At 42.6% G+C, this 70,023-nt stretch overlaps 5 protein-coding genes across 7 annotated transcripts in view; 4 read left to right on the top strand and 1 right to left on the bottom strand.

The window, feature by feature from the left end:
• LOC133970388 (ethanolamine-phosphate cytidylyltransferase-like) overlaps positions 1-1,829 on the top strand; it is a 10,885-nt gene extending 9,056 nt beyond the window's left edge. For both annotated transcript variants that reach the window (XM_062407187.1, XM_062407186.1), the window contains exons 12-13: positions 73-161; positions 599-1,829. In XM_062407187.1, the coding sequence (XP_062263171.1) occupies positions 73-161; positions 599-713 (204 nt within the window). In that variant the 3' untranslated portion in view covers positions 714-1,829. The remainder of the gene's footprint in view (positions 1-72; positions 162-598) is intronic.
• A 1,751-nt stretch (positions 1,830-3,580) lies between these two features.
• On the top strand, positions 3,581-11,434 carry LOC133971191 (guanine nucleotide-binding protein G(o) subunit alpha-like). Its single transcript, XM_062408451.1, has 10 exons — positions 3,581-3,739; positions 4,216-4,351; positions 4,432-4,523; positions 4,597-4,689; positions 4,838-4,998; positions 6,747-6,875; positions 9,181-9,310; positions 9,427-9,498; positions 10,246-10,333; positions 11,064-11,434. The coding sequence occupies exons 1-10, from the start codon at positions 3,701-3,703 to the stop codon at positions 11,252-11,254; spliced, it is 1,131 nt and encodes a 376-aa protein (XP_062264435.1). The 5' UTR covers positions 3,581-3,700; the 3' UTR covers positions 11,255-11,434.
• A 437-nt stretch (positions 11,435-11,871) lies between these two features.
• Positions 11,872-13,591, bottom strand: LOC133971192 (neuropeptide B-like). The gene is made up of 2 exons (XM_062408452.1): positions 13,085-13,591; positions 11,872-12,111 (listed from the first exon to the last, which is right to left on the bottom strand). The coding sequence occupies exons 1-2, from the start codon at positions 13,340-13,342 to the stop codon at positions 11,983-11,985; spliced, it is 387 nt and encodes a 128-aa protein (XP_062264436.1). The 5' UTR covers positions 13,343-13,591; the 3' UTR covers positions 11,872-11,982.
• A 1,615-nt stretch (positions 13,592-15,206) lies between these two features.
• On the top strand, positions 15,207-19,226 carry LOC133970436 (myelin-associated glycoprotein-like). The gene is made up of 9 exons (XM_062407253.1): positions 15,207-15,327; positions 15,410-15,757; positions 15,862-16,119; positions 16,271-16,540; positions 16,925-17,006; positions 17,092-17,146; positions 18,087-18,208; positions 18,285-18,342; positions 18,419-19,226. Exons 1-8 carry the CDS (start codon positions 15,273-15,275, stop codon positions 18,328-18,330), a joined length of 1,236 nt encoding a protein of 411 aa, XP_062263237.1. The 5' UTR covers positions 15,207-15,272; the 3' UTR covers positions 18,331-18,342; positions 18,419-19,226.
• A 1,606-nt stretch (positions 19,227-20,832) lies between these two features.
• rnf213a (ring finger protein 213a) lies at positions 20,833-50,101 on the top strand. 2 transcript variants are annotated; one of them, XM_062408908.1, is made up of 67 exons: positions 20,833-21,055; positions 22,302-22,421; positions 22,817-22,971; positions 23,320-24,087; positions 24,473-24,621; positions 24,745-24,912; positions 25,070-25,269; positions 25,371-25,660; positions 25,747-26,009; positions 26,090-26,305; positions 26,413-26,605; positions 26,688-26,743; positions 27,292-27,466; positions 27,564-27,698; positions 27,815-27,913; positions 28,001-28,123; positions 28,274-28,457; positions 28,599-28,772; positions 28,915-29,067; positions 29,147-29,766; positions 30,229-30,388; positions 30,484-30,701; positions 30,964-31,101; positions 31,217-31,381; positions 31,674-32,964; positions 33,087-33,268; positions 33,380-33,535; positions 33,638-37,240; positions 37,322-37,446; positions 37,595-37,711; positions 37,792-37,916; positions 38,023-38,145; positions 38,224-38,279; positions 38,460-38,613; positions 38,710-38,851; positions 38,949-39,140; positions 39,231-39,361; positions 39,448-39,605; positions 39,688-39,894; positions 40,066-40,253; positions 40,372-40,489; positions 40,588-40,688; positions 40,776-40,958; positions 41,086-41,264; positions 41,372-41,474; positions 41,793-41,907; positions 41,999-42,206; positions 42,330-42,526; positions 42,631-42,753; positions 42,834-42,944; positions 43,175-43,417; positions 43,506-43,587; positions 43,689-43,723; positions 43,814-43,914; positions 44,027-44,183; positions 44,366-44,537; positions 45,044-45,138; positions 45,273-45,524; positions 46,338-46,470; positions 46,807-46,890; positions 46,985-47,165; positions 47,415-47,616; positions 47,731-47,808; positions 47,912-48,109; positions 48,292-48,381; positions 48,528-48,706; positions 49,280-50,101. In XM_062408908.1, the coding sequence occupies exons 2-67, from the start codon at positions 22,322-22,324 to the stop codon at positions 49,434-49,436; spliced, it is 15,729 nt and encodes a 5,242-aa protein (XP_062264892.1). In that variant the 5' UTR covers positions 20,833-21,055; positions 22,302-22,321; the 3' UTR covers positions 49,437-50,101. The 2 variants fall into 2 exon arrangements, with proteins under 2 accessions (XP_062264892.1, XP_062264891.1); XM_062408907.1 differs by having other exon boundaries at positions 20,833-21,108.
• Positions 50,102-70,023: the final 19,922 nt, after the last annotated feature.

The raw sequence follows: 70,023 nt of genomic DNA, 5'->3' as shown, positions 1-70,023 counted from the left end.
AAAATGTTAAATAATCAATATTGATGGTGCATCGGATTTTTGGGAAAATATGTTTCTTATCTTCCTCCCCAGGAGCCCAGGAGGATAGGAATCCTGCGCACGGTCGACAGTGGGAACATCCTCACTACAGATGCCATCGTGCAGAGGATAATCAAAAACAGGTATAATATCTACTGGGCAAAACTATTGGTTTTGAAGTTAAAACCATAGACTGTAAATAAAGATGGACGATGTGTCTCCATTTCCTCCCACTATCCAGAAACAAACGGCGCCATCTTGTGCATTTAGTGGCAGAGTCTGCTCAGTAGCGTTTGGGGGATGGAGCCCCGGTAGCAAAGTCCTGTTGATACACGCTCTCAACCTATCAAATAATATATAATACTTAATAACTCAATAAAACCAAACTTACTGGAGAAATGAGCACTTGAATAAACATCAGTGTGATAAACCTGAAATAACAGAAAACATTTTTGAGATGGCATGTGCTTTTGTTGGTCTGTGTCCCACCATTAACATGGAGGAGGTGGGATTTCCGCCTGGACTGCCTTCATGTTGTCCGTCTTCATATACAGCTTATTCATGCTTTGTTGTGATTCAGGTTGCTGTTTGAAGCGAGGAACCAGAAGAAGGAGGCCAAAGAAATCGCTGTGATCCAGGCCATGAAGCGGAAAGAGGAGGAGAAGACCAAAGAAAGTGCCCAGGCTGTGGTGTAGGGGAGCCCCCCCCCCCCCACCCCCTTAAAAAAAGGCATAGACATATTAAGTGTCACTACAACCCTGACAAGTTCAACGAATCTGTTATAAATTCCAAACCCGACCGGGGCTCAGAGCAGCAGCCTGTTTGAGGCTGGAGTGGCTGCTGTCTGGGCTCATCAGGTATACCATGTGTGTTTGTGTATATTAATATCACTTCATATGCAACTAAATGTTCACGTCAGTCAGTCACACACAGAATTATGGAACTGCTGAAGTTTGGACAATACAAAGAAACGTTAGAAAAAGGAAGATATCACCATGTCTTCAAGTGTCTATTCTATGTTTCGGGTGGAAATTTTAAACTCATGTACCGGTTATATTTTTTGATTTAAAAAAAGAAGGCATATTATACTATGTATTTTGGCGTCTTGAAAGCAAGTGCAGGGTTCTGGGATGCTGGTCAGGCATTGAGCTATAGCAAGAAGGAGAGATTTCACTCGTTGGTTCCAAACAACGGGCTCAGGCCCAAAACTGATTTATCGTTGTATATACTGTATGTACTGTACGTATGTATTATAAAGTGATTGCAGGTGGTCTGGAGGATGATGAAACCACTAAAGCATCAGAAAGTGAGAGGGTCGAGGAATCTCTTCTGGGAACTCATGTATATAACAGACCCGGCTCCAGACTGCACTGGTCTCTCATAAACCACATGAAATGGTTGAATTTAGTTTGAAGAGCAGGTTTGTAACAAAAAAAAAAAGCACAGTGTTGAGACCTGCACGCCTTGCCTTTTGAGTGCACCTGTTATTTCTCTTTTCTTTTCTTTTTTTAAACCAACACTTTATTCTAATATAGAAAAAGGTACAGTCTGATTTTAACCTTTAGATTTAATTACAGAACTATGACGTAAAATAAACCACTTCCTGTCACTTCTGGAGCCCTGAACAACTCATCCTGTCTCTATATCAAACAGGATTAAATAATATATTTTTTTGTAGATGTATATTTTACTCACCTCCTCCTCATTAACCGATGTATAGATTCACATTGTTTAAAAAAGCAAAGTCATATATCTGTGTGTCAAGTTGGAATGTAATTCAATGTCAGCTATAATAAATGTTATTGACAACTCCCAGTTTACAAATATATCTGATGGTACTACAGTATATTTTTATTGATGGTAATAAGAATTTAATCTGAAGAGCTGTTTATCGTCTTGCTTCCACTAAAAGAGAGAATGTCTATTAGGACTGTTATATACTAGACTGGTACCCAGCAAAGTTCTGTGAGCTTATTTATACCACAGCAAAGGTTAATGGGATATGTACGGGGAATGTGTTTAAACTGGAAGCATGACGTCTCCTGACTGTAAGTGACACAGACCTTTATGTGCATGTGCAGATGATTAAACAACTCACGTGTAATTTATTGACAAATTCACACAGTATGTGGTCATGCCTTGCTTTCAGACATAGTGCAACTGGGTATTGTGGGAAAATACGCTAAAAGTGTGTGTATAACGAGAAGTGATGGACCACCTAGAGGGGATGCGAGTGTTGCTCCTGCTGTATATCCGAGAAATAAAGTGGCCGCATTCCAAGTAAAGAAACATCTCCTCCTCCTTATTCACGGAGCGGTCTGGACGGCTGGTTACCGGCCAGACAGCGAGCCAAGATAACCAGTGACAGGGACACATGTAAAACAATACATTAACGTCACACCATCATCCTCGAACCCCGGGGACGCACCGGAGGTAGAAGCGCTGCGAAAAGTGGTCCGCCTCCTTTCCTCGCCCATCTTTAATACTTAGGTTGTTCGCACCAGCAGCGTAGTGCCGGGAAGAAACGGGAAGCACCGAGGCCACACACACACACACATAATCTCCTTTGGGGGGGTGGCGTTTACAGGCTTGCATAGGTCAGTCACCTGTGAAGACCAGCATCATTTACCCCTGAACCAGCGTGGAGAAATGATGATGATGATTAAAAATTAAATATAAAATTAAATATGTATATCTTTTAATTAAATTAAAAAAAAAAAAAAATGCGTGCGCACATCCTGCGCAGAAGCCTACTGCGCAGGATAGGCATTGCGCACATTCTGCCCAGAAGCCCATTGCGCACATCCTGCGCGCAGTTTTTTTTTTTTTTTTTTTTCTTCTTATTTTTTTCCTGTTTTTATATTAAATTAATTTAAATTTACATAGCGTAAGATATTTTGCAATTAATAATGAAATTCTGCAAATGTTTGGGATTAAGTGTTAAAGATGGGCGAGAGTGGGGTTCGAACCCGGCTAACCAACGCTCTACCGACTCGGCCACACTGCCTATTGATGACGAGGAGGAACTAAGCAGTATAATATCACGGACAAAGTATTGTGTGCGTGTCCGTGTCATTTTATGCTGCTTTTGATAACCAATTCAAAGAAAATATTTTCTACTTTACTACATTTTGACAGCCTTACTTAAAAGTTACTTTTATATTTTTGGCTTTCAGATACTGGATGATTTAACATACTTTAAAAACACCGGACGCGGAAGCTGAACCGCCGGGCAGCGCTATAATATCGCCCGTGTTTTAATGGTTGGCGCTGTGCTTACGCCACGCTTTGACAAGAAGTGTGTTGTGTTCGCTGGACTTTAATAAAGTTACACATAAAGAGAAGTTCCCTGTCGTCTCTACGCGATGACGCTACTATGTGAACGTGTTCACCGTTCAAATTCATTATTTGTCATTGAGTTGCGTTCAGTTCATCGTTCTCATGAAAGTGAACGTGTTCAATGAACGCGTTCTTTTGCGTTCGTTCATGCACAACACTGGTTATGTCAAGTCTGTTTCCTCCTGGCCGACCTGAACGCATCTCTGCCCTTTGAAAGACTGGGCCGTGCACATGTGCCTCTAATGAAGCTTTATCAAGGAGCTGATCACTTTTCTCTGTGAAACACAAACACTTTGGATCTGGAAACAGTGACGACTCACCGGAGAGAGGAGCCACACCAACCATGCTGTGTTGTCTAAAATCCCTGCCAGCACCACTGCAGGTACAAGTACTACAAGTTAAATTACACCTCCTTCAGTCCCTCAGGTATGTGGCCTAGAACCTGAGCTGGAACAAAAGGTGTCTTCTCATGTCTTGGCTTCAAAAATCTGACAGGAAATTGTTGCAGCAAACTTTTTTGGGGTTCATGGATTAATTTATCTCACAGTTTAAGACCAAAGTAGCAACTAATTATCATTGTGGTGTCTCATAAGTTATCTTTTTCTTTAACTTCATTGTTTTTACGAGTGGAATAATTGGGTATTTGAAGTGAAAGATGGATTTAATAAAGTAGAAGACACACAGGCCAAATCCATGAGTCAAGCTTCTCCAGGTTGGCAGTTTGAAAAAAAAGGCCATAAAGCTTTTTCAGAATCCCAATAGTGATAATTTGAGTAAGTTGCAAGTGGTTGTCCCCATTGTTTCTGAAGGAATGACGAGCTACATAAATAACAGTCCATATTCCTGGTGTCTCTGTAGATCTGCATGGGAATGTGCCTCCACCAGGATGTCACCGAAGAGGGTAAAAAGGCCAAACTCCAGAGCTCCAAAATAGAACGGGACCTCTGTGAACACGCCAGGACTGAGATGAACGTGGTGAAAATCCTCATGCTTGGTAAGTTAAAGGCGTTTACTGTATTTTATGCATTTCATTGTGTTGCAGTGAGGTATTGACTGTGTGGTTTTGTGCATCAGGAGCTGCAGAGAGCGGCAAGAGCACGCTGATCAAGCAGATAAAGATCATCCACAGTCACGGCTTCTCCAAGCAGGAGCTCATCAGTTTTCAGGTAAAGGCCGATCAGGTAGTAGTGATGCAAATGGAGCTTTATTATTATTATTGACAACGGTCTCTTTGGACAGGCTTCAGTGCTCGACAACCTCCTGACCTCTATGAAGTTCGTCCTTCGTGGAATGGGGATGCTGAGGATCAACCTCGCCAGCAAGAAGAACAAGGTGACGTCGTACAGGCTTTTAAAATGCACTTTTATCAAATCTGCTTTTCCAAGGTTGATCATTTAATTGCAGCCCCCACTTTACCTCACCAGATGTCAGTGTTTTGTCAGTGGAGACGTGTATGATTGTGATATTCTGCCTCAACCAGGTGCACGCCCGCTCCATCCTGTCCTGCAGCCAGTGTCTGGGGGACGACCAGGAGCTGCTCCCCTTCGTGGCCCACGCCTTGTGTGCGCTCTGGGCCGACCAAGGCGTGCGAGCAGCCGCGGCCAGAGGCTACGAGTTTGAGCTGAACGACTCTGCACTCTAGTGAGTACAATGACCTTGGGTGATCAACGCGGCAACAAAAGATATCTCACGTTTGTCACATATTGTTGATGCAAAGCAGCTGTAAAGAGCCAGTGCTGAAAATAAATCATCGTCAGGAAATGATTCCTGTGACATTTGTGGAATCGGAGGCTTAATTTGGGCCAAGTTTAAAAAGCACCGTTCACCGGTATTAGAGGAAGATGGAGAGGAAAGGTGACTCAGATGAAATGGACTGAAGATGAAGATTTGGGGATTTATGATGGTAAGATTGTACAATACATTTCAAATCATGTCCCTAAATTATGAGTTGGATTACAGACTACGTGTTTAGCTCCCTTGTTTTTTTATATGAATGTGCTCGGAACACATTTGTCCAGTTTCTGTCCTTCAACCGTGCAATTAAATCATTTCGTTCACTTATAAAAGCAGCCTGTACGATGTTATGAAATCCTAACTCACTCCTCTGTGTGGATCATTTGTTCAAAGGGGGTTGAATCATCAGCTGGAGGCCGGATTGTTAACTGAAGAGGCGCACATTCAGCTAAATGTCATCACACTCCTTATTGCTCCTATTTTCATGGCGGCTATGAGTTTGTTTATTTCCCCTCTCCCAGTCGACACAGCCAGTGATATAATACGTATCTCTGTTATGTTACGCTTCAGAAAAAAGTCAATGGAGCCACAAATCTACATCTCAATCATCCCAGTTGTATCAGACAATTATTTAACATTTTGAGATAGGGCTTTTTCAATGACTGACATTTACTAGAATTTTTTTTTTTAAACTAGTTTTTTGGTTGGTTTATTTTCTCAGACAGATTTCCACGAAATGGCAAAAGGGTGAGATATGAGCCAGGAAAGAATCCCTTGCAATTTGGTGCTTATGCAGGATTTTCATTGACATTTTCTCAGATACCCTAAGAAATAATTCATGGATCTTGATTGAACAAAATATATATTTAGGGGAGTTAATTATATTGAAGGGGACTATGAGGCCTTGGTGGAGGTATGAGTCCTACTGAGTGCCCTTCTAGATGCAGCTCTCACCAACCGCAAAAGCATGCTGCATCTATGAGCCCTGTTTGTACTGTACATCTCTAAGTTGCTGTTATTAGACCTTTTACAAATCCTTTCATACTCTTCTTCATCTACTGTAAATGTTCTGACCTCCTTTCATCGCTCATGTTAAATATGCCTTCCATTAACTGCCAATGCGTCGCCTACAAACAGCAACACACATTGAAGCGTGGCCACCGCTGCTGACATTGTGTAAACTCTTTAAAATGAAGGTGAAGGGGGATACCTTTTTTCAGTCGCTTTTTCTTTGTGAAGGAACTTGAAATAAATTGACTGATAAGAAGTCCTTATCTCGGGGGGGCAGCAGGGAGCAGGTTGGCCGAGTCAGAACACGGCCAGACAGAGAAAGATGAAGATGTGACAGCTTCATTATCGGAACTCGATAAGGTTGGGAGCTGGAGGATGATATGAAACTCAGCCAGTTCTTTTTGGTGGTCTCACTCTGTCCGACCCCCACATTGATTTGTTCCTCCAGGAATATAAGATTAGACTGAGTCGTGACACACTCGACTCCCTCCGGCACCTACAGGCACCTTGACGTTTGAAAATGACTTCTGTGACATAAGGTTCTGCACGAATTGAACTGTCAGTCGTTTTTAGAAATCCGCCCTAATCTTCATTATCACATTAGTTCATGATGTGTATTGTTCTCCTCCTGCCGCCCTCTGCAGTTTCTTTGAGAACATGAGTCGAGTCATCGCTCCCAACTACGTTCCCACTGAGCCGGACGTTCTGAGGGTGAGACTGAGGACCTGTGGAATCATCGAGACGCAGTTTCAAGTGAATGAAACAATATTTCGGTAAGACTAATGAAACTAGAGTCGACCGTGGTTGCAAGGTGATGCACACAAGTTACTGCCGATCGGTGCACTGCTCTCCACAAAGTGAAGTGCGTGCACCAGCACTGCCAACATGGTGTTTTATGAGTTCTCAGGGTGAAGGCTTTAATGATTCACATTGAACTAGTAGAAAGTTACCAGTAAAGTGGGCTTCATATTTAACATTTACTGTTAGAGGAACAATTAAATTCCTGAAAGTGCACAGTTAATATTAAAAGAATATTTCACATTTTTACTTTATTGTCATATCAGTACATTTTATTGGAATATACAAACATTGACAAAAGAAATACATGCTCAAAATACTTGATGCAGAATGAATACAACTCAAGGCCTTAAAAAGAATAGAATAAATCCAACCTTAAAATCAATAAAACTTCAAGATATGAAATGTATTGATGAGACACAGCAGCTGCGACCAACAAGATGAAGTGCATATGCATATTAAAGACAGACTTCAGGTTTATTCCTCCTTATTCAAAAACTTTCAGAGTGCCTGTTGTGTTAGATCTGGAGTTATGACTTAAGATTTTGAACTCGGGTGTCTTTCCAATGGTATTCATTGTCCATGGAGTCGTCTTCCACACTTGAACATGCTGCTCTCTGAGGACGCAGACGCCCCCTGGAGACTTGACCTCCTCTAAGCCTGGGCACGACTTGGACATGAAATATTGATGGCGTCACTCCACCTGGTTACTCCAGGAGTAAAATATGGAGGGAGCATAGTAATGACGCACCAACACCTCCTCCCCTCCCCCCCTTTTTATCTTTTGTTTCCAGAATAAGCAGCGATGCTCCCTGTGTCCTGTCACTATGAAGGCATCCACTGCATGGGTCATAGGAAACGGAATTCATGCAGTACAGGGACTTCATAAATATAACATACACTGTCGCTTCTTCAAGGGTAGAATCACGATGCCTAACTTTGGGAAATGTTACATTTTATTGCACTTTTTTTTCCAGGCCGTCGGCAGGTCGTAAAGTCATAAACCACATTTAAATTACGTTCCGTCAGTCAAAGGCGTTAAAATGCATTAAGCTCCTGTCTTCTGTAGAGAGCCACATAAGTAACTCTTGTTCTTTTACACAGTCGAATGCTGTGGGGAAACGTGAAACATCACTGAACTAAAAGTGAAATAGATGATGATGAAAATGATTCCACAGAAACTCAACTCAGCTACGCAGGTTCCACCAAATGGCAAAATTTAAAACATTTTATCTCCTTTTATTTTATAGGTCCGATCCTCCTCTCCTAGTTAATATCGGGGGGGGGGGGGGGGGGGCACTGAGACCCTTCTTGTGCTCACGAGCGTTGACTGTTCTGCGGCACAGAAACGACGGCTGTCAAATACCACAGTTACTACTTATCGTCCCCCGGCTTGTTAGAGCTGACTCTTGACCTGCAGCGGAAACGCTTGGTTGCCTCCGACATGACGCGTGCAATCATGGACCACCTGGAGACTCTGTCCCAAATCAAATCATTACCTGTGTCACCGAGACCCTCGGCTTCACTTAGTGCCAGATGGGGTTTTGAAATAGATTGCTCCAATTTTCGCCGGGGTTGAGACAGTTGAGCTATTTGACAAAGGTTGGTCTGGATGGAGGCGAGTTTTCCCCAGACGACCGTCATCAGCGAAGTTATCAATGAAATATAACTGGTATATATTACTTGAACGCGGTTACTCAGTTCCTTTTAAGTTAATAGGAAATACCTGCGACTGTCTTTCAGGACTAGAATAATTCAAGGTACTACTGCGTTGCCAGTTTTAAACCTGCCTGTTTGGAATGGGCCTGTTGTAATAATCCAGTCGCTCTTCAGAATTATTCTTTGGCATTAGTGAGGCCTCACTCATTTTATTTGGGTGTTGGATGTTGTGTGCGCAACTGTTCATAAACATTCTCTGGTGCAGAGTGAGGTTTGTGTTAATCCTACCTGGTTTATCTGCAATGAAGATTTTACACCTCACTTCTGTGGTTAATCTGAGGATGGAGAAGGAGACATTTCAAACACTGCCCCACCCCCACTGCCTGCTGCAGAGCGCTGGTCACCTATTTATTCAACCTCTATTGATATTGAAAATATCAAGTTTCCAAATCCCACCAAACTGGGCACTGCAGTTTCCCTTACCATTATCAATACGCATGCCAAGTGTGAAGACGATAAGATGAGGGGTTCTTGACAAACGCCACAGACTCTTTATGGGGAAGATCCTGCCCGATGAGTTGTGTTATTTCTCTTGTTGTGATTTATTTTGCCTGTTGACAGGTTGTATGATGTCGGGGGCCAGCGGAGCGAGAGGAGGAAGTGGCTCAGTTGCTTTGACTGTATACAGGTCGTGCTGTTTGTGGTGTCCCTCAGCAGCTATGACTCGACACTGACGGAGGGCGCCTCGAAGGTGTGAAAACCACTGATAGCTTCTAATCACACGTGGCAAATCAGGTAGAATGCCACAACCGACATTGAATCTGAAGCTAACTTCATTTTTCTACTTTTGCACGTATTTCCTCAAAGAATCGGCTGCAGGAAAGTCTTCAACTCTTCACATCAGTCTGCACCAGCACCGTCTTTAATAGCACATCACTGGTAAGTTGATTTTCAGCCGACCAACTTAAAAATGAACGTGTTTAGGATTCAGTTAGGCATCATTTGGGTAAACGGTCTGTTTAAATCTCAGTTAAATCTAAATTACTCATTTAAATCTAAATTAAGTCTCTGAGTGGCCTTGTGGGCAGCAGCACAGAGCTATGATTGCACCTGACGTGCATAAATAGCAAACATCAAACCAAGTCAATTTGCATGTGGCCTGTTTTGTAAATTGACTGTGAGCACTGTTAAACACTGGTTAATTTGTTTTGTTTGATACTGAAAATGTCTGATACCATCGATGAGCTTAACATTTACTGTATCTACACTTCAATCTATACGGCCATTTCCACTTGCATCACTTTAAAGTAGCTGTTTGTTTTCTTCTGGAAGAACTAAGAGATTCTCTAAAGGTGGTGTGAGATGGAAGAATTGCATATATGTGGGAGAGGTCTCAAATCGCGACAAATTATATGGACCAGGGAATTCACTTTGATGGATTTGGTCTTCTTCGTGTTAATTTGTTTTTGAGCAACAGTATTTTGATTTGCTAACGGTCTAATGATCTTATTAGGAGAGAATTACAGTACCTCACCAAACAAGGAATGTGTGAATTTTTTTTTTTTTTTTTTTATTTTAATTTTTTTTCTAAATATTGCTTGGTGACAATTTTTATTGTGAAAATCACCACTGAAAGAAATCAACCACATTTGAATAACAAGATGTCTGTTCTCTTCTCTCTCTCAGATTCTGTTCATGAACAAAACTGATCTTTTCCAGAAGAAGATCCTTCGTTCTGGAAGACATTTGAGATGTTACCTCTCAGGTTATACAGGTACACTGTATATTGTATAGTTTTGTGTACATGTCCTTAGTTCGGTCTTAACAGACTAGACAGGTGTTATTTTTACTAACCCTGATCTTAAGTTTCAATTAAGTCATCAAGTTTCCATGTGGGTCTGGGATTATTCTGTATTTTTGTATTGAGAATCAGGTAAATGATAAAAAAATCGGATAAGTAATCTGGTGAATCAACTTCTTAAAGCTATATCTCCTCCGTTGAGCCCTTGAACCCAAACTTGAGTAACTCTGTCGTAGAGTGTCTCTAAAGCAAGGTTTTCTATATCTTCCACCACTGCAGGGTTTCTCAGGAGATTACATTCTGAAGAATTGGTTCAGGATCTTGAATCCCTCAAGGAATTGGAAAAGTTTCTCTTTATTGTTTTGCTGGATGGATCACTGTATCCTCCAGGTCCCTTTTTAGATATTCAGAATTCCTTGTGACCTGTCATAGTTTTCAGATACAGTCCTGTGCGTATATCATTTTGGAAAGCACAGGTTCCTACTTATTTCATGCTGTATTGACACGAAAGCCCCTTGACGTCAGTGCATCATGATTTTTGTGTTCAGGGAGTTAAAGGAAAACTTACTGCAGGATTCTCACATGAAGCTGGTCCCCTGTTTTATCAATATTTCATGACTTGGGATTAAAACGTCTCTTCTCTGAACCTCGACAGGACGTCTCTAGATTTGTAATTTTTTTTCTCCCTTTTGTGACAATCCAGGAGCGGATGGTGACGTGGATGCTGCCGCCCATCACATCACTGCCATGTTCTCAGCATGCAGCGGCAGTCCGGACAAGCCCGTGTACCACCACTTCACCACGGCCACAGACACCACCAACGTCCAGGTGGTCTTCCACATGGTCATAGATCAGATTACCAGGGAGAACCTGGCAGCCGTGCAGTTGCTGTAAAAGCTTCCTGAAGATTTTCTCATGTGATTCACAGCAATGGAATTTAAGTTCTATCGCGGCTGTACGAATGTGTTACCGTTTCAGATAGGTTATGTAATTAGTTTATAGCAATGAGTGTCTTTCAAGCTGCGAATTCACATTTTTATTTTAAAACATTTTAAATAAAATATTTATTGATAAGCAAGTCTGGATATTTCATTGTTGAGGGTTATTCCCCCTTTTATAGAACACAATTTTTCTCTCAAATCTGAAGAAGCCTCACAAATGCAAAAAGAATTACACCAATATTTACAGTGTTTTATCCCTTAAACTTTTTTGACTCACCATTAACTGAATAATTCATCTTTGTATGAGTAAATATCTTTATAATTGTTTAATGTCAAGCACAGAGTGTATTAAATGATTTAGTTACCTCCAGAGTTCATGAAGAAAAAAAACCTGTATCTGTTTTCTATTCAGTCATTTCAGCAAGGGGATGCAACATGATTAATTTATTAATGAGAACTTTGATCAGGTATTTACATCAATGCTTTTACAGTTTAAAGAGTAAAGATGATTTTAAACATAAAATCGATAAATAGACTGAGTACATTGTAAATGAAAAGTGGCTCCACTTCCGTTTGGAAGACACACCTTTTGTTAAACTTCACATTAAAATATACAGTTTTTTCAATCACTTCCTCCAGAAGTTGTCTTCATCCTCCGGCAGCAGTTGTCGGCTCCACTGCTCAGTCCCCTGCACAGTCGGAGGAGTCCAGAGAGAGGAAGACGTCCGCTGTACACTTGAACAAACCCTTGACTTCCTGGAACAACTCGCAGCTCTGCAGGTTTGGTGTAATGTCCTTGATGCAAACAGGCTGCGAGGTGAGAAGTGGACAAATCACAGTTACAATAGATTGTGCTTTCAATTCTGAACACTTAAATTAAAGTGGGATGGTGGACAAATATTCCTGCAGAGAATTGATCATCAATAACATGGACGTCATTTCAGTAGTACTTGCCTACCATAATGCTAAGTACATTTGCACACACGTGAGTATTATTAAGGTACTTTAGGTCAATTCTGCTCCCACTTGGCTAAATGTGTGCCGACTACCTATGAGTAAACCTGTGGTTGAAGAAAATTTCATATACACAAAACAAGTCAGTTTTAAAGGCAACATAAATGAAAGTGGTTCACAAGCTTCATTGAAATGTTTAATGTGTACGAAACTTAAGATAAATGCAAACTATAATCATAGAAATTGACAGTGGCCTCTGCTGCACATCGAGCATTCACTAGTAATAAAGTAGATTTATGTTGCTGTAGTTACTTAAGAATACTTCTACACCAAACCCAAGACCATAGTATTGCTGTTACAAATGTTTTAAAATGTTTAGTCCTTAGTAGTGGATATTTTCAGACTGAACTGCAACTGACTGAAGTCTGAATTTGGTTTTAAAAGATGATTTATCGAATTAAAAGGTAAATTATATTATGAATTATATAAAAACGTCTATTTTGGTCCTGTCATGATATAAAATGTCTTTTATACACTATTGCTGGAGCTCATTATAAACTCACCATTGTGTACAATAGTGCAAAAGAAAATCTTTGTGAACATTTAGAGAGTTTAAACTTAGATAATCTCACTGTTATAAATCACCAATAGTTGGTGCTCTGTCATTTTAAGTAAGAAAGTCTTCAGGTTCAACAATCCAACAGATTTTAAACGTTGATGCACCTTTGCGCCATGGCACCGAGCCCTTGCCGTGCGTAATGCGTAATGGCCATCCTATCCAACCCACAACAACGAGCAGATGAGCTGATTAAAGAATTTCATCACTGACCATTGTCTTCAAGATGGAGTTGCGCGAAGTTAACTCAGAAAACGGGCTGTTGGCCGCAGCCTCTCCGCTGTCTGGCGGCTCCAGCTCCGCTCTCCGGACGTACGGTGACCTCCGGAAGCCGGACAGCAAGCCGGACGCCCTGCCCACCGAGTAGTAGCTCGGCCCGGCCACCTGCTTGTACCACGCCTCCGTCGGGCTGCAGGCGAGCAGCGCGGAGATCAGCAGCAGGCGGAGGATGAAGTTAGCGGGCATCTCCATGTCGAGCAGTGAGGTTCGGGTGCTGCGCGATCTGGACTGGACCTTCCTCGTTGTCACCGCTCATCGACCCTTCCCCGGTCTACTTATATAGACCCCGTGTTCACGCTCGCTGCTTCGTCGACGCAAACGACTCCTGAGTGGGTGATTCTCGGGTTCACACCCACCACAAAGACCTCCACAAGGTTCCAGCTTCTGGGAGTTTTTAAATATTAAGTTTGTCTTTTGCATTTGAGATAAGCATGCTTTTAAATGATTGTATTTTGTTATCCTGGAATCAGCTGTAATACAGGAGCTGTAACACACAAACCAAACAGATCTAATTAAATACTTTTCACATTGTCGGGTCTCTTTGTCATGTGACTTTGGTTTATCTTTCACAACTTGTATCACACCAAGTGCTCTGAAGACAGATTTCCACACAATATAGCTATAGGGCGACACAGATTTCTATTCCCAAGAATGGCCGTCCAACGGGTGCAACACAAATTTGCATACTCATCACTCCCCTAAATACAGTATGCCTGATTCTACCGTCCCCCCCTCCCCCTCCTCCCATCAAGAGCCATGAATCATTCTCTGAGAGACCGATGGAAATATTAAAGAAAGCCCCCATTCGATGTAAAATTGTCTGTCCCATCATTTCTGCCTCGATTCACAAAGATCTGTTTTGTAGTTTTTGGGAAAATCCTGCAAACATCAAACTAAAGGGCAGGGTTGACAACACAATACAGAAAATCCTCAAAGTGTTCAGCAGTAACATCAACATGCTGCCATCTCACATTCAAACAGAGCGAGCTGAAGTGGTGCACTGAGGTTTGCTGCGTGTGTGTGTGTGTGAGAGCTGTTTTCATGCATGACTGAGCCTCTTGAGTTTAAAATATGCAGAGGAAGCAGATGAAGGCAAGAAGGGAAACATTTAGTGTTTTTTCCGGTTGACCTACAGAGCTTCCTACACGCGTTTTTGAAAACTGATACTAAAACAGTAATAACATAATTTTTCTGTCACTGGAAAGAGTTTCACACACACACACTTTACTTTACATTTCTGGCCAGCAAAGTGCAGCACTCCCAATTTACTCAACGCTTTATTAAAAAGATAATATCTCACAGGATATGAAGGAATCCATCTCTTTCAGGAGGGTTCGCTGATACCTGGAAAATGGAGTATCAACAAGTCTCGTCATCTCAAGAGTTTTCCTCTACTTTTTCCAGAGGATTAAACAAAAAGTAAAAACAATTTCTGCACAGATAATATTAACAATGCACCAGGTACAGCATAAGGATAGAGCTGCACTTTTCTCTTTAGGATTTACCAGGATTTAGGACCTCTCATCTTCGACGAACCCCCAAATAAACTTTATTTGAACAACAACCTCAACCAACTATTTACTATTTACATACTGTTTATATACTTGTGATATATTTTGTGTTGTTTTTTTATTTGTCTGACATATACTCACACTTCTCTGCATTTCAAGGCATGTTATTGTATCTCCCTCCTCCTGGTTTTCCTCCATAGCCTCAGTGATGACTAGGCAAAGATACAAAAACGCAAGTAAAACTCCTGCAGACAGACTTCAAATCAACCAACAGCTTGAAATGGATTAAACACATCCACCTTGCACGTAAAGCTACTGAAACAATCAGGCACAGGCCGTGCATCTGCCTGTTCTTTCACCACAACAAAGTCACATATTAGATGAGTGACGCATTTCCTCTTAGCAGGGGTTTCGTATCAATTCCAGACTTCACATTTCAATCTGGTGTCTGAAGTGCCTGTGACCTGATTTGGGGATGGTCTTAAACTTTACTGCATGATGCTGCGCAGGAGAGTGGAAAACACACGCAGCCTGCAGAGCTTTTTTGCAAACACCACACGCTTGATGAAGCGCTTTCAGATTGCTGGTCTGTCGCTGAGAGGAGTTCGAGCATGTACACTGAGCACAGAGACCTGACCTGGATACTGAGCCTCCTGCTTCTCTCTGGTAAGAACCACATTCAGTACATCTGATTGGAGGCGATGTTAAGATCATTCAATTAAATCTGTGTTTATTACATCTGTCCCAGGTGTTCATTGCAATGAGTGGAACGTGAAATATCAACCGAGTGTCTGTGCAGTGAAAGGCTCATCTGTCGTCATTCCATGTTCATTCAATTATCCCAAAGAAGAAAAAGTACAACGGGTCATGTGGGGTCATGGAAGCAAAGATATTTTCGATGGACCTTTCATCTTTGATAGTGCTTCAAATAATCAATCCCCAGTATATCAGTATAAAGGGGACAAACTTCACAATTGTTCTTTAAAAATAAACCCAGGAAAGCACAACATTACAGGTAAATATACATTCAGGTTCACAACCAAATCCCCAGCTGGCAAATGGATCGGCAAAGAGGGCTCGACATTAAAGATAGTTGGTAAGTTTCCTGTTCTTTTTTCATTTTAAGAAAGTATAAAACTGTTAATCCTCCGCACTTGAATCCGTGTAGTTTGTAAATAAAGCAGCACTTTGCTCCTCTAGATCTGAAAACGTCGGTGATAAACACGAGCGGACACGGAGCGACAAAGGAAGGAGACTCTGTGAATGTGACCTGTAGAAATGGCTGTGATGGTGCTGACGCCTCATCTGCGTTCATCTGGTTAAAGAACGGAGAGCGCATCCAGGAAGGACCTTCACTTTATTGGAGAAACATTTCCCTCTTGAACTCTGGAAATTACAGTTGTTCCCTCAAAGGTCACAGTGGGACGACCTCAGGGGTCGTAAATATCAACGTTGAATGTGAGTTCTGGACACGAGGTCGAGACTTTACAATTAATTCTTCAGCGAAGCATTGAATGTATCAATGTTTGCTCAACAAATCTCAAAATAATACATTTTCCAGTTTGCGACATGAGTTCTCTGACAGCTGAGTAACTCCTTTGTTTTTCAGACGGCCCTAAGAACACATCGGTGTCAGTCCGACCATCGACGGAGGTGGATGTAGGCAGCAGCGTGACTCTCACCTGCAGCAGCCGAGCAAACCCCCCGGTGGAGAAATACTCTTGGTTTAAAGTTGATGATGGTGATATTGTACTTGGTGAAAACAAGTCTGAGCTGCACTTTAGGGAGGTTTCTATTGCCGCTGGTGGCCAGTACTTATGCAGTGCCACCAACAGACATGGAAGTCAGAACTCTACGATGGTGACTTTAAAAGTTAAAGGTAAGTGGGTTCACTTGCAACAGTTGCATGATGATAGTATTTATCGTTGACACATTATTAGGTACACCTCCAGAAATGATTTTCACTGATGTCCAAAGTAAAGTGGTGTTGTACTGGAAAACATAGTGTCCTTCCGAATATCGTGCAGTCCAGTTCATCACCACCAGACCTCGGAACTAAAAACTGTATAAGCACCCTGAAAGTAGATCATGTACTGCAGAACAGTTTTATCCCGTTAGGCGTACCTAATAAAGTGGACACTAAATTTTCTTGGGTGAAAGTTTTTTAGTTTAAATGATCGCAAGAACAGTAGATTTAGATGTAATGCGTGTTTTGAGTTGGAAAAATACCTGTCCTCTGACAAACCTGTCTTTTTCATTGCAGCACATTTTCCATATATAATTGTTATTGCCACTGCTGCTGCTGCACTTCTGGTCGTTGCGGCCATTGTGATTGCCCTCAGAAGGTGAGTTTATACTGTGTCTCTACTGTAGATTCTTATTGTGCCTATATAACGATCACATGATGATGTGACAAAGTCTGTGTTTCAGATGCAAAGAAAAAAGGGCAAGGGAACCAGAGGCAGATCATGAGGAGGACCAGCAGGTGGCACTATCAATATATTGACTTTTTAAAGTTTGTTATGGTTCTATTGTGTTTGATTTAGAGCTGAGTGACATAGGCCCATCAAGAACTGTATTAGGAACACCAAGTTAATACAGAGTAGGGTCTCTCTTCCCTGCTCCATGTTGACAGAATTTACATTATTAATCGGATTCAGAAAGTGCGGCAAGGAAACCAACCGTCTGGATTGTTGACTACGTGCTGCTATTGACAGCAAATTCTGACCCGAACACCTGCAGCCTCTATTTCTGTTATGAGTGACAGGAGAGGAACCTGATGTGGTCGACTGCTGCTGTTTCCCATGCGCCTTTGTGTTCGATGTGTGGTTTGTCTTTGTTACCGTTGCCTTTCTGTCAGCTCCAATCTAAAATTACCGTTCTCCTCCGCCCTTTCTCATCAACAGTGTGATCGATAGAACTGCAACCAATTTAAATGTTTTCTTAGGTTTTTTTGTACAGATTGTGGGTAACGTGTCAGAAACACGTAACCCACAGTCTGGTGCCAACAATCATGGCAAATGTGACAATGGCAAAACAATGGCTGAAGTCGCTGATCTCTAACTGCATTAATCCATGCACTGCACTGGTGCCGCATTAATGGGTTTTTGAATAATTGGACGAGTTATCCTAATAAAGTGCTCGATGAGCGTTTATACTGAAGCCTGCACATTAAGGGTTAACGTGTTGGAGGAGTCGCACTGAGGTTGTCCTGTGCACATGTTAGGCAGGTTGTCAGAAACAGCTAAACCCACAATCCAATTCTCTGGAACGCTTCGAGTGAAACAGACGAGAGACCGCGGAGGTGGTTTCAGTCTTGTGGGTGTGGATGTGGCTGAAGCTCAGACTTGTCAAGCGGTTTTTCGAATACATGAGAAGAACACTGTTCCACATTAATCACGCCATGTGTATATGATTGTATCTAGAACATGCTCTACCTCAACTGGCCTATGCCTGACAACAGCACTGAGGGAAATCCATGCGAGGGAGACAAAACAGAAACGGTCTACACAACCATTGATTTCAACCTCAAGAGGAAGTCGAACACGTGAGCTATGATCTGCAGTTATTATTCCCAAAATTGATGTTACATTAGAGGAACTCATCAACCATATCAACTGCAGGCAGCAGCAGACGTACTCTCATAGCAATGATGAAGGTGCGATCTAAAGCTTGTTGCAGGTAAAGATTAGCACATACTTGCACTTTTGAATAAGTAGGGATTGTCATAACTACAGTTTCATTCTCTTTCCCTTAGTTTCCAGGGAGCAACTCTTGAACCCTTCATACTCTGACAATGCCTGTGACGGGAAGAGGAAACCCTGTGTGAAAATATAATATAACAGATTCTTGAGAGATGAAGAAATGTCACCAACGTAAGAATCAGGTGGATGTTAAAAAAAGGTTGTAGCAGAAGAATCCAGAGAGGAAATTCACAGCATCCGTCTCTAATAATGACCCATATTCATATGATTCTCAGCTCTGCCTCTGCCAAAGATATGTTTATTTTAATAAAGGTCTTTTTATTTCTGTGCCTCGTCGAGTCGATGCACCGACCTGTTGTTAAGGTTTTTTATTGTGCAAAGATACTCGTCTTTCACGCTTTGCGGCATAATACAAATTAATTTGTGTGATCCCACTGTAATCCTCACATCTGCCTGCCTGTTGTCCAGGGCCTCTGTCAGCTGGATGTGAATGAAACGATACACATGTGGTCCTAACCTGCAAACATGCATCATTAATAACCATGTGAGCCCCCTGTCTTTCTGTAGAGGCCCTTGCAGCAGCCTGTTTGGCAAACTGGCTTTGACGCGCATCTTGTACATTGCATGTGAGACAATAAAAAACTCTGCAAAGCTTTGTGGTTCTGTGAGTGTCACACCATGCAGTCAGCTTCATTTTACTTTTAGGCCACTTTTTAACTCGTCGTGTTCTAAACACTTTCGTCGATCGATCTCGGTAAGAGTATTTTGGCTCAGTTGTCTGGTTGAGGAGATAAAATAAAAGTCCCGGTATCCGCTCCTGCACAGTGTGACCTCCACTTGTCCACATCACAGGTTATTCTGCCCTCTGTTGGCCACGGAGGAGCAAAACAGTCCTCAGGTGGTTGCAGTTCGTGTTGAGCCTCCATTGCTGGGACACATGCAAAACACAACTCTCCTCAGTGGATGAGTGGGCGTCAAGTGAGAGCTGTGGAGAACCACAACAGGATGAAAGGTCGTCCCGCATGCTGAGCATGTTGCTCTTTGCTCAGAGCTTACAGGAAAAGGACAGGATATAGTGAGTGACCGACATGGCTCATACTGTCGGCTACATCCCCTTTTCTTTTTATTTGCTGGAGCTAGAGAGAGAGAGCATCGTGCAAGAGCTACAACCATCAGTTTTTCCTAATGATTGAATCCATACAGCTTTAAAATGAAAATGAATCCAACCTGTTCTTGCCACAGTGACATGCTGATGGACATGTTACCGCCTGCTGTATGAAGCACTCCTCTTTGTAAATTCCTTTTTCAACTCTTTTGTCATTGGCTGCTTAGTTATTTTTATTAACGTCTTGAGTCACACAGTTAAAAACATCATGGGGGGAACTCCAGTCTCATATTGCCAAAGTTAGACTCTCTGCCCTGGTCCCTGCTCAGTGTAGAATCGACAAAGTGGGCCTGAATCCTTTCCAATGTTTATGACTATTACTGCACTGAACAATGGTGGTGTAATCTGTAACTTTAACTTTTTAATAAAGACAAAGTTGGATGATTAAACATTTCAAAATCCAAAAGTATCATCATGCATACTTTCAAAGCCTTTTTTTGATTTCAGGCTGGGAAACCACCAAGCTATTAAATGTCGGATGTCATGAAGAACGAGGCGTCCTTCCTCAGAACGGCGGCCCCTAACAGAGCCCTCATCCCACCATCATGGAGTTTCATAAGCAGACAGAAGAAAAGGAGTTGCACGGTTGGCAAGTTCATGAAGATGCTTGAAACAACCTTGTTGTAGCATGTGAGCTGTTTTGAAGGCAAAGGATGGTCGCACCTTTTTTTCTTGCTGTTTATTGCACCGCTTTAAGTTTAATATAGATAAATGAGTGCCACTCTTTCTTGAAAGCATCACTTTTCTTTAGGTGCCCCAAACTGTTTTTCTTAATGACTGCTTGCTTGCATAACAACAGATTTGAATGATATTCTAAAGTGCAATATTAGGTACCCAGTGGTTATAAAATCCAAAAGTAGCAGAACCTCATCACCTCTGTGCTTGTTTCCCTATATGACGGATGCCTGTCACTGTTAAGACCTTAAATGACAGAGGTCATAACAAAAATCTGAATATAATTCATCTAGTTTATTGTTCTGTTTTCTTTGCTCTTGATCCATGGGTTCAGTGTTTATTCATTGTAAAGCACTTTGTAACATTTTTAAATAAGTGCTGTATAAATGACGCTTATTATAAGTAAAATATGAAACATTATTTATGATAACAGGAAGTTTCTGCATGAAACCAACTTATTTAAAAGGACACTCAATGATTAATAATAATCTTTTTTTTAATTTATTCACAAAATTGATGAATCATGATGATCAGAGGGATTTTCCTTTCTTTATTTTATCCAGACACTTACTGGCTTGAATCATAAAGAAACTGAACTACTAGTTGTTGACGCCCATTTCACAAAAAACGAAACCTTAGAGAACTTGCGGTAACGAGTGGACAACGGCTCCGACCAGACGTGACTCTGCGCCCGGTGCGTCGGAGCTCGACATGGAGAGATGAGCTGCGGGTTTGGCGGTTTTTGCAGAGAAGAGGAAGAAGAGAAAGAAGTCAGACTCTGGTTCTCGTTTAATGGCGGAAACCACTTTCAAAGCTTTATAGGCGACACCGTGCAGAGCTGAATGTGAAAGTAAGTGAACTAGTCCTCTGCAAACTGGAGCAGCTACTGGACCGGTGTCACCGGTGAGTCCCATCATGTTTAGACACCACGTCATTCACCTGACACATGTTCTTCACATGTTCTTCACCTGACACATGTTTGTAATGTCGCTGTTGGTTCTGTGAAGTGGGTCAGGATCAAACTGAGCGGGCTAACGCTAGCTACGTAGCTCGTCGCCACACTACGCAGGGAGTAAGTCGGTTCTTTATTAGTTGAAGCAATGACACTTGTTCAGAGTGGCTCTGCTGTGTGGATACAGTGAATAACCGTGTAATGAAGCTGCAGGAACAACCGCAGCCATTGTTCGGTTTGTTTCTGAAGCGGTTTGGCTGTTTTCAAATGACGGCAGAGGCTGGAACCGAAACAGGAAGTGAATTCCCGCAGCACAGCCTGTGATTGGCTTGGCCTCGGAGCCAAAGATCTTTTACTGAACAGGAGGATTCCCTCCTGACTTGGAAAATACCTTCTTGCAGGTTTTTTTTTATTTATTTACTCTCTCCACGCACATTTATATGATTTATATGACATAATTAACTACCCTGTCTTTTTTATATGCTGTAGTTTGCTTATTATTCTTTTTGGGTTTCTTGCGCACCAGTGTTATTATTTCCACACATGACAGCATAATTTTACACATTTCCGGAGGGATCAATAATGACAGCAGCATCAGTGAGGAGCACATAGTGATTCTCAAGCAATTGCATGAAATTCAGTGGTAATACATTCAAATGTACATAATTCACTGTTTTACTTATATTTACTTTATTTATTGACTTTTTTAGATCATTGATGATTTACATGATGTCTCTTTTTAGAATGCTGTTGTACTATTTTCCCACCGCAGCTGAACCAGGAGTGTCTCGGAGAAATATTTCTCATCCGGTTATTAGATGTCTTACATATTTTGATTTCTAAAACTTTAAAGTGGTGCAGTCTGTTATTTTTTTTTATTCTATAGCCCAGTGAGACCTTCTGTTTTTTCCCTGCTTTTTAGCTGAAATCATTAACTAATATGTATCGTGTTGCAGTTTTCTCTTTACAATGTTATTTTCACCTCCATCGCTTATCTAAATGTTTCTGAGTCAGTTTCTTTAAAAGGGTGTGTTCAGGATGATTGTTTCTCAGAAACTGGCAGAATGGAAAGTGAAAGGAGCTTGCCTCATGGTGTAATACAAGGTACTTTTCATTGAAGACGTGTCCTCCCCTCCTTTTGCAGAGAACAACTCAAGCCTAAAGATGAAGTGTCCACAATGTGGCCATAGTGTTTCGGAGAAGACAGCCAAGTTCTGCAGTGATTGTGGCTGGAAGTTGACTGTCCAACCTGCAAACAAACAGGGTGAGTAGTTTCATGTGGAAATGTGGTTAATGATTTACAGTTTACTCTACAAGTCTACTCTAGATTAATACTGCCAGTTTTCCATAGAGGCCTCAAAGAGAAATCAAATTTTTGTGTGAAATACACATGTTCATTAATTCCTTCTTTCCTTCAGTCAGTCATTCATTCATTTACATAAAGGAACATGTTGGAAAACAACATATCTTTCAAGAACTTATCCACATCAAAATTGAGTCTGTTCTTCCCTGACCCGTAACACACCCCTCCTACGCGTTTCATGGTAATCTGTCTCATAGGTTTTGCATAAACCTGTTAATCAACAAACACACAAACAAGAGCACAAACATCCCAATACTTGATGTCCGATTTAGTTTTAACATGTGTCTTTATTCCAGTTGCAGAAAGTGAGCCACAATCCTTGAAAGCAGACTTGGAAGATACAACTGAAAAATCAGAGCCTCAGAAAAACTTCCCACCTGTGGACAGCAAGGAATCCAAGGAGTCCCCCAAACAACAAAATGAAGACAACACCGGCAACCAGAAGAAGAAGGTGATTATGACTGCCACTGATTTGCATCTCATCATATTGCTTTATACTGACAGCTTCTGCCCATCCCATTTAAATCAGTGTGAGAAGGCTGCACATCAGAACATTAAAAGCTTAATTTTAGAACTGTTGGACAGTCACAACTGAAAAGGTACCTCTTTAAATATTAAGAAACTTAAACGCTACTTTTTTCGTAGGACATTACAGCGTGAAATATTAATAATACAACACATCATTTTATGTACATTTTAAAAGTAGCTTAGATATTTAATTAATGCCCAAAGTAATAATCTGTAGATTATCAGTTAAGTGGATTTTAAAACGGAGCCTCCTACCTTTTTGTCATGATAGAAAAAAAAGAAGAAGAATAAAAAGAAGAAAGATGGCAGTATATTGTCAGACTTTGGCCAGAGCCTGTCACAGGTGTCCCTGGAAGACAACCAGGGGACGCAGGACAGAAGAGACTCCTCTGACAGTGAAAGCTCAAACAAAGCAGCGGATGAAACACCAGTCTCACTCCAAGATGAAGCCTCCTCAGTGGAGAGCCAGCCTAGTTCCTTAGTAGCCAACAGCCCTGCCGCACCGTCTGAAGAGGCACAAGTCATCCAAAGTGAAAATCCTGCTGCGACAGCGAGGCAGTTGGAGGAAAGTCAAGCACACTCCGATGAGGTAGAGAGCAACGCACAGAAATCGAAGGAGGATCAGACACTCAAGACAGCGGTGGCCGACAGTCCAACTCAACACCCCACGTCAGAGGACAAGGGTAACACTCCTCAGTCAGGTAATGGTAAAGGGACAAAGGCCGCTAACCCTAAAGATCCAAAGGCGGACACTCCGACTCAACACCCCCCGTCAGAAGAAAAGGGTACCACTCCTCAGTCAGTTACTGGTAAACGAACCAAGCCCGCTAACTCTAAAGATCCAAAGGCTGATGGAAAAAAGTCAAAGAAAGATGCAGTCACTGAGAAGCCTTCACTGGACCAGAACGCCAATGAAGAACCAAGTGTGAAGCAGACGGAACAAACCAAACCTAAAGGAAAGAGTCAGCAGGACCAGAAGCAGAAGCAGAATGTGGCAGCCAAAGGAAAGATGGTTTTTGGCAATGGAGATTCATCCAAGGTAACGCTGAGTGAAACGTATTAAAAAAGTTATATTCTTATTGAGAAGCAGAAAACTACATTTAAATCTGTCTCCATGTTTGCAGATGTTTAGGGTCCAGGGCTGTAAATCATTGTTTATTTCTTATTATTTTATTATTAAAATTAAATTAAAATGTTGAACGAAAATTTTAAATACAATTAATAAGAAATTCACAACTAAACACAGTGAACATGTTATTTATTGTTATGTATATATTATATATATATATATATATATAAATACAAATACAATTACAGCAATACATTTTTTTATATTTGAATTAGAATCTCAGACTCCTGAAGTTCATTCCAGCAGCCCTATGAAGGTATATATTTAGGATACATATTTATCGATCCTTGTAAAGGCGGTCACTAAAGGCTCCAGCGTTGACCCAGAGGTGAAAGTGGAGCACATGGAGGTGCAGCAGTCTGGAAGTGGGCAGGACTCGACTCCAGCTCAAACCTCAGAGGACGACGCTGAATCCAACACACCCGCTGGCCCACCACCCAAAAGGTGACGACATTCTCTTTGATGGCTGCAAACTATTCCTTAGGAAAATAATTTTGCCAGGTTACTCCCGATGTGGGTGATATATTTACTGCAGTATTTTTGTGTTCATTTGTTCTCGCCTTTTAGGCCGACCACAAACCAGACCATTGCAGCGAACGACAGACTCACGATTTACTTCCACGCCGTTCTCTCGAAGGATTTCAAATTTGATCCTGATGAGGATCAAATCTTTATCAGGGCCGGGTCTTCCATTGGCTCATGGGATGAAAATGCAGTTGAGTTGCAAGTGACCAGGTATGTTTTCTAAAATGGTCGGAAATTCAGATGGTTGCCACCTGCAGCTGAAGCCGTTTTTAGACATGAACTCGGGGAAACATCTGTAGAATCGGGTCCAGTGCCCAACCTGCACTCATCACCAAGTAAATGTTACTTTCTTCTCCTCCTCACACAGGTGTCTCGGAGAACATGGTTTTCTTGTTGAGGGCAGTCTGATGACAAGCAAAAATAAAGCTGCAGCTAACTCGATACCATACAAATATGTTGTCTGGCGCAGAAAAAAGGAAAAATATGAGTATGAGTTCATTTACAAAGATGATGCTAAAAAGACGACCAACAGATGTTTGTTTGTCAAGTCCAGGCTCCTCAATGAAGGTAAGTCTATAATCGGCTGAGGCCATTTATAACAAGAGAATTTGAATACAGAATTTTTCATTCTTATCCTCAGCAACTGTCTTCTGTCTTTTTTGTTACAGGGGACTGGCATCAGTATGATGACATCATCTGTGTTGAACCAACAAAGGGTGTTCTCAAAAGCATTAAAGAAACCTTTTGGCCCAAACAAAGGACGAGTCTGATTCAAGGCAGAGAGATCGCTGGGAAAATAATGCTTTCTACCATATTTGATCTTCTTAGTAGCTGGAGTGAGATCAATCTGAAAAGTTTTCTGATCCAACTGAATCAGTTCTTTGAGGTTTACGGGGACCCCTCTGTTTATGAGGAGACACATAAGAAGTGGTACTCCTTAGATTATGGAGAAGACGATGTAAGCTCATAATCTTGGCACAGTAAAATTATACATGGCTTACAAACACTAAGGTAGATTGATTACCTGTGGATTTCTCCTCTTAGGTGAAGAAGATGCTGAAAGAGTTCATGCTGACAAGCCTGGTTCCTCAGTTGCTGAAGGATGGAGATGGGAAGGGGAAGATGCTCATTCCCGACCCCATGAGGGCGGCTGTGATCATGCTATGTGTATGTAAGAGGCATAGTATCCGTCTAAATGAACATGAGCTTTATAAGCTCTGCACCATGCTTTGCCTGCCCAAGCAAAGCAAAGAGGATTTCCTTCAGTACTGGGTAGATTTCTCAAAGGATGTCATTATTCTTAAAAGGTAAGTACCAAATCTTTCCAAGTCATCCATCTTCTCCAGTAAATAACTTTAAATCACTGCTTATTTTACTATTTTTGTAGTAGTCTCCAAGGATATTTGGAGTATCTGATAAATACGGTGAGAAAAGCGGGAAACCCCCGATGGATTCTCGTGCTGCCGCTCCTCCACCTCTTCAAAGGCACCTCAAAGCCCTTCGAAATACCGTCTTCTGGAAACATGAAGTACGGCCCATCCTGGGCTGGTTTGCAAGGCCTTGATATAAGTGCAGGGACATACATGAACAGTCAAGAGAGACAGTAAGAGTTCCCCTAACTTTACCAAAGTTGAGCTTAGACAGTGCATTTATCTGCAGATAAGTGGGTCTTACTCTGTTTGTTTGTTTTTACCGCTCTCCTGTTTTCAGGGCACTAATGAACGTGATAAAGAACCACCGACACTTGATGGAGGTGGATGCACTTCTCACGCGATCCTGCTTGTTCCTGCTGACGGTTGATGAACTGATTGATTGGATCGGCAACATCGACATAGAGCTTTTGGACATTCTTCTTGTTTTCTTAAATAAAGCTCCTCATGATGTCAGCTACAGTAACTCCAAGGTAAAGGGGAAACTTTTGTAAATAATACATATCAGGCTTGGAGTGCATTGAATTCGATTAATCTTGGTCTTCTGTTTCACAGGCAGTGACTGACCTTCTCTCGCACATCCAACTGCAACTAATTGAAGAAAAATACAGGTGACTCGCTCTTCTAAATTTAGCAGGTTTTTTTTTTGTTGAATTGTAAAGGCATGAAGTCACTGACTATTTGTGTTTGTTGGTAAACTGTCATTGAGACACGTTTTAGGACAAGTATTTTGGTTGTTCAGTGTTTTTGAAAGGCTTTTTATCGCTGTGTAGACCATGAAATGACATTTAACAGAGGAGGGTTAAGACCAGGGAAATGAAAAAAACTGACTTTAAAGTTTAATTTCACCAATTCATCACAGAGAGGCATTTTTTTGCAGTCGTTAGTAGTTTGATATATTCTTAAAAGTTCCACTTTAATCTTGAACTTTTCAATCATTCTTCATATGCTAAATTTAAAAAAAATCGGATTTATTTCGACTTACTTCTTAAACATTTCAACTTAATACTTGAAATACGAAATTGAAAAACTAAATCTTCATCTTCTCACTTGTATTCCTTATATCTGGCCCTAACACTCTTCTGTACATTTCTCTATGAAGGGTTGACATGTTTGTCCAAGTTGGTCAATTTTCCATTCTTCTTTTTCCTCATCATAGTTATTTTACTGAGGCCTACTGGAGAGAATGTCTTGCGACAGCAGTGAAACTGTTAGAGAAGATCTGCAGGGCAGTCAAACCATCATCACATGGCCTGAACACAACTAATATTCCCATAGCCTGCATGAATCTGGTTGCATCAGTTGCAGACGTTTTTCATTGTAAAAAACAACAGGTATGTGAAGTCAATGTGAATGAGCCATTACCTTTTCAACCAGAATTAAGTTTTGCTGATTTCAAATATGCTTGGCCTGATTATAATTCCTTTTCAGGACACAGAGCAGCAAGATGCAAAAGACTTCATCTCTCAGGCGATACACATTATGAGAGACTGGATCAATCGCTCCTTCAGACAGGGTTTGCTCAACACCTCCATGTTTCATGTTCAGGTCACAGCGGAGATGGAAGTGAGCAGTTTTGTTTAATTAAAAAAAAAAAACGAACATATAGACATTTGCTCGCAATAAATTTCTTTCAGAGAATACTGGTAAATTGTCCCTTTTTTGTTGGTCGTGATTAACAGATGTGGAACAACGTAATTGCCGTCCAGTTCAAAGATGAAGATTGCAAAGAAGAGTGGAGACAGAAGTTTACAAGGGATTTTGAGGGAAAGTACAAACAGGTACGTAATGCACGTTATGTACATTTAAGTACATTTTTTTTTTACAAATTAACATATTTAACATAATTTTTGTTTTTACGGTTTCAGGAACAAGCTGTGGATCAAATTGAATTCTACTGCTCAAAAATAGAAGAACTCAGTGTTTCTCATCCACATATTTCTGCTAGTATTGAGAGGTGTGCTCTTGAGGCTGTTACATCTTTGTGCCAGGTATGAACACTCCTCATTCTTCCTCTTGTCATACCTAACAACACTTTTATCATGTAATCAAGAATTTGACTATTTCTGGAAGTCACAAGGTCACTGCACCTATCTAAAATATGCACAATAATCCTCATTGCTGTTTTACTTCTTATGCAGACCAAGTCTGAGGGCAGACTGTTTGAGAGGCTCAAGATAAACTGGAAGTTTGGGAAACTCCTCTCAGCCATCATCCAGAAATCATGGCCGAGGGACCTTCATGGAAACTATGAAGAAGATGAAGAACTGGTCCTCAGGCACCTTCTCTCCTGGAATGCAGCCAAAGACGTTTTCAAACTACACGGTAACTCCTCACATGAAAGAAAAAAAGATTTTGACATGGTTAGGGGAGTGATGGCCTGTCGTGATCTCAAAGTCAATCAGGCAAAGAAGACATTGCTGTTGATTTAGACAAAACACTGACATGTAATTTCTGCCATTGCAGGGGCGGAAGAAAAGCTGATCGAGACGCTCACTCAGGAAGCCAGGGATAGATTTGCTATTGCCATATCATCCTTCACAGCCATCAACGATCAACTGGTCCATGGACAAATTCGGATCAGTCTGCTTAACATCATTCTGGATAAGAGAGATTTCTTCCTAGAACTGCTGAAAATCGGTAAAAAGTCAAATTAAGTTTGAAAGAAATTAACCATAAATCTGTTTTTCATTTATTAAAGTAACCCCTGAACACGCTTCTGTTCGTGTGTACTGGCCTAATATAAATATTTACATTTGTCCGTGTGGTTTGATTTTGACAGATTGCCTCTCTGAGCATGAACAATATAAAGATACTGACAAAATGAGGAGGCTGTTGCAATGCAGAGAAAACGAAGTGGAAGCTGTGTACCACGAGAAGAAGCTTGTGGACGTGTTCTTAACAATGAGCCACAAACTTAAGGAACACATGACAGGTATTGAGTGAATCAGTCAGTTTGGTTTGATCCTAATGTGCCACAACTTTAACAACTTTATTTTCACATCACATGACAGTCGATGTCGCCGACATGGAAGAGAGACAACAGGTCAACGTTGACATCAAGCCCCTGAACCTTTTCATGGAGGTTCATCAATTAGATGAACTGCCGTCTGAGATGGCTGGCGTTGTCACCTACTTCAGTCTGGATGAAAAATTCAAAGAAATGGCGGAGACCCTGAACACCTTCGGAGACAGCTATATATTCAAAATGTGTTGGGAGCAACGAGCCAAGCTCTGGGTCACCGAAGAAGTTATGTCGGATGATTCCAATGAACAGGAAGTAGCAGACATTATGGCAACACCAGAGATGATGCACGAGGAAGTTTTCATGCCCTGCTATGAAACTTACAAAGGCATCTACGCTTCTCTGAAGAACGGCAGCATAAGGCTCGAGGAGGTCAACCGGCTCTTTAGAGCGTTCGAGGGGAAGTATGAAGAGCTTGCGAAGGACCTGGTCATCATGTGCAAAGTCGATAAATCAACTGACAAAAAGTGGATCAACGGCAGGGTTCAACAGATTGAGCAGTATCACGAGCTTCATCTCGCCGTGACTTCGGCTCAAATCATCATGACGGTTAAAGAGACGCTTCGTCTGCAGGGGGACTTCCAGGTTCTTGAGACTCTCACAGAAGTTGTAAGTTGCCACGTGTGAATTTTGCATATTGCACCCAAAACTCTTGTGTTAAACGTTTGTCGGCTACAAACCTCCTTCTACACAACACATGTATAATACGATGTTTGTGTAGAGATAATGCATACACAAATTTAAATAGCAATCATTAGAATGCATAACTCAGCCGAGGCCCAACAGTCCCTTTATGACATCAGATTTAAATTTACTAGATCCAGATTTTTATTTCCATGATCCTTGAATTCTTTGAGAAACCAATGAAAGTGAGGAATAACCCCTTGCTATGTTAAATTTCATGTTAATCTGTCAATTTGGTTTTAGATAATCCTTCAAATTTACAAAGGTAAATGAAAACATACCCTTCTTGGCGCAGGTAATAATCTGCTGATGATGTAGAGGTGATTAGTGGGTGTAATTTACTCAGAACTATTTTAGGAATCCTAAATGTTCTCTTCCTAATGTCAGAGTCACGCAGACTTTCAGAAGGAGCAGCTCAATCGGATCGACAATGACTTGATGCACGCAAAGAAGGTTCTGGTGGACATCAATGAGCCCCGCAGACAGTGCCTCCGGGAGCTGGGACTCAGAGGACACTTTGTTAAATGGGTCAAGGATGCACTTGAAGGTAAAAAAGTCATTTTTTTTCAATTTTACTTGCAAAATAAAATTGTATATGATTCTCATTCAAGCAAATTATTTATAAATGTTATTTTTGATCAGATATCAACGAGTTGAAGGTGTTTGTTGACTTGGCTTCCATCTCTGCGGGAGAGAATGATATGGATGTGGATCGCGTTGCTTGCTTCCACGATGCTGTTCTTGGCTACTCCCCGATGCTTTATGAGCTCAAACCAGACTCTGGTTTTCCCGTCTTCAAGGAAGTGCTGAAGAAGCTCTGGAGAGCTTTGGACAATGATGCAAACCTACCAAAAAAACTGGTAAGAGGATGCCTTGCTAATATTTGTACTAATGACCTAGAGCAGGACTTGAATTTTGGGCTTTTAAATTAAACCTTTGATATGGTTCGAGACACTTTGTGATGGACAAATCCCTCAGATGATTTACAATCAATATATCTAGTACACATAATTAACATTCAAATTAATTTGAAAGTCATACTGGCTACTTGTGTTAATGTTAACCTCATTAAACATAAATATAAAATAACAGCTTATTTACGAATTTAATCATCTCTTGTAGCGGGACAGTGCACGACACTTGGAATGGCTGAAGACTGTGAAGGACAGCCACGGATCAGTGGAGCTGTCCTCTCTCTCCTTGGCGTCAGCAATCAACAAAAAGGGTGTCTACCTGATCAGTGCACAAAGTGTAAAAACGGTAAGTAACGAAATCAAAGTTAATTGCATCCCTTTGAACTTACAGCACAGATCTTACCTCCGAGAACAGACTCCCTCCAAAATTATGACTGTATTTCTGTTTTCTCTCAATCTAGTTGAGTCTTGACACCGCCTTGAAGCTGCAGATTCCTGAGGAGCATGATGAGGGTCATCAGATGCGCTGGTACTCTCTTGAGGACCTGAGGGAGCTGCAGAATAAACTCATGCTGATGTCTGGGAAAGCTGATCAAGGACAGAACGATGTTGATCACTTTGCTGAGGTAAACTGAAATGTTGCACTTTTATTTAAGGTCAATTGGTTTATCTTGTTGTTCTACTGTATACTAGATTTTATTTGATGAAACACTGTAATTCTGGTTTGAATATTACTCAATTATAATATGTATTACTATTTTTAGAGATTTAGCAAATTTGGTCGCTACATTATATTTAGAGATAAGTTGTTTTATTAATTATTTTCCACCTTATGCTGAAGAATATACTGAATTAATATACAGTACACACAAAAATGTATAAATTGCATTTGACTGAAGTTTCTTCTTTATCTTTCAGGTTTTTGCCAGCGTTCAGAGACTAGCTGAGGCATTTATTGCCCTCTACACTGCTGGGAATCCTCTGTTCAGACACTGGGACGCACAAATCAACTGCTGTTTAAGCAGCAATGAACCCAGCATAATGATGGACTTTAACCTGGGCAGTGTTCTCGGTGCTGTCATTGTGGAGGGCTGCATTGAGGAGCAGCTCCCTGAACTTTGCAGGAAAATGGAGAAATGCCTGGATTACTGGAGGGATTTTGTGGACAAGCAGAGATCCCAACATTACTATCTTAACTACTTCACAGCCGAACAGATCGTCTACCTGTGCAGCAAGCTGACTCAGCAAAATGTGACCAATGTGGAGGACCAAGTTCTCATGATGCTCTCCTTTGTCAAGCAAAATTGCACATCCTTCGACTTGAGGCATGTGTGGCATGCACTCCGGTATGAGCTTCTCACAAAACCACCAGAGCAAAATGAGGACATTGAGTTTCAGACGTTTGTAATGGTACCAAATGAGCTGGGAGACTCTGACTGCATCACCGGACTGGATCCTCTACCAAGTCTTTTGGAACAAACGAATGGTTCCCAAAAATTTGATCTGATCTGGAATGCTTATATGAAAGACATGAATAATTTTCTCCCGCACGTTCTTGATACAAACAGTCTTGGGCAATTGTTGGAAATACTGGCTAACAGAAAAGACAAGAGAGAAGAAGATCAGGGTGAGGGTGAAGAAGACATTACTGATGATTACATGGGCAATTTCATCAGGAGGCAGCTTCCTAAAGCCTTGGTCACAGGAAAGCCTAACTTGATCATTTGCCCACAGGATGAGGTCCTGACTTCTTGCATCTCCGTTTACATGAGTAGCGAATGTGAGCCACTTCCCACCTATGATGAAGTCCTCCTGTGCAACTCCTCAACAACTTATGAACAGGTGGAGCTATTCCTCAGACGCTGTCTCAGCACCGGCTACGGAGGAGACAAGATATACTCTCTACTGTATGGTGATCTGCTTACTTATGACGTGAGCTCTAAACTTGAGAGCTTCTTCCAGCGAATAAAGATGCAGAGCAGGAAAGACTACAGACTGGTCATCATCTGCAGCTCAGAGAGAGAAAATGCCTACCTTCCCTCAGCCTTCAGCCAGCACAGATTGCACATAGTTCCCCAGGAGCCATTAGCATGGATCCAGAGGTACCTCCACAGTCACTACATCGTCCCAGCAGATCGGTGCAGTGCCGCAGCTGCATTCACAGACCGACTGTGCGTTGGTGTCGTCTCATCCAAAAGGGCTGGCGTTGGTGAGTATGTATTAAATAGGCAAACTGAAATTGAGAATTGATTTTTAATATTGTTCACATGATGACTATTCACTGCGAGTACTATCAATACCTCCCAAAATGACCTATTCTTTAAATTGCAGGTAAATCTCTCTACATCGAAAGGCTGTATGAGAAACTGAAGCACTCAACCGAAAAGCCGTCAACGAGGAAATGCATTCGCTTAATTGAGCCTAAGGTGGATGAGAATGTTGTCCTTCAATCTCTGCTGGACACTCCCAACAGGGAAGAACTCACAATGTTCCATTTCGACGTCACATCATCGGTAATAATGAGTTTCACATCGATGATGAGCTTAGAGCAATAAAACCTTTTCAATAAGATAGGCCTCAACATATCACGTATAATCCTAATGGACTGTGTTTTGTCTGTGAAGGTGCAGAAAGGCCTCCATGAGTTTCTTTTCAAACTCTTGATTCTGCGCTACCTGATGGACTCTGAGGGAAGGATGTGGAAATGCAGTGACCAGCAGCTGTATGTCATGGAGATTTTAGAGCCGTCTGTTAAGGCGACCAGAAATGCTGCACGGCCGGTAAGTTCTTAAGCGTTTTGGCACTAACAGCACATTTGATATCTGATTTTAAACCGTTTATAAACTGGTTGTGCTTTTATCTCTTTTTTTATTACTGCTTAGGCTGAAACTGGGAAAAGCACATTCGTAGACGTGTTCCCAAATATTTTCTGCCGACCACCCAAAGATGTGCTGACGATTGAGATGAGCAAGCAAGAATATCCTACTGTTGTGAGCAGTGGTGACCCATTGATGGATGATAAGGAATTCAGGAGTGAAGCCTTTCAGCGGCCATATCAGTATCTCACACGATTTCATAACCACACTGATCTTGACGGGTTCAAGTATCAGGGAGTTGAAGGGAGACATGTGGACTGTCTTCAGATGCTTCTCATGTACTGTGGCATTATGGACCCATCCTGGGCAGAACTGAGAAATTTTGCGACGTTCCTTAACTTTCAGCTGCAAGACTGTGAAACATCAGTTTTTTGTGATGCTACTATCACTGGAGACACACTTACTGGATTCAAAAACTTTGTGGTGGACTTCATGATCCTGATGGCAAAGGACTTTGCCACGCCATCACTCAGTATCTCTGACCAGAGTCCTGGCAGAATGCAGATGGACCACACTGGTCTCCGAGATGAAGACCTGGCTCCTTTTAGGATTAGAAAGAGATGGGAAAAAGAACCACATCCATACATTTTCTTTAATGATGACCATGTCTCCATGACCTTCATTGGTTTCCATCTTCAGCTCAATAACCAAAACTCTGTCGATGCCATTGACCCTACCTCTAAAAGGGTGATAAAGGCAAATGTCATGACAAAGGTATTGTATGACGGCTTAAATCTACAGAGAGTCCCTTTCAACATCAACTTTGATAGCCTGCCAAGAGGGGAAAAAATTGAGCGACTCTGCAACGTTCTCGGTATCCAGTGGCCTCTTGACCCTGATGAAACATACGAGCTCACAACTGACAACATTCTGAAGATGCTGGCAATCCATATGCGGTTCAGGTGCGGCATCCCAGTCATTATCATGGGTGAGACTGGGTGTGGTAAGACGAGACTCATCAAATTCCTCTGTGAGCTGCGGAGGAGTGGAGTGGCCACTGAGAACATGAAGCTGGTCAAGGTCCACGGTGGAACCTCTTCAGAGATGATTTACAACAAAGTCCGAGAAGCCGAAGATATTGCTTCAATCAACAAGCAAGATTATGGATTTGACTCTGTTCTCTTTTTCGATGAGGCCAACACTACTGAGGCCATCAGCAGTATTAAGGAGGTCCTCTGTGACACGACAGTCAAAGGAGAAAGGTTGACACCCCACAGCGGTTTGCAGATAATCGCAGCGTGCAACCCTTACCGCAAGCACACAGACGAGATGATTCAGAGGCTAGAATCTGCTGGTCTTGGTTACAGAGTTAGATCTGAAGAGACGGATGAAAAGCTTGGATCGATCCCTCTCCGCCAGTTGGTGTATAGAGTGCAAGCATTGCCACCCAGCATGATCCCTTTGGTGTGGGACTTTGGCCAGTTAAATGATCTCACAGAAAAAATATACATCCAGCAGATTGTGCAAAGAGTAGTTGAAAATAAAACAATCCCACAAAGTTACATCAAGTGCATCGCTGATGTCCTTTCAGCCTCACAGCAGTATATGAGGAAAAGAAATGACGAATGCAGCTTTGTCAGCTTGAGAGATGTTGAGCGCTGCATGCAGGCTTTTGTTTGGTTCTATGAAAACCACGTCATGTTGTTTGTAGAGCTTGAAGAGTTTGAGAGTAAACAAAACTCTGATCAAAATGAAAGACGTCAGAGACAGTCTGAGGTGAGAGACCCAATTCTCTGGTCTCTAGTCATGGCAATCGGAGTGTGCTACCATGCCTGCCTAGAGCATAAGGAGAAATACCGACAGAAGGTCAGTAAAAGCCTGCCACCAGCATACAGCCCAGCAAAACTAATGCAAGAAATTTCACTCATGCAAGATCTACTTTTAAGTGGCGTGCCTATGGGGGATACTATTGCTAGAAACAGTGCTCTCAAAGAGAATGTCTTCATGATGGTTCTCTGCATTGAGCTAAGAATCCCTCTCTTCTTGGTCGGAAAACCTGGAAGTTCAAAATCTCTGTCTAAAACCTTGGTGGCAGATGCGATGCAAGGTCAAGCTGCTCACTCTGACCTCTACAAAAGGCTGAAACAGGTCCACCTGGTGTCCTTCCAGTGCAGCCCCCACTCAACACCAGAGGGCATCATCAATACATTCAAGCAATGTGGACGCTTTCAGGAAGGAAAGAACCTGAGTGAATACATTTCAGTTGTGGTTCTCGATGAGATTGGCCTGGCCGAGGACTCTCCAAAGATGCCACTGAAAACCCTTCACCCGCTGCTAGAAGAGGGATGCATTGACGATGAGCCGCTCCCGCACAAAAAGGTGGGCTTCATTGGTATCTCCAACTGGGCTCTAGACCCTGCAAAGATGAACAGAGGCATTTTTGTCTCCAGAGGGGATCCTGATGAGAGGGAATTGATCGAAAGTGCGAAGGGCATATGCTCATCTGATGCAATGGTTTTGGAAAAGGTCAGGGATTTCTTCCAACCCTTTGCAAGAGCCTACTTGAACATCTGCCACAAAGGAGGCAAAGGGTTTTTTGGCCTACGCGACTATTACAGCTTGATAAAGATGATCTTTGCAGCTGCCAAGGGCTCCCAGCGAAAGCCAACTGCTGAGGAAACCGTGAAAGCAGTGCTTAGAAATTTCAGTGGCAGGGATGATGTGGATGCAGTAAGTGTCTTTACCAAAAGACTACAGATGGCGCCCAGCCTGGACAACATCAGTGCCATTGAGTTTGTGAGAGAAAACATTCAGGCAGTTGGACAGGATGAAGAGTGTCGGTACTTGCTGGTGCTGACAAAAAATTATGCAGCCCTACAGATCCTGCAGCAGACCTTCTTCTCCGATAGTTATCAGCCCGAAATAATCTTTGGATCCAGCTTCCCGAAAGACCAAGAGTATACCCAGATCTGCCGCAACATCAACAGAGTAAAGATTTGCATGGAAACAGGTCAAACAGTTGTGCTCCTAAACTTGCAGAACCTCTATGAAAGTCTCTATGACGCTCTCAACCAATACTACGTCTGCCTGGGAGGACAGAAGTATGTCGACCTTGGACTTGGAACTCACCGTGTGAAATGCAGGGTGCACAAAGACTTTCGGCTTATTGTCGTTGAGGAAAGAGAGGTGGTGTATAAAGAGTTCCCGATACCTCTCATCAACAGGCTGGAGAAACACTACCTGGACATCCACACTGTTCTCAAATCTGAGCAGAGGAGGACAGTGGATGAATTGGAGAAATGGGTGAGACTTTTTGTGTCCGTCAGCAGTCAAAGCCTGGCTCCTACGTACAAGTACCAACCCCCAGACGTCTTCATCGGTTACCACTCAGACACGTGTGCTTCTGTGGTTCTGCAAGTGATGGAGAAGCAGAAGGAAAGTTTAGAAAGCTCCGGTCAAGAGAGGCAAGTTCTTGAAGAAGCTAAACTGGTACTGCTCAAATGTGCCACACCAGACTCAATGGTGCGATTAGACTGCACAGAGCTCCCCAAAGTAGAGAGTGAACATCTGGCCGGGGTCTACTTTGAAGAGCAGAATAACAGTTGTTTGGCTGACTACATACTTGCTCACACAGAGCAGGAAGTCCAGGGCTGCTCCTGCTTCACAGAGGTAACTTTTAAAGTTATTATACAATACCAGTGTAAAATATATCCTACAGTTGTTTTCACTAATTGCCGTTTTTAATCATAGGTGACAACCATCTCCCGACTTTTGACGTCATCTGACCTGGAACCACTGGAGCAAAGGTTTCTAAGCATCGAGCTTCTCTCACTTCAGCAGTTTGACACAGAGCATTCCTTCCTGAAGAAAATCAGGTTTGTTGATATGTTGGAGAATGTAATATTTTACACTTCACAGCAGTCATGACTCATGAATCGTGACTTGTTAATATTCTCAACAGTCAAAAACATAGTCTGCTAAGGCATGATCTCAGTCTAAAGTCAAATCCCTGTTTCCTTGCAGGAACTTCCTCACTGCTGAAAGTGGAGGCAGTAACATTGGACCCTGCAACAAGATCCTCATCATCCAGGGTGATTTCGATGAAGCCTCTCACAGTGCCAACCTCATTGCATCTGCTAAGTAGGTCCAACGTTTCTCCTCTGTTGGGTAGGCAGCAATTTATGGTTTTGCCATATTGAGTTTCTCCTGTTCATTTTTAGGTATTCATCAATGAATGAAATCAACAAAATAGCTCAGGAGAGCACAGGAAGCAAGCTCTTTTTCTACTTCATCACCAGACTACCAAGGATGGAAGGCGGGACTTCCTATGTCGGCTTCCATGGAGGTAAAGCTAATACAACTGACTAAAATCATTTCATGTAAACCTGTGTTATTTTCATCACATTGGTTTTGTGAGTAGAGGATAATCTGTCATATGTTGATACATACAGGACCCTGGAGGTCAGTTCACATTGACGACCTCAGACGATCAGAAGACATCGTTTCTGACATCAAAGTCTTGCAAAAAATGACAATCAGCCAAATGTTTGAAACGAAGCTGAGTCCACCTGAGGGTAAGTGGTTGATCAATATTTCATATTTGATGTCTTCAAATTGAAAATAATCGATGATCTCAAATTTCTTCTGCACAGCTATGGAAGTGGAAGATATGTACAGCGGTTTTGAGCCGGAGAAAGCAGAGGAAAACGTGAGTAAATAAATTGGAAATCTTTGCATCTCATCTCCAATGAAAAAAAATCTTAAACTGAAAAAGACTGAAAGTAATTTATATTATTGGACATGAAGTATATGCAGCAGTTTTAGTGACATGTAATGTTATTCTGGCTCACTGGGACAAGTTGTTGACCTGTGTGTCCTCCTGCTGCAGGGCTGGGACAATGTTCTGGACACGACAGCATTGCTGCGGAGTTGTGTTCAGAGTGCAGTGGGCATGCTGAGGGACCAGGTGGAGAGCGGACTCCGCAGCACTCGGAGAGTTGAGATCCTTCTGACTCTCCTCAGCGACAATGACGAAAGAAATGGTAAAAAATAATAACTTTGTTATGAAGTATTAATTTCTTTGTTGATTCATTTTCATAGTGATGCGATGTTTCATGATGTTATCGAACTCTTATCAGGTGAATTCCTGCGAAGTGTGAAAAGACATCTTCACTCGTTGCTGGCAGTTTATGATGGCAACACATATTCATCCATCAAAAGCAACTGGGTGATCAAGGAGGCCTCAAACATCGATGCCTTGCAAGAAGGAGGCACCTTCAGGTGAGTGATACAATTCAAAATGTGCCAACATTTGCTGATAGAGATATAATCATATCTTTTTGGACAGCACCATTAACATTTTTTTGGGTCATGACAGGCACACCTTATGGAAGCGTATTCAGGCTGTGGTCGCCCCTCTCCTGGCGCAACTCGTTTCAGTCATTGACCGTGACCTAAACTTGGACATCCTTCTAGATGGAAACTGTGGTGAATCTGTTAAGAGGCTGTGGTTAGATATCTTTGGCGATGATAAGTTTCTGGAAATCCCACACCTAACAAGAGAACACAAGTAAGTGTTGGTAATATTGTAAGTTGTAAAAGATAATGGATAACTCTTTTATCTAAAAATGTATAAACTTTTTGTTTTCTCTTTTCACAGCTCCGAGACGAGAACCATCCTTGTACAGAACTACATTGCCCAAGACCAGAACATGAGCTGTATCATGCCCTTCAGCTGGAGGATCAAGGACTACCTTGAGGAGCTCTGGGTTCATGCACTTCGACACGAAGGTAGTTGACTGTTCTCAGCTGCTTTCCAAATTTCACCACTGTTATTTGTGTGCCTTTTTTGCTCATATATCATTTCCATATGTTAGGCCACACTCAAAAAGAGTTTGATGAGTTCTTTTGGAAGACACCATTGGGACGATTCATTGCGAAAGGAGACTTGGAGATTCGAACAGAGTTTTTTCAACGCTACCTTCAAGATTTCATCTCCATGACAATGAGCGTGACTTGTCGGCCAGAACTGGAGGTGGTTCTTCTGTAAATTTATGTTCGTAAATTAAAACCGCATCTGTCTTTTTATAATAATTCACACTTTTCTGTTTTTACAGCTTCTGTGTTGTGCCTTAAATTGTTGTGTCAATGAGCTGCGATCGAAGAACAGTGACAGTGAAACAGTGGCATCTCTTCCATGGGTCCATGCTGCTTATCATGAGTTCCAAACCCGGCTGCAGAACCTCTCGAGAATGATCTGCATCAAGCCCCAGGTGACCCAGGACCTCCTAAGGAATCTTCATGGCAGAGATGGGGATGAGCTGGTGAGACTCTTATCAGGATTATAATCTATATTTTTGTCCTCCTCTTTATGCTTTTTCAAAGGCTTAAATTTGGTGTGCATGATTTCATGAATTAGAAAATTATTTTTCGCCATTTTTATAATATATCTGCTGCCTGTAATGCGTAGTGATTGTATTCCTCTTGTCTACAAGGTCCATGACGTGTATGCTGCTTTTGCGTGTGTCGAGTACCTGGAGCCTCGACTCCTGGACACAGAAGCCCAAAGACAAGCCTGGCTAAGGCAGGTCAAAAAACTGCAGGTTCCCATTGAGTTAATCTGCTCCGAGGAGAGTGTAAGACATTATGGAGACAGGAGCAAAGCGATTGCATCGAGAGTCCAGTGAGTAATGCCTGCTACACCTTCCCAGATTTTCCAAATTGCTTTAGTTGCGTGTGCTGAGGTTGAGCTGTTTCGTTTTGTATCTATAATAACCTGGATGGTTATTTGTGTTTCTCAGAGCTGGATGGAATCGGATATTTACTCTGTCTCTATTTGTGGAGCACATGTTTGGCATCGATGAGGTCGAGAAGAAGCTCACACCTCTAGTTTTGGAGCACGGAAAAAGGCTTGGCGAGGTTGGTTGTTTCTCTTTACAGTGAATTATCATAAAACTGCTTTCTCAATGACCTCAATTATTCCTCCATTCATCGTTAAATCTATCTCTCCTGTCAAGACGCTGGCAACAAATTCAGACCTCAAAACTCAGGAGTCATTTGAGGCCGTTATTGGTTTGCTCAAATCCTGCAAAGATGGAGCCAGTGAACGCATCTTCAGGTAGAAATTCACACTTCTAACTTTTGAACTCTATCCGAATCTCCTCTACTGTACTCTCTTTCAATCTGTTATTTCTGTTGTATTCAGGTTTGGTCTTCCAATGTGCCCGGTGTGTATGGGAGACCCCCTCGATCCACTCTGCCTCCCATGTGACCACATCTATTGTCTAGCCTGTATCAAACAGTGGCTGGGCCCTGGTCAGATGTACTGTCCCCTCTGCATGCAGCCGGTCGATGACAACTTTGCCATGATTCCTTCAGAGGCCACAAGGTTGGTGACTGCATGTGGATTAGAGACGGATAAAATAATATTTGTTTTGTTTGTTCCTCCCAAAACAGCACAAAATACTCATAATCGGGATTCCATTCTCAAACTAATATTTTCATGTTCTATGTAGGATCCTTGTCAACCAACGTGCTCAATTCAGGAAGCAGTGCAACGCCTTCTTCGTGGACCTGGTGTCTACTGTGTGCTTCAAGGACAACTCTCCCCCCTGCTCAGCTGTCATACGTCATTTGCTATCCTTTCTCATGGTGGAAGGCAACACTGTTCAACACATTCTCAAAAGCAGCAGAGGTAGGACACTCTTCCAAACCTGGTAACTATGTTTATATGCATACAACTATGTATCTGTTAATAAATATTCTTCAGTCCTAAATACTTATATTTGTTGTTTTTGACAGATAATCGCCAAATTCTGACCAAGGTGCTCTCTCCTTTTGATGACTCGGTGGATAAAAATCCAGTGGTTCGATCAGTGGTGCTCAAACTGCTGCTGAAATACAGGTAAGTTGCTGTGGTTGCACATTATGCACAGATTTAATATTCAACTCCGCCAAGGAGGTTATGAGTTGTTTGTTTATCTGTTAGTTAGCAGGAATATGGAAAACTCGATGAACTCATGGATCACTAGCCAGATTTAGTAATTTTTCTTTTCACTTGCTTAAACATTATGAAATAAGGCTTTTTTTTGCGGAATAGTATTTATGAGTCTGTGCAATTTGGGGGAGGAACAAAATAAATATCTGATTCTTGTGAATTTAAACGTGGATTCTGTTGAGGTATGCGCTTTCTAAATTTTAATGAGCTACCCTGTTTTTCAAGCTTTGATGAAGTCAAAGGTTACCTGCAGCATCATCTGATGGCGATTGAGCAGAGCAACATCTTAGAGGAGACGGACAAAACAGAACTTTACTGCTTGTACATGAACTGCTTGGAGGTAGGCACGAATTCAAATTTGACTCGGGTATTGCAGCGTGATGCACGGTGATACAGCTTGTGTTTACTTTTGACCCCTTTCCCTTCTACAGGATTCCATGTTTGAGAGGTTGCAGTTCAGGTCCAATGCAGACCAGCAGGTGTGTCTGCAAAATGAAAGTGCCTTTCTGACTGACTACCTGCGAGCCCACGGTCAGTCTGCTGAAACAGCCACAGTGGAGTATCTGCAGCAGGTGGCCAGAGTGCGGATGGACCTGGATATGGCCGCCCGCCTCATCATGGAAAAACTCAGATCCAAAGGTGTGTCACTGGGATGAAATCTCAGGAGTAGTGTGCTAAGTAAACGTGTCAGGTGTCAACTTTCTTGTTTGTGTTTATTGTTATAAATTACTCTTCTTTCTCTGTTAATTTTAAACTTCCCAGAGTCCCAGAACGGTGATCAAAGTGGCACCACAGCCTTCCTGACCAGTGTGATGGACTTGTGTCAGCGAAGTAGAAACGATTGGTATCGAGTCTACTTGATCCGTAAGATCTGCAGCCAACACGGAGTGGAGTTTGTCCTGAAACTCCTCAAGAAGGATCAACAGCACTGGCTCTTCCCCGAGGAAGCTCTGCAAAAGGTTCTGATATCCACAATATAGTCATCGCTGTTACTGCCCCATTGAAGGCTGAATCATTTTCCAAATGTAACGATAGTAATTAACGACTGTTGCATTTCAACCAGAGAGAAGAAGCCACCGCGATAGACCGGTATCTTGTGTGTGGAGAAGACTACAAGACAATCAGAAATGCTCTTGCAAAGGGATTGATGGAGGGCAACGTGGACGGACTGGAGGAGACTTGTGAGGTAATGTCGCGAAACTTTCTCATTACTTACTCACAGTCATGTCTCGGGACTCAAGACTCTCTTTTGCATTGTCTTCCTAGGGGTGCAGATGTTTGCCACAGTTGAAAACCGTCTATCTTCTGCTGGCGCTGTTCAGAGAAGTCACCGCTCTCTACAGGGAAGCCAATGTTTGCTTCCACCCGAAGCCTGAGGTAGGTCCCTACACTGAGACCCAGGGAGCGGCTCTGATATGATCCGCCATATTCAGTTTGTTTTTAACACAAACGTTCAATTTGTTCTCCTGAGAATAACAAGACCAAAACCAACCAAAGACAAGTGGGAACTGATGCTTTCCACCTGTTCTGTACAGTGCCGCCCTGCCACATGTGGTTTTAAAGTTACTGAAACTGACATTTACTTTATTACATCTTTGTCACCACAGCTATTAGAAGTCCTGGCGTCCTACATTCAGACCTCCAAATTCCTTGGCAGCCCGGCAGTGAAGCCGTTTGCCTTGGCTCTGATGAAAAACCAACTCGGGCAGTTGACTGTTCGTCCTGGGGCCTCTGGCCTCCAGTATGTGCTGGTGGAGTTGACCATTCACCTGGCTGCTGTCCTGCTCTGTGGAACCCAGGGGATCTTAGCCCCTCTCCAGCAACTAAGCACAGCACCTGCCAACATGCAGGTATGTATAATGTAAGCTGCTTTCGCTGTTGCCAACTTCTCCTTCTCTGCAGTGAGTTGCATGGTTTTTTGTTGTGTGTTGGATACAGGCCGCCTTCTTGCCCAGCATGCCGGAGGACATGTTAGCGGTGGCTCGACAAGCTCTGCTAACGGAATGTCTGCAGTGGTACTGTGAGTGAAAAACAAAAGAATTACACCATTGACCATGTGAAATATGTCAGATGAAAATGCTATTACAGCTAAACATTCATTTTTGATTTACTTCACCATAGATTGTCCAAATGGTCACCCCTCCACCATCGGAGAGGTATGTTCTGTTCAATCTGACTCATAAGTCTCTGGGTCTCCCCAGTATATTGGTCATTCTTCTTTTGATTGACTATGTATTCCTCTCTAGTGTGGACAGCCCATGCAAACAAGTCGCTGTTTGGACTGCAAGGCTGTGATTGGAGGAAACAACCACGTCAGCGTGGCAGGATTTCAAGTTGCTCCAACTCAGTAAGAGGCCGATAAGTTACACAATTTAAGAGGGAAAATATAAGAAAGATGACAATTGATTATAGCTTTTTTTATTGTTGTTTAGATTTATTTATGTATTTTCTTCTGACAGGGGGGACCGTACCCAGACGGGCCACGTCCTTGGTGACTCAAGTCGCAGGGACAATCCAGATATGCTGGACACGAAAAGCATTTCCCCTTTTCCCTTCAACATTGTGCGCATGCTAACACACATGGCCATGCTCTTTGGCACCTGCAGCCACCAACAGGTAAATAATAAGTACAGTGTCAATGCAGATCATCTACCTTGCCGCATCTTCTCAAATGCTTTAAAGGAACATTAACTTGTGTGTCCTCAATACAAATCCCTTCATTCTAGTTATATTGCATTGTTCATATCCTGCTAAGAGGAGGGAGTATGATCAGTTAGTTACTGTGCTTGCTTTTCTAGTCCATCTCTGCCATCATCAAGCCTCCAGTCACTGACCCAGGGGCGTTTCTACTCGGCCACTTGCGGAAGGACCTGGAGCATCTTATCAGATCTCTGAACAAAGGGACAGATGACACAATCAGCACCGTTCACCTGCTCATCGGCAGCCTCCTGGAACCTCATCGGCAAAAATGTAAAGAACAACTTGACCTAAAGCTGCAACATCGTAAAACCACGATTAAACTATTACTATTACTAACTATTTCTTACATACCAAGATACTAACATACCAAGAATAGAGGGACTGAATCTATGTGGTCCCTCGAGAGGCAACTAAATACGGAGATCTGTTGACCTGATGCCTCTCCTTGCTGTGTAATATATCTTCTGTTCACTGTTGCATGTAGGAGAGTGACAGAAGAGGAGACAAGTGAAAGTGTGCCCTCTAGTGATCGGAAACTGTACAGGGCCATTTTGTAATTCAAGTCTAACAGGAGATGTCAGGAGTGTTTAACATTTTAGCCATTTGAGGTCATTCATGTAAACAAATGTAGAATTTCTAGGTCCCAGTTTTCCATTGCAATGTTACTTGTAGTTTTACAAATAATCCAAGCGGATATGGTAATGTAACTTCTCTGGTAATGTCCGGATTTAAAGGATTACTTTCCACTGTTAAAACCAGCGGGTCTCTATTTTCAGGGCCTGTTCCCTACAACGATCACCTCACCACCAAAGAGGCTAGAAATGGATGGGAGGTGGAAATGAGCAATGCCATCATCATACCTCAACTGAAGGTAGAAATGTTTGTTTTTTCTCTTCTAAAAGGGAATAAATAAAGCAAACAGGATAATATCAGTAAATAGTTCATCCTGTTGTGAGAGATCTGCATAATACACGTTGTTTTCCTCTGTCGTCATCTCCTCCTCAGGACTTGGCCAGACGGCTTAATGAAGTGAACGAATTCATCCGAGCCGACTCCCGCGTCTCCGCCAATCCAGTCATGAAGCTCATGTTCGGCGATCCTCGTCTCTTCCTGGCTTCGCTTCCCCCAAAGTCTCTGATCCATGTTTCTGCAGTGTGGAGCTGCAGGGAGAAAGTGTCTCTGCTCACCCTCTCTTCTGTTGTGGAGCAGAACGAAGGCAAAGACACCCTGCCTGTGCTCTGGAGATTTCTGCATAAGGTAAGAAAAACAGTGGCCAAATGCACGTCCACTTTTAAAAGACAGAAGTTACTCCTCCAACTGTGCATCATAGGCATATTAATGATTGGTTTATATTCTAAATAAAATACTTTATTTTGAAGAGGATGCATAGTAATGAATTGCATAATGGCTACAGAATTTGTCAAATTTATATTTTGAAATGACTAGTGTCAAACATTATAAACTCAAAAAATTATTATTTAGTACATTATTAAAAGAACCCTAAAAATGTGTTTTCTAAATGTGTAAATTGTAATTGAGTCTTAAGGCCACATAGAGGGGGAAAAATACAGGGAGAATGAATAGTGAAATGAATAATCATCATTTTATCTTGTTGATTTATTCTTTAGTACAGGTTTCACTAAAACACAAAATACTTCATCTTTTGGCACAGCAGCGTCACATTTTCCATATCAGGACTTTGAAAAGATTAAGGAGGAAACATGACTGTTCTGAAGAAAGAACCACACATGCTGAGAGGAGGAGGAAATGGAACTTTTTCTTGTTAAATTATTCTCGTAATATTATCAGTTTTTCCATTAAATTAAGACTTAAATCCATAATTTGTTTTCTTTAATATGGCCCTAATCCTGTGTCGTACATATTTAGCTGGTGTTAAATAATAACAAATAAAAATAAAAAAACTAGCCACTGGGATCATACAGTTAAGTTTCGGTGGCTTCAGAAAAAAGTAATTTTTCTAAGGTTTGGCACAACACAGTTACACGAGTTACACAACACACTTTTGCAATCAACCATTAAACAAGCCACTATCTTTTATTTTGTCTTCAGGAAGCAGAGCTGCGGCTGGTGAAACAGCTTCCTGACGTCCTCGCGCTGCAGAGGGATCTGGTCAAGAAGTTTCAGAACAATTCTGAGCTGACTTTTGGCACCATTAACGATTTCCTCCACAGTCAGAAAGCAGGTAATGAAACTAACTGTCTGCACCAGTGCTTCTCAGCGTTTTTCAGCCGTATGACTCATTTACACAAGAGATGCACAGTTCCACACAACTCCTAATTACCGCTTTCTCGGAAATGTCATAGTAAAATAGCTGGCAACCCACGGCTTAAAGAGCCGCCTGCCAAGGAGTGAGTTGTTTTAACCTGGGAGGAGGCAGGGATTGAGTGGTCTTGAAGGAGCGATCTCTTTCACTCGAGTGAACGACGTGTGTTTTCTCTTTGTTTGTTTTTTGTATGTTTTACTGTCGGTTGACCTGTGTACATTTCGAAAGACATTCACAGTTTCTTCACATGTGCAGTTGCGCTGAAAGCCTGGTACGAGAAACACATCAGAATCTTCCTGACGACCTGGAATCAGCTCAGAGTGTCCCTGGCAACCAACGGTAAATATAAACACCAACACGCCACTTCCTGTTCAACAAACACTGCTCTTTCCTGCTTTGGGCTCTAATAGAAACTTGGATTAAATATGTCCAGGTGAGATTAAGATCCCGGCCGAGTTCTGCGAGAAGGACCTGGACCACAACAGTGACTTTAAGGTGCTGTTACCCCGGCGGCAGGGCCCGGGCCTGTGCTCTACGGCACTTGTCAGCTACCTCATCGCCCTCCACAATGACCTGGTGTACTGTGTGGACAAACACACTGGAGAGGAGACCAGGTGGGGGCGCTCATGCCACATTTATCTCACTTGCACATGTTTGACTGTAGAAATACAGCTTGTGAACTTCTTCCCTGGATGTGATATTAGTGTATTGGTTTAACCGTGATTGTTAAAATGAAGGTGAGATAATTTGTGGATTTTTAAATGCATAGCAAGAAAGAAGGAACAGAAAATGTCAGTTTGCAGCTTTACTATAATAAGGAGGGACTGTCTCTCGGGTGACCGGAGTGTGTATCTCCTCCCCAGCTACAAAGTGAGCCCTGCAGATCTGACGGAGCTGCATGTGATCCGGTATGAGCTGGAGAAAGACCTGATGCCCCTGGTTCTCTCCAACACCCAGTACAGCATTGAGAGAGGCCGGGAGACGACCCATGAGTACGACTTGCCCAAGATCCAGCAGCAGATTGTGTCCCGCTTCCTGCTGGGAAAACCTCTCATCACTCTCAATGTGAGCAAATGACAAGCAGGAGTAAAGCCCCCCCCACCCCCCCCCAAAAAAAACCGTGCAAAATTGTGAAGACACTTTTTTCCTAGCTTTTATATTTGTATTCCTTAACCACAGGGTATCCCAACACTGGTGAACAGACATGACCGCAACTATGAGATTATCCTGAAGGATGTACAAACCAAAGTAAAGCAAGTAAGTCTGGATTTCCCAGTAGCCCACTGGATGTGCCATTTCTCACATGTGATCCCATGTTGCTGGAGATGAGTGTCTACAATCTGTGTCTGTGTGCCGACAGGATTCTCTTCAGACTCTCACCCTGTTCTCCGTGGCTGGCGAGCTCCACTCCTACAGCGAGGTGTGTGAGGCCTTGTCCAAGCTGGAGGTGGCTCTCGGCTTTCTTGCCATGACCGGGGGAGAACCGCACATGCAGCTGTCTTGCTACCTGGAGGACGTTCTGCAGATGGGAAACCAGTTGGCCCCACACATCCTCAAGGTCGGCCTAACGGAGGCATTTTTTTTCGGAGGCATCTTCCTCTCACTTCCACACAATAACCAGTCTGGACAGTTTTGTTACTCCCTGAGTATTTTATTTGTCACTCAACAAAGTCTTAATTTGTGTGGGTCTTTTTTATGCACTGAACAAACAACTTACCTCTCTCCCTGTTTGGCCTGCAGGCCCTGAGCGTGTGCTGTCTGAAGCACTGTGTGGTGCTGTGGCAGCTGCTGGCTTCACTCAAATCTGAAAATATGCTGCGGCTCAAGAGGGTAAATCATCGCACTGCTGCCAACATACAGATACAGATGATACTAATATTTGTAGTAGCAGTAGTAGAGATCTTAATGATACATTTTAGCCAATATGGGTTGCTTAATGGATACTTATTTATTTCTTCTTTCCCTGTGTTCTTCAGGATCCATTTGTTGGAGTCTCAGAACAGTACAAACAGGCTCTGGGCGAGGCCGAGCACAGGCTTCTGACCGGCTTCTTCTCCAAGTGCAGCGCTGACACCTTCCTGCTGGAGATGCACGAGTTCCTGGTGCTGGTTCTTAAAAAGCCTGACGCACCTGACACCTACAGGCCTGACTGGGGGTAAAACCAAATGTTGCTTATTTGTGTTTCGTTGCAATCCACTGACCCCGTTTTCAGTTACAGATAAAGTGATGCTCAGGTCTGAGATGTAGAGAAACTTGGTGGAAAATGGATGTATGTTTTTTTCCCCCAAATTTAGGCTAAAAACTTCAACCCACCTCAGCAGGATTTGCTGTGTTTCATAGATTCCGAGCTGGAGATAAGTTTGTTCAGTGTTGACTCTCTGTATAAGGGAGTGGGTTGTTTAAGCAGAGCCCTAAACAAAAGGTTCTACAATATAATTTAATCAAATGTATTTTGTTTGATTAGACTTTATAACAAAGATAATTTCTGTCTATGATTTCTAAGACCCTGTTAAAAACATGATATCTCAGTAAACAATGTAAGGTGCCAGGCATTCAATAAATACATCTTTTGTTAATTTAAATGTACAATCTGTAACTTCAGTCTCTAGAGGTCCCTTCATTAAACGTTGAGACTGTCATATTTTGTTACTAATGTGTGTTTGTTTATCATAATTTGTATTATCACTATCTGATCACGGATTTTAAGCTCATGGTTTGTCTCTTAAAGCTTAAAGATGACCCTGGTGACCTACATGGAGCGGAAAGACATGGACATTCCCCCTGAAGTGGAGGAGCTCTTCCCAGACGAGATTCTCCTCTCCCACTATGTGGAAGCCTGGAAGTTCATCGTCACCTTCAAGCAGGAGATTGGCCAGAGGCAGTGACGTGGAGATGAACTGGGCTGACCTGGTTTCTGCCTTCTTAACTGAGTTGTCGTTGAATCCCTCGGACGAGCGTTTACCATCATGACAAACTCACAGGTTTGAAGATGAGTGTGTGACATAATCAGTATCTTACACACACTTATGCGGGGATGTGCCTTCAGTAGGAGCACTATTATTATACTTCATGGTGCCACATGTGTATATTTTAAATGCTCGCTTATAGGAAACTTTCGACTGTTCCTTTTTTTGATCTTCTTCTTTTCTATCGTTTTCTTTTTTCCCTACATGTACAGAGACTCTGTTCATTCCGAAATCCTTTGCTTGCACTTTACACACTTGTACTGTGAATCTGTCACGATGAGGCAGAGAGAATCAGGATTCTACTCAGGTACAACAATGTGGAAACTTAATCACTCGATCTTTTCAGGTCCCTTAATTCAACGTTTTTTTGTTCATTTGTTCTTCGTATCATTGTCTTGTGTTATGTTGTCTCGCCACGTAAACGTTGCACTTTCTTCCACTTTTAAGATTTGCTGACTTTAAAGATTATAAAAACAAAAACAGATATTTGTTCATTTCGATTTCATTGACCCTTAATAATGATGAGCATCCATTGAAAAAAGATGTTAAATTATATATTTCTTACAATAAATCATTGATGTCGACTTTGTGTTCTCTGCTGTGATTTTTGTACCATGGTATAATACAAAAATACTCCTGTATCCAGTGCATATTACTAATTTATTTATCAGATTATTTGTTAAAATGATATATCAGCATGGGCCTGTGTATTGTGTGTTTTTGCTGTGTTTTAAATCCTCTCGGCTGCCTTTTTAGACTGGATCGTTTCCTCTGTCGACTTTAAATTATAATGAATTAGTTAAAAATCATCCTAAAGTTCCCATCAAGTTGTGAATACAGTTGTTATCTCAGCAGTGTTACTACTGTACGTCAGTGGTAAATTGCTCACTATTTACATGTTGCATCACTGCCAAACGCCAACAGAGGCTGTCCATGATGGAGGGCTTAGGAAGTGGCTGCCCGCCTAAGGTTACGTGACTTTCTGACCCTCTGTTGGTGGGAGCGCAATGTGTTTCACATCAGGCTGATGGAAATGATAAGGACAAGACTGCCGCTGGACGGCTCCTTAATTCGATTTCCTCTACACCACAGCAGTGTTTAGCACAACAATGACAGATGGAAGCATGCGCCTTTTAAAGTAAACCATGCCGGCGACCACCCTCTCGGAATCTGCAGAAGGAGTAAATGATATCCATAGAGAAGTCACAGTCTATGGGCGGTGCGGGGGTGAGCACTGTCCCAGAAGGTTCCCAGATCGAGTTCCGGTTCAACCGGGGTCTTTGCATGTTCGCCCAGTGTCTGTTTGCGTTTCCTCTGGTTAGTCCGGCTTCCTCCCACAGTCCAAAGACGTGCAGATTGGGGGGTAAGTTAGATGGATAGTCATAGACCATTTCCCTCAAACACCTTAAAAGTTGTACTCGCTTGCAAGATGATGCATCTCATCATGACCATCGGACAGATCTGTGGTCCTATGGTCATGTTTTCCATTTCTAGAGGCCGAAAACGAACGCCGCCCACCAGCACATTCCCCCGGGCTAAGGTGATGCTGATGCCCCGGCCTCGGCGCTCATTAGCAAGTGTGGAAGTACTGTACATGTGGTTAATAAAAACACACTAATGGGTCATGAGGCGTGATTTGCCAGACTCAGTCCTGTACAACAAGCCTCAGTGAGCAAGCTCAATCACTTTTGCTTCCACTTCTGTAGGCTTCAAAGCCAACGGTACAAAGGGAGGGAAACAACGAGGCCAAATTCTTTCTCCTGCTCACTGTTTTGTTTTTGTTTTATTTGTCTTTGTCTCTTGATGAGGAGGAATTAGGGGCAAAATTGCCGTGCATCATGGCTCACACTTAATGGTATTCATGCATGATGGACACTCGGGTTGGGATCAGCTGAGCCGCAGTGTGTTGGCTGTGTCTTCAGAACTTTCAGTGCATTGTTAAAGAAGAGAATTAGGCTGTAGGACAATTCCAGTTCAGACTATGTGCTCTACTCCTCCTCAAACCTGTTGCACCTCGATCGTCATTACTCTGAAAAGTCACTTAGCAGGACTTCACTCAAAAAAACTTGTTAAAATAACTCAGACTGATTGAAAACCGATGTAAAAGTCTTTGTTTGTGAAAGATCTTGATTCGTTTTCAAGCACATTTAAAACAAAATCAGTTTCCCTGGTGGTCTAATGGTTGAAGACTTGCTTGATTTGAATGTTGCCAGTAAATCTGGTAATCCCAGTTTGGATCCACATGGTTCCTGTCGCTCTCTCTTCTCTGACCTGCTACGAAAAATGCAAATCATCTGACAAAACTAGAATTAAAAAATCTAACAATGTCAAATCTAGGTCAGCGATGTAAATCAGTTCCCTTCTCGTTCTATTTGTCCTGAGCCGCTCCTGTGGATCTTTTTACCTCCGAAAGAGACGCCCTCTGAACTTTGCAATTCCCTTAGAATAATATAAAGTTCACCTTCGCACTGTCACTGTGCCTTGATCTCTGGAGGAGCGATTCAGACTTTAACCCTTCGCCAAACAGCCTCAGATATTCATCAACTTTACACCTCAGGGATCCGATATCATTTCGCAGGCGCCGTCGCCAGCCAGTCGCTCTCGGGGCCAAGAGGGAGCTAAGATTTTAATGATTGCAGCATGAAATCAGTGCTCTGTAAAACCCCTGAGACCCCCGGCGCACACAGCACAGCAACGGGCTACTGTATTTTCTATGGGGGCCTTACATTTGCTCTACTGGCGGTCTGGGGAGATGTTTTCTTTAGATTAGCCCTTCAGGGTGCTGCTGTTATTGCATTATTATCAAATTAGTGTATTTTAATTACTACGTCATCTGAAATGTATGTGCCAGTGGGTCACGCTGGGGTGAGAGCAGGGACCCGTGTCCAGGCTCTCAGGTTCCCCCCCAGGCTGTGCTGTGCAATGCTTGAGAGGGTGAGGGAGAGGGAGAAAGAGAGAGAGAGAGAGAGCGAGAGAAAGAAAAAGAAAGAGAAAACCCTCAGCGAGCACATCTGTGAATTATATTAACTAATTGTGGCCACTTCTCCCTGCACTCAACACTTGGGTTGTCCTCCAAGCACAAGGAAGAAGTTAAGAGCCCTGCTGCCATGTTGTTCTATTAAATACGTGAAGAGAAAATACAATTACTGGTTAAGTGGGAACATACCACATGGGATTATGGGAGGCGCAGCGTTTCAAGATTTCAGAGTGATTTGATTTTTCGCCGTGTGCACGGGCAGGTTTCCCAGCGACACCGTCCAGAGACGAGCACGCCATCAAGAGGGCGGGAAACAGACCGCGGCGTCGCAGAGAACATTTAATAAAGACTCCTCTGCATCTAGGATTCACATGCATTTACAAAATTTTCAAAAACATAAAGTGGAAAAGATCGGTTCTGATTGGAAGCATGTGGTCTTCATTCACTCTGCTGAACTTCTCCCATGTACGAGCTGGAGAAGGCTGACTAGTTACAATATGATGGGACCTGTATGGAGTCCCTGCAGATCCAGGTGGGGCTGAACTTACCTTGGGCAGAGAAACTTTTGCCCTGATACATTACCTTAGCTTGAATTTCGATACCAAACCGTCTGCTACGGGCAGACAGCGCTGCCTTTGGGTCCTGGAACAATAATACCACATATTGAATCAGATTGTTACGGTAAGATGAGAGGGGGGTTTAAGAAGCCCAGAAATATGTCGAGCATTTCCCAAATAATAGGGTTCCATTTCAGGTAGTCAGTTACATTCACATTGTTTAGAGGCTCGTGTTGCTGTCCCCGACTTTTGTTATGGGAAAAAAAGGCACTGCATTAAGTCGAAGGCAGAGGACACAAACCAGACATGCTCAGCTGTGCATTTTGTTTGAAGAGGAACAATATGGGGCACTGGCTCAAGCCTGGGAGACTAATACAATACTGCAAGAAAAAGGGGTTTCTTCTTTGTTCAATTGTGTCCTCTTTCTTTTCTTGGTGGTCATGCCTTCTACAGAATTTTCCTTCAGAGTACTCGGTTCATTTTGGTCTCTCCCGGGATCCAATGGAAGCCATCTGTAGAGACACTACACTGCACGTTAAGTAAAGCTGATCATTTCTAGGGCTGGAACTCCTTTGGAGCTTTCCTGCAGGAGCAGCACATTAATCACCTCATGAATTTAGTCCATATCTCACAGGACAGTGGAGGGTGAGTGAGTCTAGCCCATTTACTGTATATATAGATGGATGACACGAGTGATCCCCCGAAGTGGAGCCATATGTTCTGAACGCCTCCTAGTGGCTGGCTGCAGAATAACCCTGCCTCCTCCATGTTAACAGATAACATAGAGGAGATTAACAGGACACGGAACAAACTAAAATATAAAAGTACACGACAAGGGAATTTCGATATTACGTTATTTGATGTCATAAATTGACTAGTGAGATGGATTCAGCATGTACATGGGCTTCATTTTTATACAAGGAGAGGAAGTAGATCTTAATTTACAGTCCATGGTTTATCCTGACTCATGGGCAACTACACTTACATAGACATTGACCCTGTTGTGAACAAGTAGAGCAAAGACTGACAAGCTTTACAACCATTATTTCCTCAGAATACTTGAGCGATATCCTTCTGCCGGTGTCTTCTTAATGTTCTCATACCATCAACATCACACTATTATTGAAATGTTAACATTGATGCCTTATAATTCTTATTTCCAAGATGAAATGATATATAAACTTGAACTTATTCTACTTGTGTACGATCTCAACCCTGTTTTCTTCGAGCCCCTCACCCACCAAACTGCACCAATGACTCATGGGCTGCTGGGCTGGGACACCGGGAGCTGCTCCTCTGTTTTCCCCGGCAGATATTTCTATAAGAATTCACGTCTGCTGCCAACAAGGGTGTAAGTATCTGTGCCACATATGCCACACAGAGGAAAGGATTACAGGCTGTGATGTTCTTTCCTTCTGGCCTCACATTTAAACATCTCAATTTGACTGAAGGTCTCTGCAAACCTGTTAGGTCCCCACTCTTCTCTCTGACTATACGTGTTTGTCCCAGAAAGCCCCCGACCCTCTGTCTTTCTGTTATGCCCAGTGATGGATGGCTAGTCCCAAAAAAAAAAGGAAATGACTGGAGCTCTTTGAGTCTTTATACTTTCAGGTTTTAGTCATAAATGTCCCTAAATTGTTTGTTATGTAAGATTTCCAGAAAGTAGTCAGGGTGGAGTTGTCATTCTTCGAGGGGTTTGGATCTGGTTGCGTATATGAAACACAACGAGGATCCGTTTACATCAGGGCTGAGAAGTGCCTCGGGGTTTTTCTTTTTCAGCTTGAAAGATAGAAAACAGTTTCTGTCTGGCACACAGCAAAGCGTGTTATATAATACAATTAAATACTGTTCTGTCTGTCTCCTCTTTGTCGTCCACCCCCCCCTCCCTTGTTTCCTTTCTCTCCCATGCCTCCTCTTTCTTTCTCCGTTGCTTTCTTGCATCTCCCTTCATTCACTCTCTCCTGCCTTGTTGTCTGACGGCCTTTGGCGGTGAGCAGATAATGACCGTGCGAGGGGTTTTGTTTACCGTGGATACCGAAGGATTAGGGTGATAACTGCTGGGGCCAGTGTTGTGACAAGCCGAAGAAGCCTTCCACGGTTCATGGAGGTGCTGACAGTTATCCTCTATGAGATTAGGAGAACTTGGATTTTAGTTTGCTTTTCTCCACCTGGTGATGAGAGACTAGAATAAAAAAAAAAAAAAAAAGCCCAGAGGGACAGGGTATTCCACGGGCTGCATATGTTATGAACATTGGCTTGTTCATGCTTCAGACCTGTGTTAGCTGTAGACCATGAAACACAGTCTGTGACGTCACTTTACACCTTGACCTTTCACCTGGGTATTCCCTGATGCCCGTTGCGGCCCACGGAGCGAGGAGGTTCTTCTACCTCCGACTGAACTCTCCTGTGGGTTATGGCCCGGGCCGGTGTTGAGTTTCACAGCGCCTCTCTTCTTGGCCCCAGCACAAATACACAACACCCTCTCCGATTGCACTTGATAATATTAATCCTCAATTATAATTCCTCAGATATGGATTCTACGGCGGAGTACAGTGGCAGCAGACAAAGCGGAGTGGCCTTGAGCCCCACCGATTAGGCCTTGCTGAGGTGGACTCCTCCATGAACCCCAGACAATTCGTGTTCTCTTCAGCAGTGGGGCAAAATAAGCAATGCAGCCATTAAGAGCTCCGGTGCAGTGGTGAGACTTTGCTGTATATTTGTACTTGTGACACGTGAACGCACTGCTATAGTGACACGTGAAACCAGCAAGGAGACACGCTAAGTGCCACATGTGAGGGGTGGTCGGAGTTTAAATAAATCAATCTTCCTGGGAGCCGTGGCCTTGTCTGCATTAAACCCCCCAACTTCAAAAAGAGGCAGAGTCAAAGGTGTATTATTGACTCCAGTTGAACAAGGTTTAATCATTATTCCCAAATTTATCGAAATTTAGTTAGAAGATATCAACCTATTGAAATTTGGTGTAGAGCTTGAGGCTATTCATTTTCCTCAAAAGAAGTTTGAGTGTGATGAACACCAAATCAACCAACAGAAGGTCACATGATGGAAAAAGCAACTGGTGATTTGTTGATTCATAACCATGATTGACCCCTTTTACGTGGATATGGGCATGTGATCCATTGTCAAGTAAAAATATTGCATTGTATTGTGTAAATATCAAGTTAGCTCACAGTTTTTTACTACATGTCATCAAACAAATTTACCTGTGACTGTGAAGGAGACTTTTTGGTAAATATCCAACCTCTGTTCAGACAATATTAAACTTGGCCGATCAGGAAGTATATGCATCCAATAATGTATGGACTTTATTGCTTAAAACCGTGGCACCTCATATGTCTTGAAACCATCCATCTCATTTCTGGTCCGCCAGCATTAAATGAAAGCTGGAGCTCTTATTGAGGATCAGCCTGTGATTTGTTGGTTGTCTTGGCTATTAGAGATGACATCCGAGGATCGAGGGTTTTTCGAGCAGGGGAAGTGGATGGAAATAATGAGGGGAAGGAACAACTGCCAGCGCCTGCTCCTTTAACCTGCGCACACATAGAGAGATCTGTGTGTAATAGTGTTGTTACTGGCACAGCCTATTTTGGGCAAGTCAGCGCTACCCTGTGATGCCCAGGACCGACATGCGTGTCATTTCCTGCCGGGGCCAGTCATTTGGTTGTTACGGCCGCTCACTGGCACCCCCGCTCATGTTCTCGCTCTGATTTCCAAAAAGAAACATGTGTATTTGTCTTGTGTCGACAGCAGCGATATTTCCAGGCAAATCAAGATTGCCGTTCACGAAAGTTTGTGGTCTCAGAAAACTGTAGTTTATAATGAGATATATATATAATGTCTGAATCAGACCATTTATAAATATTCTCCAGAAGTGCTGTTGGCTTTGAAAAATAGCCTGTTTACTCTATCGCAATGCCCAGACGGGATGGATTTCCAAAAAGGTACACATAGAGCTTACACAAACAATACACACTAATTACGATGTATCTAGAATTACATGGATTTCAGCCGGTGATAACAGGAAGGTCACATGTAGTTAACTGTTATAAATGAGCGTACTGAATAAAATGAATGTTGTTTGAATGTTCTGTATCTAAAGTAAATCTGCTCCACCTTTTTTTTTCCTGAATGTTATTTATAGAATTGTATTGGCCTGATGGGGCCACTGTCTGCTTACGTTACACTCAGCTGGTGGAGAGATGGTGAAGTCTGTGGTTCAGCTCGGCAGCGTTCAGTGAAACAACTTGTAAATGGGTCAAATACTTTGTGAATTCCGATTTTTACAAAGCAGCGTGAAATGCTGTATAACGTATTTAGTCTTGGATTAACCTTACTCATCCAAAGGGTTTGAAAAATGGAGTTTTGAAACGATTGGCCCGACTAAACCTTGAGTAACCATCGACTCATACCACACAATTTTGGTTCTCCACTATTAAGAAGAAAAGATAACTTAAAGTGACGGGCAAAAAACAAGAACCCTGTTTTTAAGGCAAGTGTTTCACCCTCACACGGCCCCACAGCTGAGCATCAGTATTCCACAGCCATCAGGTAGTTGGCCTGGTTGATGGCACAGCCGGTGCTGTGGGCTGTCAGCCAACAAAGGACTAATGACTAAATTATTGGCCGCAAGCAACTGGGCCCAACCACCGATAGACACGATCGCACGGGGGGGCCTACGTGTCTGGACTCGGTGCACTTTTAAAGCCACGGCGATGGAAGAAGAGGAACAGGGAGAATGGCAGTGGCACCTCGTTCGTGATGTGAAAGGAAACATTCAGCAGGGGAACAGCCCTGAGATGTCAAAGTACACTCCTAACGGCAGAGGGGAGGAAGGATCGTATGAGCTCCTTGACCTGAGGGTCTCATGTTCAGCTGTGGATAACAGCAATGAGCTCATAGCCGCAGATACCATGAAGTTAGAGTATGAAGCCACACACAGTGGGGCTCATTGTAGTAAATCCCCCCTTTTTTAAGAAATTCTGCAACTTCTGTAATTTGCACTCTTGATTTTCAACTTCTCGTTCATCGTTAATGCCACGCCAACTTCATTTTGTGTGAGGTGTGGACGTAGCTCTTGACATGCACAGTTAAGTGTAGCCGTTATCTCGAGGCAGGAGGAAGCACGGGTCAAACTGCGGTTTGCGTCTGAGCGAATGGTTTTATCAGTGGTGATCCCCGGCTCTGCCTCGATGCCCCCGGCCGAGAGGATGAGTGGCGCTGGAGGAGGAGCAGGCGATAACCTGGGGAAACCTCCCACCCATGCAGATTGCATCGAGCCGTCTCCTAACTGGTCCATGTTCAAGGTCAGCGCAGCCCTTCGCAGATAAGTTGTGCAAAATGTGCAACTTTGAATCACTGCTGCATTGTGATTGATAAATGATTCACAGCCATGCATGTGAGTTCAAAACAAACCCCAAGCACCTGGTCTTTTGTTCGGGCCTTTAGGTAAAAGTGTTATTGTGAAAATGTCTGGACTGATAGTTATAAGTAGTGATTATTTTCTTGTTGTGGCCTCTTTAAATAACAATAACTGGTTTAGAAACCTGTGTCATATTCACTGTGAGATGTTGTCCATGAACCAAAAGCAAAGAGATTTGTGCTTATTATCAAAAAATCGATTCCACTCATGTCTCATAACAGCCTCTTCAGGGCTGTTCAATGGCCAACATGATTGTTATTGTGGACTCACATAATCTGCTTTTCTCAGGGGCCCATTCTCAGCTCGGGGCCCAATTGCCCACTTTGCTTACCTTGTAGCTTTACAAATTATTGGATGGAAAGACAATTATTCCAATAGAAGGTGCCTGACAGTCATCAAACCCATTTTTTAACAAGATTTGTGCAAGAATTATTTTAACAAAATAGCAACAATATTTGTCTGGAAAATCAAATAATGGTTTATTTAAATATTTTTGTGATTGTTACGATCCAATAAATGAATTATTACTTCATGCAGTGTTTCAAGACGTGATGTTAGAGGATAATTTTCCTTCCATCTCATCCTTCTGAGTTTTTTGTTGCTCCGACGAAATAAATCATTTTAAGAAATCGCAGTACTAATACCAGTTGGCTTCACCCCCACCATATCTCATATAATCTGTTGTAATTATCACATGGATAACATATAAATTTTAAAGCATTGTGCCCCGTTACATGGAAAACAATTTAAAGATTCCACGGAGAGGAGACGAGCAGTTTGTCATTTCCAGGACATTTAGACACGTCGGTAGATCCTCGTCGGTCCTCTGGGTCAAAGCGAGGACTCGGCTGCTTACTATGTTATACCTTGACACTGGACCAAGATCTGGTCGACCATGTAAATCCCTGACATGCATTATACAGACGATCTGAAGAATAACATTAATAAATCTGGTAATGGGCATTGGGGGGGGGGGGGGGAGGAGGCGGCTCGGAAAATAAAGAGAGACAAAAATCAAATAAGTATTTCATTTCCTTTTGAACTTGCGGAGAAGCCTCGGCTTGCGCCTGGTTTGCATCACTGTGTGATGGCTTTACCACACAGCCTCCTGCACCCCCTTCAGACCCATCCATCTGCAGGTCTTTAGTGCAGATGAGCAGACAATGAGGGATCGGAGTTTATGCCAGAGAAGTGTTTAACATACTTTCCTCCTCGCTGCGGCGCAAGAGCCGCCATTTAATCACTTGTCACAAGGAGAGAAAAGAGAGAGAGAGAGAGAGAGAGAGAGAGAGATACAGGAAGAGTCATTCAGTTTGTGTCCTTTCCTTATGCTGTCATAGGATTTATGTCACCACAGCCCTCGGCTCTGAAAATATCCTGTCGATCTGTTACTACCCTGCAAATCATTTGAATAAAGAGCCATGAGATCTCAATAATTCAACGTAATGTTAACATTCAGGATACTCGTGTAACATCTGAGAGCTCCCCAGAGTTCAGAGAAGCCATCGGAGATTTATATCTGTTTGTGCCGATACATCTCCTCTCTGCTGCACTCCTTATTATCTTGATCTATGAGAACAGATAATTTATCTCCCCCATTTGTTACCACTGACAGGACCCATTCCTCCTAACACATTAAATAAACCTCAGTCTCTTCAGTTCCTGCAGCACATAGGAAAACAAACAGCACCCCCCCCCACCCCCACACACACACTCTTATGTCGCTGTTATCAACAGATATAAGTGATTCTAATGCTGTTTTTCACAGCCAGCAATAAATCTCGCTGACTATTCTTACTTTCTTCTAATGACGAGAACTAGCACTTGTTTTTAATATCTTTTAATTTATATCTTTGCATTGACTTCCTTTCATTGTAGACAGCCTTAACCAAATCCTTATCCCTGACCTTAACCATGACCAATTCCTGCCTAACCCTAACCTTAACCTTACCACAATTCACAATCTACCACTTACCTTAACAAGGACCTTAGAAATTAGGACCGGTCTTTGGTCCTTATGAGGTCTACTGGTCCTGACTAGGTCAGTGCTGATGCTGCAAAGGGGTCCAAAGAGGTAACCAAAAAGTGCACATGAACACGCACCCACGTACACATGTTATTTTTGTTTTTATTGTATATTCACATTCAGTTATTCCCAACCGGTGGCTCATGTTCCGCTGACAGAGCCTCTATTAACAAACAAAATAGACCTTTTCTCTTGTTTTTTCAGTTTCTTTGTCCGCCAATCAGCAGAGACGTGGAAAGGTTGTTGATGCTTATGCCGCGCGGCAGAGCCTTCCGACGCGCCGCTGATGGACTGTTTGCTTGGACAGTGCCGCCGCGATTGAGAGGCGATGACGGCCAGAGGGAAGTTGTCAGTCAGAGTTGGCCGGTGCTGCCGGTGCTAACAGGTGTGAATGTGTCACCGTCTCCATGTCTGTATAACTGAGCTGCATGGAAATGCACATGTTCGACAGCTGCGGGGTGTGCGAGTGTATTTACGTTTGTGTGTGTGTGTGTGTGTTTATGTGTATCCTCATGGTAGGGTGGTTGGGATTATTCTCTGAGGAAAGGAAGCCCCTGAATACCTCCCTCTATTTTCTGTCAGCGCTGCAGCTCCTCAGGGTTTTCTGCGCTCCCAAATAGTGAGCCAATGTGTCCGCTGAATTCTTCCCCAAAAGGCGAAGGGTGTGATGACCTCGGACGTGAGAGTCCGGAGGTGACAGGAAGTGCTGGTCACCCTGTGTCTGCCCTATGAAAACCAGCCAGCCGTCATGCTGACACTGACATTTAGATTTTCTGTGCATGCTGAATGACTTGATCATAATCTAATCACACTTTTCTGCCTGGATCATCTTCACTATATTGCACAACACTCCTAACACCGTATTTGCTTTTGCACTTGGTCCGCCATGGAAACTTCCAGTGGTATATTGACACAGCATCTCTCTTACCCATCGGCCTGCAGCATGAATCCGGACGCCTGCACGATGCCAGAGACGTCAGCCTTCCTAATCATCATCGCATCCTGGCAAAGATGGAGGACGGGGGGGGATGATGGAATGCCTGCTGCTGCAGCGTGCGGCCACAGCATGGGACAGCATGATGTAATCTGGACCCTGGGGAACTCCTCCCTGTGCTCTGCCCAATAGAGCTTGGCAGGATCCATGATGACTGAGGTCTATTTTTTTTATTGCTGATGCGTAAAGCACATTATTTTTCCTGCCCAGGCGTTACAGTGGGCTTCTGCCAATTTGTTAGCATCTTTGACGTCAACATTTGTTTTTGTTTTCGCTTACGATTTTTTTGCTAGGAGTGTTGAAATTCAAACATTATGCTCCGTCACGTCCATGAGAGCCAAAGTTACGACACACAAACTACATTTTTGAGTTACTTTAAATAAGTATGTTTGACAGAGAAAGACGTTTGTCTTGTTTTGAACCCTATAACTTGCCACAGCCAAAAGCTTGATCGGTAAATTGCATGGCGGATAGATTTACCCTCTAAGCTCCCTGAAGACTGTATCCTCCAATCCATCCCCTGCAGCACTACTACAGCATTTCTGACTATTAAATAAGACACAGATACTTGCACAGAAAAGCTCCATCTGATGTTTTAATCTTGATTTTCCACGGACCTTGAGATTCCAAAGGATTTTGCTGACGATGTATATTCTCTATTCCCCCCAAACATCTGTTAAGATTTACTTTGGTGAAAGTATGACTGTTATTTCTCTTGTTCTTTCTATGGAGAAAATAATCCTGGGTGCTCAGCAGAAACTAATGGCGTTGTTCATGCATCATCACCTGGAAGACAAATACAAAGAATATGCATAGTTTGATCACCTTAGGAATCTGATGAATAGGACGAACGTAGAAGTTTGGGCCTTCAAACACAAATTTCACTTATGGGTTTTTCCCTTAATCGCAAAGAGTGCTAAGCCTTGACTGTTTAATAATGCCTTATAAACATTGTCCTTACAAACACTGTCTCAATATGACTCTGTTGGACCTAAAGACCTTATACTAATGTCATAAAAATGATTTACAGAGCAGAAGTCCCTATGTGTGTGAATGCATGAAACATTTGCTTGTTAGAAACGTTCTCTTTTAATCCACAGGAGGTCTGATTTTATAATGTATTCCCAGTTTGTACCGCTCTCTGTCAGTATGAACCACTCTCCTGCAGTACCCTCGCTGATCTAGTGATGGCAGTCTGGCTCCATTCACACCGGTGCTCTGGACCCGCTTGGCCAGTTTTTAAATGGGCTTCTGTCCCAGCGTGTTCAGTCCAGGAAAGGGAGAATTACAATAAGTTATTAAGATGTATTGACACCAGATGTGCCCTGCCCCTGTTCTACAGAAGGGGCAAAGAGGTGCAGGCACTAATTGGCCATCTGACCAGTCATTTACACATGCACGTATGAACACACAGGCACACATGCGTCTCTGTAGCCCCATGCCTGCCAGTCTGCACAAATACACACTGATTTTCATGGAGCATCCAGCACCTTTTAGGTTTTACTAGTGTTAGTAATTCTACAAAGTCCCTCGTGCATTCACAAATAAAACACACGGCAAAATGACTACAATAAACACACAATATACAATATTGAAGAAAATGGAATTAACATGAATGCATATGGGGATAACATATATAATTCCACACAACACACACTTCATTATATAACAACAAGGTTTAATCCCTCTAGGAAACTGTTTTAATTTTCATTTATGCTTTTCTGTTTTTTCTCACGTTTGAGTTGTGCGTTTTCGAGAGGGTGTTACCGGCCTCCCACACACTCAGCTGTAAACTCTGACTGTTTCTTTAACTGACGGCAGGGCAGGGTCACAGGTTATCAGGAAAAGCCCTCTCTCTAAGATGATGTCACTGATAACCTCTGACAGACTGAGTGAGGTCCCCTCCATATAAACACAAGCCGAAAAACAAATCTCCCTTCCACGACTCGCATTTAGATTGGTCCTCAGGCTGTTTGCGTAGATCTTCCGCACAGTGGCTGTCAGTCACAGTGCAGAATCTGACTTTGATCACCGCTGAGGTTACACCGACCCTCCACATCAATCCCTCTATTGTTAAAGACGTGCAATCCTTTCACACTTGCTAACTGCCAGAATCCTGGAAGCCCACAGGCAAACAGTGGATGTCTGACCGAACTGACCGAACGTCTTCAGCGCACTTGTGGCATAGACTGTATGCACAGCTGTCCACATTTTTAGGAACTGAACAAACACTCTAATTGTGTCGTTGGGTGATTAAACTAAACTGAACATGCTTTTGTTCAGTTACCTTTAACAGCTGAGGACACACACACACAAACACAACAGCATCAGCACAAAGAAGCCTTATTGTGCTTTTCCTTTTTGGTCCAGTTTCTGTTTGTCTGTTTGTTTCTCACTGGTAATACAGTCCACTGTGCAACCGATTCAAAGACCTGCAGAAACCTTTCCGCACAGCAGCTATACAGTAGTTACTATTAGCAATACAATTAAATGAAATGATCATTGCACATTTACAGAAGTTTTGAAAGTATTATCAGAGGCTGTCATTGGATAATTTTGTGTCTCTAGGTGGCAAATTTTGCAGAGGAACTACTGCAGGGATCTGCTCACGTGCACAAACGCAACATTCAGGACACTCGGCGGGGCGTCTTTTTTTATTGCCAGTAATATGGGCTAAAATCATTTGTTCAACAGTAGTTGAAAACCTCCTTAGCCTCTAGCAGGCAGGAGGGGGCTGAGACTTGGCCAGTGTTAAAACAGCAATGTGGGCCCAAGGTGCCATTAGTGGCTGTGGAGCAGCTGGAAGTGATTCCAAAAACATGGCGAGGAGCAGGCAGTTTAAAACCACATGGCTTCGGCTGGGTTTTCACACTGTTCTTGACAATTTACAACTAATGGCTCCGCGCAGCCCCAACGTGACTCTGTTTGCGCTCGACGAGAACGACAACAACGATGACGGAATCAGAGTTGCACGAGCACCTTTTTAATGCGCAGCGCAGCAGCAGCAGGGCTACTGTATCGAAGGTGTTAATGGTCTTATGGAGGCTATATGATCCCACATGGAGAGTGAAGGAAGGCCATCTGCTTCCTTTCTCTGAATCCAAGAGAGAGCTTGTTTTGGGGTGTCCTAAAGCGCTGCCTTGATTTAGATTTAGAATCAACACTGGCCATATATATATTATTTTTTTATTGAAGTATTATTTGTGTATGTAATGTTTACATAGATCTGTTCAGAGTTATAAGCAGTTTGCACTTTAATGTGCATTTAGAGCAATAATCGTTCACCCACAGATATTAGCCTGTCTAGATATACATTTCCCAGAAGCTGTTATTAAAATTGCTGAATGCAGACATGTAGACACATCTTTATTTTTAAACAGCCAGATTTCATTCAGCAATTTTTTTTTTCCCTGATGGAATTCTTGTACATAATCTTCTGCCAGTGGAAATCACCTAATCATTCTCCTGGTGCTTGTCCTTTGGGGATTGGCTGTCTCTCATACAGTAGAGAAGGTAGACAGGCATGTTTAAAAAGCCCACCTGAATAAACTTCCTGTGCTATCTGCTCTCATTATGGGATTATCCCTCAGGAATTCTTATGCACACAGCAACGCATTCACAGATACACACATGCGCACTTAGAAACATGCACGATCGCAACCGCGCACACTGTTTTGTTGGTTTTGTGCAGCATTTCAAACATGTTGTAACTCTGAGTAGGTGGGCATACAGCAATGCAATGATAACAACAGCTCTAAAATTACACATGGCTGCAGGGAGAGTTTAAAACCAAACTAATGGAGAAATACATGCAGACTCATCCTTCAAATTATGTACAACCTCTTAAAGCACCCTGCTCCTCTGGCCAAAAATAAATGACCATTATTCAGTGTTAAATTCACCGTATCTAATAGGCTATGAGCAAGATTGAATTTATCAGATTTGCGATGTTATTATCCAATCTGAAGCGAGAATATTTTCTTGCCCAACACACAGACAGGCTCCCACTGTCGGTTGAAGTGAGGGCGGTGCGATGTCGCCCAAATCAGCTTGTTGTTTCCATCTCTTTGAAAGTAAATGGCCCTAATAGCACATAAACGTAGCCTGTTCTGCTAATAGCTGAACTGGCGGTTTCATCCACAGGTCAGAGAATTGGCTCGGTATCCGCATGATGTCTATCTTGAACCTTCGCAGTCCATTTGCACAAGGTCACAGTGAATAAAGAATCAGAGTTGTGCGTTTTAAACATTGTTCTCTTCAACTCAGGAGCTCAGACCCCTGCCAGCGAGTGTGTCACCGGCTACGACTCTCAGATCTCAGAGTCCGGACACTGGAGTGGTTTCAACTCAGGCCACCAGGCTTCAGAAACACGGAATGAGCTCAACTCGTGCAAACATACGCAATCTATGGTGGACAGTAGAGAATGTGTAGAGGCATATGCACAACACACATACACATACACATACAAAAAGGTTTCTGGTTCATTCATTTCAGTACCAGGTCCACTCTGAAAAATGTTTAAGTCTTTAACTGTAGCTTGAAACCTAAAAAAACATCAGGCGTCCATATCAGAAGATCACCCGGCCGCCGTCAGAAAAACCATTGCATCTTCTGGAGGGATTGTAAAGCTAATCCTCGGAGGCCTGCACTATAACCACACCGTGTATTTGTTTCTCAGAAAGAGCCGTGCTGATTTACATTTATGGACCATGGCAGCCTTACAGTATACAGTCCCACTGCATCAGTAAAAAAACAGATTCCTGCTCTATGTGCAAATGTTTGCATCTCTGGCATCAGTACTTGTACTGTATCCCTGTCAGCACATGTGAAACAGATAAGTACATGTTTAACTTCTGAAGATCCTATTGTGAAACACGAGGATGTCATTTTTTAAACTCCTTTTCTACATTTAGCCTCAAGTACATTTGCTAACCACAGACATTTAAAGTATTTACTTCCTGTGCAGAATCTGAAATTCATGCACGCACAAGAACTTGCAGGAAATTAAAAATGCAAGTATTTTTTACGTGCACTTTCAATATAAAGCCACCCAGCATAGAGGCAAGCTGTGGTACTTCGGAAAAGAAAAACTATTTTTAACAATGAAATATTGTGTATTGTTGTTAGATTTAATCCAAGTGTAACAAACTTATATGATTAAAGCAACTATGAACACCAGATACCTCTTGAAAACACACACACAAAGATATTGGGGTTGAGAATAGAGGGTCAATTATTCAATTAAATGTCAAAGAGTTCAAAATGTTTATGATTAAATCATATACTGCTTTCAATGTTTAATATTTTCAAAATGATATCGCTCTTTCTTTCTCTCTCTCTCTCTCTCTCTCTCTCTCTCTCTCTCTATCTATCTATCTATCTATCTATCTATCTATCTATCTAGATATATAATTTGAATCAATTAATCACATAGACTTCAAACTTTATAAACGTAAGGCTCACTAGTCCTCGTCAACTGGGGGGTCCGATGACTGATGACGAGGGTCTGCGCCGGCGTTGCCTGTGGGGGGGATGAGCCGGGGGACTGAGATGGGGCAACAGTGTAAGACGTGTGTCTGTCATGCTTTGGCAGTTTCCTGGCGTTGACTAGTTTCTCCACCACCTGGGGATGATGGGATATTTACAGAGCGTGTGGGGCGGATGGAGCGAGACCAGAGGGTGGCCCGGCGCCCTGGTTCCTGCCCTTCTCACGCATGTGCAGGACCGTCTGTATTTTTAACATGTGTTGTGTTTGGGGGGGAATATACGAGCGTCCAAATATTTTCCTTACTGATTTTCTGTCAGCGGCTTTCTCCAAATTATGCATCTGATTCGTTCTGTCACGGTTGAAAAGGTCCTTTCAGCGTAAGTGCAGGCTGGTCCCGACCGAACAGAGCGTCAGACAGAAACACTGAGGACTTTAATTAAAAGCTTTGTTGATCATTGTGTAATATCATAGACTTTCAGGGGCTGATGATAAAACATTGCAGTAGTTCACTTGAATTTAATGCCCATAACAAACAGCATAAAGTCCCTAACCGGCTTTTGTTGAAGACACGCCAGGCCTCATTCTTTCAGTGCCGGCCGTGTTTTCTGTGTTTGATCGTTGTTGCTAGGCAGACCTCAGGTAGTTGAGCTCATGTTTATTCAGTCACAAGAAAAAATCTCCTGAAACAATGTGTAGGCCGTAAAGATGACAATCACGGAGAGGTGCTTTACGGGCGTGTGTGAGGTGCAGCAGCCAGGCAGGGAGATGTATTTCACTTTAATTTCCTCCACAGACAGCAGCCGCCACACGGCTGCATCAGCCCTGGCGAGGCACACTCAGGGATGTTATTGCTCCACTTTCTGATACTGTACATGATAAGAAAAATAGCACGAGTCCCTGCAGGCGGAGAGGGTACAGTGGAAGGGTTTTATGAGCTGCTGAAAATGGCTCTTTAACAGATATTTTAACTTGTAACGTTATACTGTAACTCAGACAGTGCTCGTGTTTATCGTGTACTGGAAATCTTACCCTGAGAAAACAACAGGGTTTTGAGGAGAATATATGAATGTATGTGAATACGATTATTTAGATTACAAAAATGTTTGAATTTTTTCACATTTACTACCTACATTGTGGCCAGATTCTCGTGGGATGCCCTCGCAGGCCGGTGTTGTTAAGGGTCTCGCTGTGATTTGACAATTAATGATGCTTTCAGCGGTCTGCATTCCTCCGGTAGAGGAGAATATGAGAGGTCACGACCTCCATGCATCAGCGAGTCTTTGATTTACACAACAGGTCAGCGTTTCAGACCACAAGAGGACAGGTTAGATAAGATGCTGTGTTGTGGCGTTCAAATGAAATGTTTGCATACATCCTGACTTGATCTGTATGTTTCTAACAGCTGCTGCAGAGGCACTTTACACCCCTCCTATGTTAATAGAATAATGGCTGCATTCATACTTGGCACCAACTTACCACCCAGTGGTTCCCGAGCAGAAGGAAACAAACAATATATTGTGATTTCTCTTGGGAAAAAACTTTACGAGCTTCGGTAGCCGATTCTGTTGCGCTGACCTGGCAATCCCTCGTTGTTTTGTTTCTCTCAATAGAACAGAGGTGTTTAGAAAGTAGGTGTAACCGCGCTGGGAAAAAGATCACATCTGCTGTCGTTAACTTCTGCACAGAGATACTGGTTTAAAACAGGAGCACGCATGTTTCCAGCCGCACAGGATTATTGGCCAGGACACTGAGCAGTGAATGTAGCAATTAACGCCCCGCTGTAGTGGTGTTGTCAATGTTATGAGGTGAGTGACATGAGGCAGAGCATGACCATAACAGGTGGAAGCAAAGGTCAGGAGGGAGCAGGTCTCTGGAAAAGGGCCATTATCAAACTTGTAGAGCTGGAGAGGAAATTTAATTTCCTATCCGGCCACTGTTAAACTCACACTGGCTACTTGTGCAGTAGCCAGAGACTACCAGGGCAGGTCTGAGGGGGACAGGGCTCGACTACTGCTGCTCTCTAGAAGTTAACTTGGGTATCTCTTGTAGTTAGTTAGTTACACCTTTACAGATATTAAACTTTAAAGTAAAATCACCTTTAACCCCCTTAACTGACCAGCTAGCAGTAACATGGTGGTGTTTCTCTCACTTATGTCCAAGGTCAGAGAAATCTGACATGTTGGACCGGCCTTCCCAGTTCTCCAGAGACCTGTATTGCTCTTTTGTCCAGTCTGTAAGCTGCGGTCCTGCCCTGCATGTCTAGACGGGGGAAAAAGGAGAAATATCCGCCAGCATGTACTGTAAAAGGTCTCATTCTGAGGGGAGGGAGTTTAATTACTTTTTCCTTCCCCGATAACCTCTTATTAACTTTGACATTTACCCTCTCGCGCATGCCAAAAATTAAAATTAGAAGACTTATGGTAAAAACTTTTGTGACTATTTTTCTTTTATTTATGCTGGACACTGGCTGCACCAAATGTAACTAATGGTGCACTCACATGCTCCACTGAAGATACCATTTCCTGAGCTGTGAAGTCATTGTTGAAAATGAAAAATACATGGACGCCGTAAACAAAATCTGTTTTATTTATGCTAAGAGCGTTTGAACAATAGCTTAACAAATCTTCCAATATCTGGATGATAATGAAGAGCAGAAAAAAACGGATCAGGTATGACTGGCAAACAAATAATTAAAAATATATGACATAAGAAGCTACTATTTCGAGCTAATTGTAAAATTATGTGGATTGGTATTTGAATTATGACGTCAGCATTTCATGTAGCAAATTTTTTTTTAGAATTGAGATGGCTTGAACAATTTTTCCTATTGTTACAACATGAATGCACAATAATCTCACTTCTTCAGAAAGGGAGACAGCAATTATGCTGTCTCATATGAATGGCACCCTTGAGACATGACCTGTGTCATTTTTTCCATAAAATAAAAACATGTTTTATTTTTAACATTTCTAAGGCTGTAATTTTCCTCTTCATAACAAAAGTATTTCAGCAAACGGATGATCAAAT

Source organism: Platichthys flesus, chromosome 16 (assembly GCF_949316205.1).
Source record: "Platichthys flesus chromosome 16, fPlaFle2.1, whole genome shotgun sequence".
Lineage (NCBI taxonomy): Eukaryota > Metazoa > Chordata > Actinopteri > Pleuronectiformes > Pleuronectidae > Platichthys > Platichthys flesus.
This window is presented reverse-complemented; position numbering and strand designations above follow the sequence as displayed.

Bases quoted from the DNA above. Each gene is read 5' to 3' on its own strand.
- LOC133971191 (XM_062408451.1), top strand. From the start codon at position 3,701: ATGCTGTGTTGTCTAAAATCCCTGCCAGCACCACTGCAG. The intron at 4,690-4,837 runs GTGACGTCGTAC...TGCCTCAACCAG, and splicing joins TCGCCAGCAAGAAGAACAAG to GTGCACGCCCGCTCCATCCT. The intron at 6,876-9,180 runs GTAAGACTAATG...GCCTGTTGACAG, and splicing joins GTGAATGAAACAATATTTCG to GTTGTATGATGTCGGGGGCC.
- LOC133971192 (XM_062408452.1), bottom strand. From the start codon at position 13,342: ATGGAGATGCCCGCTAACTTCATCCTCCGCCTGCTGCTGATCTCCGCG. The intron at 12,112-13,084 runs GTCAGTGATGAA...CTCACCTCGCAG, and splicing joins ACTCCATCTTGAAGACAATG to CCTGTTTGCATCAAGGACAT.
- LOC133970436 (XM_062407253.1), top strand. From the start codon at position 15,273: ATGTACACTGAGCACAGAGACCTGACCTGGATACTGAGCCTCCTGCTT. The intron at 16,120-16,270 runs GTGAGTTCTGGA...TTTGTTTTTCAG, and splicing joins CGTAAATATCAACGTTGAAT to ACGGCCCTAAGAACACATCG. The intron at 17,007-17,091 runs GTGAGTTTATAC...TCTGTGTTTCAG, and splicing joins ATTGTGATTGCCCTCAGAAG to ATGCAAAGAAAAAAGGGCAA.
- rnf213a (XM_062408908.1), top strand. From the start codon at position 22,322: ATGAAGTGTCCACAATGTGGCCATAGTGTTTCGGAGAAGACAGCCAAG. The intron at 24,622-24,744 runs GTGACGACATTC...CTCGCCTTTTAG, and splicing joins GCTGGCCCACCACCCAAAAG to GCCGACCACAAACCAGACCA. The intron at 40,254-40,371 runs GTGAGTAATGCC...TGTGTTTCTCAG, and splicing joins GCGATTGCATCGAGAGTCCA to AGCTGGATGGAATCGGATAT.